This window comes from Azolla caroliniana, unplaced genomic scaffold (assembly GCF_043228905.1).
Source record: "Azolla caroliniana isolate FFs.n. ecotype wild unplaced genomic scaffold, voAzoCaro1.0.p SCAF_12, whole genome shotgun sequence".
Lineage (NCBI taxonomy): Eukaryota > Viridiplantae > Streptophyta > Polypodiopsida > Salviniales > Salviniaceae > Azolla > Azolla caroliniana.
The window spans coordinates 20,850,564-20,922,652 of record NW_028230447.1 but is presented as its reverse complement, the minus strand read 5'-3'; the positions used below and the strand labels follow the sequence as shown (position 1 = coordinate 20,922,652).

General features: G+C 39.0%; 2 protein-coding genes, 1 long non-coding RNA gene and 1 pseudogene across 4 annotated transcripts; 1 reads left to right on the top strand and 3 right to left on the bottom strand.

Moving 5' to 3' along the window:
• Positions 1-7,970: 7,970 nt before the first annotated feature.
• On the bottom strand, positions 7,971-8,895 carry LOC147857463 (anaphase-promoting complex subunit 1-like). Its single transcript, XM_087328167.1, has 4 exons — positions 8,787-8,895; positions 8,449-8,540; positions 8,248-8,349; positions 7,971-8,106 (listed from the first exon to the last, which is right to left on the bottom strand). The coding sequence occupies exons 1-4, from the start codon at positions 8,893-8,895 to the stop codon at positions 8,005-8,007; spliced, it is 405 nt and encodes a 134-aa protein (XP_087184293.1). The 3' UTR covers positions 7,971-8,004.
• A 5,297-nt stretch (positions 8,896-14,192) lies between these two features.
• Positions 14,193-24,760, top strand: LOC147857461 (uncharacterized; annotated as a pseudogene). The gene is made up of 14 exons (XR_015530598.1): positions 14,193-14,299; positions 16,307-16,436; positions 16,532-16,611; positions 16,737-16,867; positions 19,573-19,655; positions 19,739-19,809; positions 22,196-22,308; positions 22,388-22,469; positions 22,577-22,705; positions 22,796-22,909; positions 23,184-23,349; positions 23,626-23,895; positions 23,977-24,116; positions 24,280-24,760. The product of XR_015530598.1 is annotated as an uncharacterized LOC147857461 (transcript).
• LOC147857462 (uncharacterized) lies at positions 19,763-20,115 on the bottom strand. The gene is made up of 2 exons (XR_015530599.1): positions 20,064-20,115; positions 19,763-19,873 (listed from the first exon to the last, which is right to left on the bottom strand). It is a non-coding gene; the product is annotated as an uncharacterized LOC147857462 (long non-coding RNA).
• A 1,336-nt stretch (positions 24,761-26,096) lies between the features above and the next one.
• LOC147857460 (GTP-binding protein, HflX) lies at positions 26,097-35,609 on the bottom strand. The gene is made up of 13 exons (XM_087328855.1): positions 35,147-35,609; positions 33,072-33,211; positions 30,660-30,776; positions 30,087-30,201; positions 29,821-29,958; positions 29,619-29,714; positions 28,660-28,773; positions 28,501-28,569; positions 27,235-27,305; positions 27,074-27,167; positions 26,644-26,772; positions 26,435-26,524; positions 26,097-26,342 (listed from the first exon to the last, which is right to left on the bottom strand). The coding sequence occupies exons 1-13, from the start codon at positions 35,588-35,590 to the stop codon at positions 26,256-26,258; spliced, it is 1,704 nt and encodes a 567-aa protein (XP_087184981.1). The 5' UTR covers positions 35,591-35,609; the 3' UTR covers positions 26,097-26,255.
• Positions 35,610-72,089: the final 36,480 nt, after the last annotated feature.

Sequence of the window (72,089 nt, the reverse complement as noted above, 5' to 3'; positions counted from 1 at the left end):
ATTAAGTTGCATCAATGTTGTTTCGTAAACCAATCTCAGACTACTTGACATAGTTTCAACATGCCACCACCAAACGTTGTTTAGAAGCCGATCTATTCATCCACTTGGATAGAATCTCCCCTAGCTCAGCTCACTAACAAATCAATGAAGTAGACATGTGTTTCTGAATCAATCATTTCGTAGGATCGAAGTGATGGGAGCGGAGCGGAGCATCCGTAGGAAAGGTAAGACAATTGGTCAAAGCAAAGGTAGTAGCCAACCACCAAACGTGACACAAAATCTCTCCCCAACTTCTTTCGTCTATCCTCTTACTCGGTCTAAAGCTTGTGGGATGTTGGTAGAATTACAGTCCTCATCCCTCCCAATATTTTGGGAATTCCTTGATGATTTGAATGTACTTTCTATCCATGCTTCGTCATTCGATTATTGTAATACATGGCTCCATTTTTTAACCCTAATACTAAATAGTAAATGCATGAGTTATGGAAGTTGAAATATAATCGATGGAATATAATATTACCATCAATAATATACTATCAAACTCACTACAACCTCAATCAAGATTCCCGTTAGATCCCCTTGTCTCTAAATACATGGCCCAAATTCCTCGTGTCAACTTCCCTAAAGTCTCCAACATGAAGAATTATTGTACTAATATGCCTTTTAATTGGCGAATGTGCTCAAAACCTCATACTAAGCATAAAAAATAAGTCATTCTACATACACCAATTATGCATCTGGGAGGCCATCCTAAAATGAAGAAAGGCGTTCTCGACTAAACAAGACTAAAGACTCATGTTAAAAAGGGATTTCAAGGCTCCACTTAGAGAAGCCTGTTTTGTGGACATAACTTTCCAAATAGCCCTTGGTATTGGACAACCAATCAATCAATTTCATTATGTTCCTCCGAAACAATTGTGCAATCTTGTGGTGTGCCTCGTCAAGAGTGCGTCTATATATACCAGCTTGGTCGTACTTGGTAGACTTGTGCAAGAGTGCAAGAGTGCAAGATCATTGGAATTGGAATTGCAAGAGTACGGACTTGATCATCCTACACCAAGTACAACACATATCTGACCTAACCCGAACGTTAATCTCAATCAACATAATGTCCAAATATGTGTACAATATGACATTGACAGAGTCGTTATGTATTCTAAGAAACATATAAGACTTATTCATAGTAGTCGTAGTGAAAAGCATTTCGGTGAGTTCAAATTATCAAAAGCCCTCATGTAGGGTTGTTCCAAACCATCTTGGTGGAGCATATCTCCACATTATTCTTTCTCCAAAAGAGATGAAGACCTCAACGTTTTTCCAAATTTCGTGAAACTGTTGTTGTTTATGAATCACAACCTCAAGCTCACCAGCAATTGCATCATATATGACCTCTTAAAGTGTGTAAGAGCGTTGTTGTGAAGATTTTCGGCAACAATATGAAAATTGTGTGCAACGAACGAAATCGAGAAGGTGCAATGTGCACCGTGTGAAAGGGGTGAAGGCCACATGCATATGCTAGCATGTCATAAATAGGATTGAAATGAGAATCATAAAAGAAAAGCGAGATGTAAAGTTGAACATGTGCACGTGTGATGTGCGCTCAATTGTAAATATAAAAATAAGACTAAAGCCTAGTAACATCTAAGTGCATACATAGGGGTGGAAGCAAGGCTTGAACCTTGCACCTCCAAGATAGGAGACAAATTAATATACCGAACCACTACTGCTCAATATTTTCTTTTTTGATATTCAATATTTTGTAGGAAACAAACATATAAAAACTGTGGGCACAAAACCATGGTTTTAGCCCGTGGTTTCAACCCATGGTTTTAGCCCGTGGGTTTAGCCCATGGTTTTTTGCATGGAGAGACCTATAAAAGCCTATAATGGGGCTTGTGTAAGGAGGCGAGTGATATAAGCAAAAAAAAACAAACTTTTAATCAAAGATTGGAGTTATCCTAATGGTGATGTATCTTGTCTCGTAAAACTAAAGTCAAGGGTTCAATCTCTCTCTCTCTTTCTCTTTTCATCCATCTATCTATCTTCAATACTTTCTCACTTATGCTACTAAAAACATCGAATCCTTCCGGTCCAGGACCCCGGTGGTCCCGCTAACTCAACTACATTCTGTTTAATTTTCTGAAACACATATTTACATCTAGCCTTCCACAATACCCAAACTACTAGAGAAGATATCGTAGACTAGACCATATCCTCTTCCAAACAACAGACTATTGTAGTATCAGAGACCTCCAATACATTTCAGTGAGTTCATCTCCACTAAGGGCTATTTTAATAAGTTCCTAATACTCAATGATGTGTCCCAAAGACAGAGAAGGATTTTATTATCATCCACGGAGGTAAAATATGATCCATGGGACCAAAGTGAAGCATTTCACATAGTGTATGGGGATCTATGAAATATCATAATAAATCTTGTGATTGAAAAAGAAACACGGTAAGTGAGGTGATATGTTCAAAATTATATTTTAGGTGGAACATTATATTGTCACATTCAAACTTGAGTGTGTTTGGGGGAAAATGTGCATAGTCAACGAATCTCCTCGCATATGCACCTTTGCCCCCATCGCACATTGAAAAAAATGTGAGCTAAATCATATGGAATCAATGTTGTGGATGGTTTACGAGGCTTAATGGGTTACAATTGCATGCACATCGCCCTTTTGGAGAAGAAGATGGTTTGGTAGTTTGGTGCAATCTGTAGTATAATGTGTGGTGCATCAGACTCCACATCTCTCTTGATGCATCTTCAAATTCACTAGGGTCTCTATTAAATCATCAAGAAATAAGTTAAATGCACCCCATTGTCCTAAACGCTTCTATATATATTGTTTCCATTCATAACTTGCCGACTTTAGGTGCTCCCATTGAATGCATGTCTTTGGATTTACCGGAGTTTATATGTCTACATGCCAATATCATTACTTGGAGAGTCTGGATAACCATGTTCCCCATTGATAGTGAGTTGGGTGATGGTGATTGTCAAGCACTATCGAGCCTCTAGGTCACTTACCCTAATATTGTGAACTCTCAGTCACCTCTCTCGAAAGCACTCACCTTACTAAGAATCTCACTAATGTATTAATAGACTCAACCCTTATATACACACATTGTTACACAAGTAAATACATTACGAGCAATCGAACAAGCCACACTTCAATTAATAGAGCATAGGTTTTGTCTAAATAACGCTTAACACTAATCACTCACTTCAAAAGTACGAGAGAGAGAGACAGATAGAGAGCTCTATTATAGTTTATCATATGGGGGAAGAAAACTAAAAATTCGCACAAAGTGGCTAAAAAGGCACGATGGTGAGTTTTATGGCTCACATACAAAAAGGTTGTTCCCTTTCACATTGGGTTGGCCATTAAATCTCTAAAACTACTTTGTTGCATTCCCTTATCTACCTCCATTGGGGTAGTCATTGTAGTTTTCCAAACAAAGTAAATTGATGTACATAAAATTTATTACATAGAATATTTGCAAATACATTTGAACATGCTATATACTAGCTAAACTCAATAATCATATTGTTGGACAGGGAAGAATACCTACATATCGAAGTTCAAAGTCAAGACATGTGAACAACATCTCCATTATATGAACATATCGTAAAGAGGCTGACAATATGTGTTGGTTTAGCGTATACGGTCCCAAATCAATAGGGGGTTGTTCTTCTTGGATCATGCAATGTACAACAAATACTCAACAAGAACTCAAATTTTTGTAAACAGCTCAGGTTCAATTCAATTTGGTTCAGGTTCAGAGATTTGTAAATAGTTCAATTGGGTTTAGTTTGGATTGGCTTGGGGGTTCACAAGTTCAGTTTGCGCCTTTATTAGCATAATGGCTGCAAATATTTATTAACTTTATAAATTATTTAATATATGTTATGTGTTATGAAGTTTAAATTTGAAGCCTAACAATTCTTTTAAGTTTAAAAAAAATTAATAAGCATTTACTGAAAAGTTAAAATTGAGGAGTACAATCACCAATAATTCACTTTGAGCCGACAATCAAACTAAGAATCCTTGGCATAACAATTTGTAAATCTTGTGAAAAATCCCTCAAATTGTTTTGGTTTAAAGGTTTCAAGGTTTGGTTTGGTGTGTAAGATTCAAATGTTTTAAATTATTTGAGTTTGTGACTCCTGACCCGAATTGTGGTCAACTCCTACCTTCATCCTCATCTTCATTCTCCGCTCCACTCTCACTTAAATGATCATCTTTCATCCGTTGTCTACAATCCCTTACTGCCTAAGCACAACTATTAGAAATGGTTGTCAGTATTCTACATACACCAATTATGCATCTGAGGGGCCATCCCAAAATGAAGAAAGCCATTCTCGACTCTACATGACTAAAGACTCATATTAAAAAGGGATTTCAAGGCTCCCTTTTTAACATGACTCTCTTGCAGACATAACTTTCCAAGTAGCCCTTGGCATTGGACAACCAATATATCCATTTCACTATGTTCCTTTGAAACAATTGTGCAGTCTTGTGGTGTGCATCGTCGAGAGTGCGTCTATATATACCAACTTGGTCGAACTTGGTAGTGTGCAAGAGTGCAAGATCATTGTAATTGGAAACATCATGATTCAATTACCAAGTATGAACTTGATCATCCTACACCAAGTACAACACATATCCGATCTAACGCTAACTTTAATCTCAATCAACATAATGTCCAAAGATATGTACAAGATGACATTGAGAGAGTCGTTATGTGTTCTAAGAAACGTATAAGAATTTTTCATAGTAGCGGTAGTGACAAGCATTTCAATGAGTTCATCTCCACTAAGGGCCATTTTAATAAGGGCCTAATACTCAATGACACGTCCCAAAGACAGAGAAGGATTTTATTATCATCCTCAGAGGTAAAATATGATTTGTGGGACCAAAGTGAAGCATTTCACATAGTGTATGGGGATCTATGAAATATAATAATAAATCTTGTGATTAAGAGTGCACATTGTGATTGAAAAAGAAACATGGTAAGTGAGGTGATATGTTCAAAATTATATTTTAGGTGGAGTCCATTATATTGTCAAATTTTGAACATGATTTTACTAGCTAAACTCAATAATGATATTGTCAGACAAGGAAGAATACCTACATATCAAGGTTCAAAATCAAGACATGTGAACAACATCTCCATTGTATGAACATATCGTAAAGAGGTTGACAGTATGTGTTGGTTTAGGGTTTAGGGCCCCAAATCAATAGAGGGTTGTTCTTTAGTACCCATGCCGTATCTTCTTGGATCATGCAATGTACAACAAATACTCAACAAGAACTCAAATTTTTGTAGACAGTTCAGGTTCAGTTCAGTTTGGTTCAGGTTCAGAGATTTGTAAACGGTTCGATTGGGTTTAGTTTGGATTGGCTTGGGGGTTCACAAGTTCAGTTTGAGCCTTTATTAGCATAATGGCTGCAAATATTTATTAACTTTATAAATTATTTAATACATGTTATGTGTTATGAAGTTTAAATTTTGACGCCTAACAATTCTTTTAAGTTTAAAAAAAAATTAATAAGCATTTACTGAAAAGTTAAAATTGAGAAGTACAATCACCAATAATTCACTTTGAGCCGACAATCAAACTGAGAATCCTTGGCATAACAATTCGTAAATCTCATGAACCATTAGGGTTAAGCTGAAAAATCCCTCAAATTGTTTTGGTTTAAAGGTTTCAAGGTTTGGTTTGGTGTGTAAGATTCAAATGTTTTAAATTATTTGAGTTTGTGACTCCTGACCCGAATTGTGGTCAACTCCTACCTTCATCCTCATCTTCATTCTCCTCTCCACTCTCATTTAAATGATCGTCTTTCATCCGTTGTCTACAATCCCATACTGCCTGAGCACAACTATCAGAAATGGTTGTCAGCCCGACTGTCATTAGGATCGGTCATCAGCTTGTTACTTGGCTTAGCTATTTACCATCACTCAGCAATCATCAACTAGCAGCTCAGTCTAATGGTCAATTTGTGGACATCCTTTGGCTGAGCTCGGCTCAGTTCAGCTTGGTAATCTTTTTTATGCAGCTTTTATAAGTGTCTTTTTTGTCTTGTCCTTCATTTGCAAGCAACAACAAGATGGCGAAGAAGTGGGATGATTGCATATAACAAAGTAAGACACCTAACAAAGTAAGATGTGGGAAGAGACTTGCATAATTGCCGAGCTGAGGCAAGTGTCACATGGAGTTGAGCAATGGCTCCATCCCTGAGCTTATAACTGGGCTTACTATCAATACCCATTAGCCAAGTGATAATCGAGCCCTGTGATGGCCAACACTGAGTTGATGGTCGAAAGTTGATGGCCGAGTGATAACCAAGCTGATAGTCGAAAGTTGATCATCGAGCCAAGCCGATAGCTATGCGGTAAGCAACCCGAACAATAGGCGATGACTAATAGCCATGAATGGATATTTTTAATGTTCATACAGAGGCCAATAATGACCCATAGGACCTAAGTACAAAAGTTATATTGACAAGATATATTAACGTCTTTTAAGAGGCCAAAATGGCATATAAGACCAAACAAGAGATTACACCTTAAGCGTTGTCTCGTCTTTAAGAACAACAAATCAAAATAGAATAAGCATTACTCAATAAATATAGTGAATAGATCACTTGATGGCATATCCTAGGAATTGTGGGATTAAGGGCTCGAGTAAGTTGTCCCACAAGTGTGCCAAGTGATATCTGCCCAATTAAGTGCCCCAATAAAGCTAGAGCATTTTGTAACTAGGATATCATCAGTTACATAAGTACTTTGAAATCTATAGCACATAGTTGCAAATGAATTAGGGTTCTCTTCTGTGTCTCTCTTCTTCCATGTCCTATGTTACACCACCCCATGAAGGGGGAGCCACCAATGGTATCTTTCCCTTCAACAAATTCGTACACAAGCATTTTAAATATAGAATCATTGTTAGAATGGTGCATACCTTCTCTGGCGATATGTGCAGAAGAATTGAGCAAATGCCAAAAGGCTCAGGTCAGCAGAGAATGTGCTCACTAATTTGTCTACCTCTTTGACTCCATCACTATCATCCTTCAAGTTCTGAAAGAATAAAGATACGAATCTACTTTTCAAAAACCCCATATGAGAAAAAAGACTAAGTGGTTTGTGCCCATCTTACCTTTTGCAATGTAGGAGAAAGAAGCGAGTGCCTCCCTATTGGATCATCACCATATGTTCTAGACACAACCTTACTCTTCACAAGAATTACACCCTTTGGAAAGGGATTACTCATGTCAGTAGAGTGCCACCATGGTGAATCTGTCAAGTAAGATTAGAATGTCATTATCAGGATAAAAACTGAAACTTCTGTCAAATCCTTAATTGTTTTGCTCACCACAAGGAGACGGCATTATATCCTGAGGCCAATAACGTGGTCCACAAATACGAACACCTTTAAGCTGGAAAAGGACAATGTTATATGTTGAATTAAGAAGTGTACAAGTGTTCAAGAATTGGAAAATGAATGAGAACCGTACCAGGCAACGTTCTGGCAAAAGACAAGGAGAAACTTGGCAAACTGTAGTTTCAGAATGTGAGAAGGTCTCTTGCATTGTTATTTCACGCAGTGCATAGACTGGAAGACCTGTGTCGACATCAATTGTCTGGATACACCGTGGCTCTGTGGCCAGGACAGAAAGGTGCTGAAAAGCCTATATATGGAAAAAATAACCTTTTATACAAAAATTTGTTATACATAAGAGCCCTTTAAAAGGAAATAACAGGTTCATCAATTAGCAGATACAAGTCTTTGGTACCATCAATAATGACACATACAGTATGTTTTAGACTGAGAGAAATATCAGTACTTTCTTACCATATTTTTCCTCTTTTTAGGAAAAAAAGGGATGCATATTAATAGAGTCACATTTAAAATTATTACAAGCACACTTGGGAAGTTCAAAATGATGGAACCTGCAGATGACATCGATGATCATTTGGAGCTGTTGGAAATCAAGGATATAATGCAATAAGTAGAGCTGCAACTGCATTATTATTTGTTGAGAAGGTTGCAGTACCACCTCCTAGGAATATGAATCCAATAGCCATGTTGTTCTGAGAATCAACCAGTGCTTTTAAGGTTTTGAAATGAAAAAATTATATGAAACAAAGCTACAGAAAAGTCAATATAAACCTAAATGAGAATACTGCATATTAGGTTGGAAACAAAACAAAGCTTAGTTTGGTGGGACTTACAGCTGTATGATTTCCATAACTGATTGCACCATCGACATCATTTCTTCTTCGTAAGTATCGAAGGAGCTTAGACATACCTACATGACCAGTACCTGCCATTACCTGCAAAAATATAATGTAAGATATTTGTTCCACATGATCCCAATATGAGCAAGTTTTCTTGACAATAGTTTCTAAAAGTTGACAGCAAGATCCCATTACCACGCTGACAGATAAGATGGTACCATTCAAACATGTTTCTAATGTGCCACGATCAACATAAGAGGATCTGCCATTTGGACCAATTGTACCTCCTATGATGAATAAGATATATAAATGAGTGTGATACTACTACAAGCTCTTGCATTCTACAAAATGTTTACAACAAAGATTGGAAATCATCTTTGAACATAGAAAAGTTCTGTATAGGACCTCTTTAAGAAAATAAAGAGGCATAACGATACAGTAATTCCTGAGAAAACAAAACACAAAAATTAGTATCTTGCTTAGAGCTTAGTCTATCATTTAATAATAAAGTTCATAAACACATGAAATCATACCAATAGACCAGCATGCTCCTGCTAGAACATTCACATGTGCTTCTACTAGGGCTTCCATGTCTACATCCCCAGCAGGAAGTTCAGAATCTTCTCTATCCTTTGATGACATGGCAAGTTAATCCTTTATTATTGCAGGTATTTGTGCTTGAACCCACTCCTTTGTTGCCTGAACACTATTTCTGAACATGATTAATTGATGGTAGTGATATATGTATTGGGAACCAATGTAAAACTTTGAAATTTGGTTTTTTGAATATGTTTTTGATATTTTTGGATAATCTTCAAAACTTTCAACCAGGTTAGATGCATGTATCTAGGTTAGGTTTAGGTATAACAATCGGCAACAGTTTGGATAAACCCTAAACCCTAAACTCGAACCGAACCGAACCGAACCGCAAAACCGCAGCTTAACGGTTTAAACAGGTTCGGTTCGGTTCGGGTTTTCTAAAATGGTTCGGTTCGGTTTCAACATTTAGAAACCGCAGTTTAAACAGTTTAATGGTTGTTTTTTTTACTCTTTTTTTTTTAATTTTGAACGTAGTTTCAACGTGCCACCAAACATTGTTGCTTAAAAGCCAATCTATTCATCCACTTGGATAGAATCTTCCCTAGTTAACTAACAAATCAATGAAGTAGACATGTGTTTCTAAATCAATAATTTCGTAGGATCAAAGTGATGGGAGTGTAGGTAGGAAAGGTGGACAATTGGTCAAAGTAAAGGTATTAGCCAACTACCAAACATGGCACAAAATCTCTCCCCAACTTCTTTCTGTCTATCCTCTTGGTCAGTCAAAAGCTTATGGGATATTTTGGGATTTCCTTGATGATCTGAATGTACTTTCAATCATGTTTGGTTTAGAGTTTGATTATTGCAATACAAAGCTCCATTTTTTAACCCTAATACTAAGTAGTAATGTATTAGTTATGGAAGTTGAAATATAATCGATGAAATATAATATACTATCAATAATATACCATCAAACTCACTACAACCTGAATCAATATTCCCATTACATCCCTTGTCTCTAGATACATGGCCCAAATTCCTCGTGTCAACTTCCCTAAAGTCTCCAACACGAGGACAACTAATCAATCGATTTCAACTATGTTCCTTTGAAACAATTGTGTAGTATTGTGGTGTGTATCATTGAGGATACGTCTATATATACCAGCTTGGTTGATCTTGGCAATGTGCATGAGTGCAAGATTGTTGGAATTGGAAACATTATGATTCAATTATCGAGTAGGAACTTGATCATCCTACCCTCATCTCACATTGAAAAGAATGTGAGCTAAATCATATGGAATAAATGTTGTGGATGGTATGAGGTTGAATGGGTTAAAATTGCATGCACATTGCCCCTTTGGAGAAGAAGATGGTTTAGTAGTTTGGTGCAATATGTAGTACTATAATGTGCGGTGCATCAGACTCCACATCTCTCTTGATACATCTTCAAATTCACTAGGGAATCTATTACATCATTACGAAATCAATTAAATGCCTCCCATTGTCCTAAACATTTCTATATATGTTGTTTCCATTCATAACTTGTCGACTTTAGGTGCTCCCATTGAATGCATATCTTTGGATTAGCGGAGTTTACATGTCTCCATGCCAATATCATTCACTGAAGGGTACAGATAACCTTATCCCCCATTGATAGTGAGTTGGGTGATGGTGATTGTCAAACACTATTGAGCCTCTAGCCTCACTTACCCTAATATTGCGAACTCTCACTCACCTCTCTCAAAAGCACTAACCTTACTAAGAATCTCACTAGTGTATTAATAGACTCGAGCATTATATACATACATTGTTACACACGTAAATACATTATGCGCAATCGAACTAGCCGCACTTCAATTAATCGAGCACAAAATTTGTCTAAATAACGCTTAACACTAATCACTCACTTCAAAAGTACGAGAGAGAGAGAGAGAGAGAGAGAGAGAGAGAGAGAGAGAGAGAGAGAGAGAGAGAGAGAGAGAGAGAGAGAGAGATCTATGTGTATTATCGTATGGGGTAAGAAAACTAAAAATTCGCACGAAGTGGCTAAAAAGGCACAATGGTGAGTTTTATGGCTCATATACAAAATGGTTGTTCCCTTCCACATTGGGGTGGCCATAAGGCTTAAATCTCTAAAACTACTTTGTTGCATTCCCCTATCTCTTGGTCTCATGGTTGTTCTTTAGTACCCATGCTCGTATCCTCATGGATCATGTAATGTACAACAAATACTCAACAAGAACTCAAAATTTCACTATTGTGTACCTTTTGAAGTTGTTTTATTGTCTTACCACCCAACTTTACATTGTTGATGGTAGTTGTTTTCTTGAACCTCAAGACAATTCTCAACAATCCTTTCCAGGCACACGATCTTAGTGAAAAATGATGTAGCCTCAAGAAGTACAAGCACACAAGACATCTACATATCGACTTAAGTCTTAAAGAGATAAAGACTTCATAAGAAACTTTTTCAGACTCTTTCCAAGCTCTCGTAACTTGCAAAGCCTTTCAACTTTAATTATACGAAGTGCATGTCTTACTTTAATTGTACGAAGTTCACCTATTTCTTGTGAGCATTATGGGGGTGGAGGGGTACTTACATATTGGTATGTATATGATTCCATTTTGTGGGAAGAGACTCCCTTAATGCAATCCATGGCTTTTGAGTATAGAGTTACCATAGATCTTGCAATAATAACTTGCCCCATTCATCATTGTGGAGAGGTGTAGGGTAGTGAGGAGGTGGAGTGCTCTTGATGACAGATGTTGATGTGGTAGTTGTTGCGAAAGAAATAAAGAAAGCATAGTCGAATATGCAATAGTGTTATTGAAATTTCATTGCCCATACACAGACAACATAAAACCTTCTAATAGATTCAAAAATTGCAAGCATATATTCACTTGGCATCCCTAATTATTTGATGCACCTCTAAAGATGCCCATGAGGTACCATATTTAAAAAAATGTTGAAGTCTACAAAGCAACGATATAAAACTTTATTTCTCAATTGATTTTCTTCCATTAGTACTCAATGAGTGACAAGGCAATCGATGGTGTTATGGTGTTTTTGAAAGCCAAAGTGTTCATAAGCTCTCTTACCATTTTTGTTCGACCCATGCACTTATTGACCTTTGGTTTCATATTATACATACAAATAGTTTTGCAATTAGTAAGGTGACCACGATGGCCCAAATATTGTTTTGGATGTTAGAGCATGTGGGGATCATTTCTTCAAGTGCATTTTCAAGTTTTCTTATGGATTTACAATATATCCCTCTCTCTACATAGACACCAGGTATGTAGAGAAGAGTTATAAGTTGTAACAAGTGGGTTGTACATTCAATTAATATAGTTGTGTGCTTTTACCATTGGGAGATAGAGGGAGAGTGTAGCATATAATAGATGTTTTATCATCCATGATGAGGCCAAATTTGAGCAATGGAACCAAATCAACATATCATCTATGTGATTGCTCTCTAAGAAGGGAGTTGCTACTCTGTAGTAAAAACTATGTGAAAATAATGCGCACACATACGTGCTTGCACTTCTTGGTGGACATTTGAGTATGAGATTTACATTATCATGCCCATCTAAAAAGTCATCATATTTCTCGCAAATTACCTTATACGTCCAACATGCGATAAGTAAGTGATATTTATCCTCCACCAAAATAAAAAGATTTAGGTTTTCTAAAGATACATGATCATTACTTGAATGCAACGTGGTGGAATGAGAATGCCTCACCCATAGTGAACTTTCTTCATTTTTAGTCCCTCTTGGACTTAGTTTATCTAACATACGCATATCCAGGGTGATATCTAACATATAGCCTTAATATAGTTAGGGTAGGGCAATACGAGCATAAATCACACATCGTTATGAATTGTGTATCCATGTCAAATGATAAGGAATACAACTTGTAATTTTGAACTTTTGGATTGACCTTGTTTGTTCAATAGATTTAAATAGGTAGTTCAACAATCATGATCATGTGGGTAAGGAAACCTTGGCTATTCCATCCTCCAATACTACAAAGCACAATGTTAATGTCAAATGTTTGTGGACCATTTGTAACCCTCGAGATCCATAAACCTTTCAAATTTGATTGATTAAAACCACTTGACAAAGTTCCATGCTCATTACAACATTTTAAAAATGATTATGGAGATTTCTGATCAAGAGAGAGGGAGGAATTCTCTAGTAGATAGTAAAATGTGATACATTTCAACTCATGGATATGTTTGTTTATGAAGGCCACACATGAACTTGAAATTAAAAAAGAAAGCATACGAACTTGAAATTCAAAAAGAAATCATCTTGCTTTATTAATAGGAGATACATACATGCTAAATTGAAATCATCGTTGACTGGACCCCAAATAAATGACTAACATGATGCAAAAGATCCATGATTAGGTTGCATGGTGTAATAGAGATGTGTCACAAATGGGTAAATGTAAAAACACTGTATTGTAATGAATCTGTGATCACACATTGTGGGTGGGCTCAAAAACCCACACTATCGACCGAGCCACATTCACGTCCTAAAATCTGTCAAGATGTGAGAGTGTGGCCCCTCCATCTGCATCAGACGCCATCAGATGCTATTATGTTCAAGACTTCTGCACTCCTATGAGTCGGTGGGCCGGGACATCGTAAGACCAACGTTCAGGACATTCAGCAGAACACACCCAAATAGGTTTTCCGGAAAGTTCTACAACAAAGAAAAATGACCGCAGTTTCTTGGCATCTAGGGTCAAATTTTCACGTGGGAGGCTAGTGCTGAGGCAATGGGCGCACAAGACTTCTGCCATCATGCGAGTCGGTGGGTCGGGACACCGTAAGACCGAGATTAAGGATCTTTGGCGACGCACCCTGACAAATTTTCCGGAAAGTTCTAGACGAAGAAACAACACTAAAAAATGATCTAGATTCTAGATTCTAGATTCTAGAATATCCCCCCCCCCCCCACCACCACCACCACTTTTCCCTTTTGTTTTTTCCTCCTCTTCCTTTGGTTCTAGCAGAAATTGCTTTTTTATTATTTAAAGAAACAAATAAATAAATAAATTAAAAAATAGAAGTAAAAAAGAAAAGGAAGAAAAGCAAAGTGAAGGTTGCGCGGATGCAGAGATTATACCTGCCTCGTTTCTGCGTTTCCTTTGCGTCGCCAAATGTTCAGAAACGCCCAAGAGCGTTTCGAGGGCTCCCAGCCCCGTTCCTCCGGACTATGATAAATCTCACGGGGAATTTTTTATGAAGATTTGATTCGGATTATGAATATGCATGCAATGTGCGTATGACGAAGATTCTTCATTTTATGTGATGGAAGTTTCTCGGGATATGGATGATTGTATGGAGATTTTCTGAAGAGTTTTTTTATTCTGATTATATCTATCTATCTATCTATATATATGTATATATATGAGGAGGAACCTTCATTTCGTGTGATGCTTATATGCTATGCACCACTTTCCTGATGGCGGCATGTTTTACAAGAAGATCAGGTAATGCATTTTCTCCTCCCATTTAAATACACTTATTTGCATAACCTGATTTTAGTCTAATTTAATTTTAATCTAATGTATTAATAAAGTAATAGATTTTGCTTTTAGTTTTTGTCATGCTTATTATTTATGGCATTTCATAAGATGTACTTTGTGCATTATATTGTATATCTTGCATCATTTTTTCCTCCTTTCTTTCCATGAAAAACGTTTAAAAGGATGTACTACTTGTGGGTGTGATTTAGTATGATTTTGAATGAATTTACATTTAACCTTTGATATGCCTTACCTTTTTAATTTGGTCCGTTTCTTAGTGATTTCATCATATGAATGAAAGTCCTTGCACCATTTCCTTAATCAATATGAAAACTTTTGAATAGCACAGAAAATATCCTTGTTATAAGTATTTTTTGGATGAACATAATAAGCCTATGGTTATGCCTTATGTTGATACTACAGTTCATTTCTTAGTGCTTTCTATATTGGAAGGTTCAGTTTCTTTTATCCATTTTTTTGTAAGTAATTGGTGACATGTGTGCATATGTATGTCTTTAGATAAGGATAATAAGCTGATGTGTATTTGCTGTCTGTATGGCCATTTCCTTGTCTCTTCACTGCCTAATTTGCATTGTTTCCTTTAAGATTGTTACTTAAGGACCGATCATTGGCCTCACGGTATGTATGTGAACTTGTGTATAAAATGCCAACAATGGCAATAAATTCGTTCATGAAGGAAATATGGTTGTTTAAACAGATTTTGAGTTCTTTCTTTGACAACATCCAGTGATCACACATCCCCAAATATAAGTGTATTGTATTTCAATATGCTTGGTTGGCATGAAATACTGAACTCTGTCAGTAGAAATCAACTTTAGCTATCGCAATAGTGGCCCAGGTGGTAAACACATTAATTCTCTTCGGAGAAGTAGCCAAATTGCCTCACGTGGAGTGTAACAAGTGGCATGGTTTTCAGCTTCAACTATTGGCTGACATACTCTGCTATATAATGTAGGCCCCGAACAAGAGTTCAAAGCTACCTGAGTAGTTGAGTGGTGAATGTTAGGATTTCCAGTACAATCAGAATCTTACAGTCCAGTAAGTCACCGAACATCATGACCATATAGAATATGATGCATGAATGTGTTGGGTTGATACCACAATGTACAGTATGCAACAGCTTGACAAGACTTGGCAGCAAAAGAGCTAAGTTAATTGACTGTGCAGAAAAATGTTTGGTTGGTAATATGTAAGCCAGGCTGGGCAGCCCACTTGTCTGATGAAAGCATTTCCAGTTGATGTGTGGATGTATCATTTTTGGAGGGACCCTGGGGTCAGGGGCGGAGATTGTGCCATAAATTAGTCATAATATGAAATTGTTGTGGAATCATTTGAACATGCTTTTATTGAGAGAAGATAATGACTTGTTGGTGTCTGGTAGATCTCAAAGCTGAGAAAGTAGTGCGGAAATGTCAGATTGGTCTTTTCAAAGTTATGCTCCAAGGATTACATGATGTAATGACCCCTTTCTGTCTCAAACTAGTAAAGGTAAAATCATCCACATAAACTACAAGAGTTATTGGGGATGAATGTTATAGAGCGTTGCAATTAGAATCAGCCTTGGTTCATTGCATACCAATGGGAAGGAGAAAATATCCGACTTTTGGTACTACTTGTTTAGGACCATCCAAGCTTTATTACCCTCTATATATGGACCTCCTTAGGATGGAAAGAAAAAACAGGTGGCTGGTCAACAGATGTCCACCCAAGAAGGTAGTCTTGACATCTGTCTGAAAGAGAGACGAGTCAGGATAGCTGCAAGAGCAGGACTATCCCAATTGTGTTTAATTGAGACATGAGTGTGTAGATTTCATCAATCATCAAAATCCACTCTTTTTAAATAAATCATGAAGAGGTCTTCTATAAATTGTGAACTTTCTACATAAATCTTTATTACTCATGCATTTACATGAAATGAACCTTGAAGAGGTCTTTATTTCTGCAATCCAGTTCCGAGTATCGGATGATAGCCAAAAAAGGAAAAGGTACTTTTTCTGAAGTCCTTAAAGCACAATGCCTCAAAACCAGCAAATATGTTGCTATCAAATGCATGAAGAACACATTCGACAGTGTAGATCAGGTTCATACAAAAGATAAATTCAGTTATTTGATAAATGAATCGGTGCATTGTTTTTGTGAATGTTGAAATATTGTGCGGTGGTTATTCCTCGTCAGGTGACAAACCTTCGGGAGATTCAGGCTTTACAAAGGCTTTCTCCTCATGCCAACATAATCAAGCTTTTGGAAGTTTTATAGTGCGGCTCTTATTTCTTTACATTACATTAAATAAGCTGCAACTTTTACACAACTAATTCAAGTATATTTGATGAAAAAGTTAAGACAAAATTTAGTGTCTCATTGTTTACCTATGTCTCTGCAGTGATGAACCCACTGGGAAGCTTGCGCTAGTATTTGAGCTAATGGATATGAATATATATGAGATGATTAGGGGTCGCAGGACCTATGTACCAGAAGAGCGTATCAAGTGTTACATGTATCAACTCATTAAAGGTAAAAAGTTTTAGAAATTTTTCCTGTATATTTCATTTGAAAGGTTCCTTTCTAAGTTGGCTTCACACTAATTTTTGGCATCACAGGTGTGTGACATTTTCTTTGTTATCCTCAATCCTGATGGTGGTTTGCCTCTTCCTTTGGGCCAGTGTTGAACCCATAAGCCAGAGCGAGATGGTTTATTCTGTGAGGGAATTTTTGGGCCAATAAAAGGTGGAGTTTTTGCCTGTGGAGACCATTGATCTGTCGAGAATGAGGAGTCTTCCAATTTTTGGGGTTGAATTCACCGCTTCTCAGGTTTGAAGATACCGAATGGGATATATAAAATTAGCATGCCCAGTAACTCAAGTATGGGTCCCAAAGTGAGTCCCCAGTTACATAGCAAATCTCCTTGCTAAGCCTCTCAAGGAATCAGAACGCCCAGTGTATTGCAATGTGTGACTTGATCCTATATTTCGATCACGACAGACTAAACCCAAGCTGTCATCTCATATGATGAAGGGATGCCTCTACTTCTCACATATTTCTCACAATTGAGGAATATTTTGTAAATCGGGACAAAAAATACTATGTACAGACGGAGTTTTCTCTTCCAGGAGTAATCGATCAATCCTTCAATCAGGCTTCGTACGGAGGAGTCTAATCTGACAATCTCGATTGGGTGATCAAAGACGACCCAAACGGAAGCAAAGTTCCCACTCACGACCCATGTAGCAAGCTATGCCAAGTAGGAAGTGAAGAATGATTAGTGATCCCCCCACTTCTGGAATTCTTCAAATTCGATCTGAGTTTCCATGAAAACTAGACTTAGCAATAGAGTACCTTGAATCTTACCTTTGGCCTCTGGTTTTCTTGGATACCTTTGACCGCCAGTCCAGCGGTTGTTCCTTGGCTGACTCTAGGACCGGCGGAAGTGAGGCCTACAGGTGATCCAGCAGCAATAAAAGAAGCAGCAGAAATTATAGGGTTCATATTAGTCTCCTCCTAATTCATTTATGTCAATCAATCTTGTCGGGGTGTAATCAGTCTCGGTGTGACGGAATTTCTCTGGTGAATGCTATCTTCAAACCTCAAGTATGGGATGAACTTGTGTCACATAAAGTTCCACGTGCAGGGGATTATAACCCTCTTCCATGAAGCCAGAATCTATACTACGGATATTAAGGAGAAGACACTTTCGAAATTGATTCACCTTGAGATCGTATGGTTAATCAATATACTCCTGAAAAGCTATGTGATATAGCATGGCTATCATGATGCTACGTAAGATCCCCAAGTCAGTGAGTGTTGACAAGAACAACCCATCGAGTCAAGTATTGGAGTGAGGTCCATCACTGAGGGGAACACAAATGTTTTTCTGAAGAGACTGAAAAAACGAGGAGGCTTCTGAATTGGATTCAGACATTGAGTAGATTTGGTTGATAGGGTGGTGGAAGAAGCCTGTCTTTTGTTGAATCGAAATTGCCAAAAAAATTCATAGATATGATCAATTATTACACTGAGAACTTGAATCCTATAGGTCTGTCGAAGCGTAATCGCTTATTGAAATTATTTGGTATTAAAACTAAGGTAGCACAGATATCCTTCCTCAAAAGAAGGATTTTCAAGGGAAGAAATGGTTTAATTGTTGAGTTTAGATCACCTCCGTCTTTGGTGAACTTTCCAATCTCCATGCATTTCACTGCTCCACCGAAAATGGCCTCTGCCCATACCTGACTCTAGCCCAGTAGTTTCGACTGCCTGTCTGGGGTTGAACCCCGGGATTTGACAGCGGACTTAAGGAGCCACCTAGATGCTTTACGCCCACTCATTCCGATAACTCTTGCATCCCCTGTCTTACAGTGACTGCCTCTTCCTCAGGGCCAGTGTTGAACTACAGCTGTTAGAGAATGTGTTGAAACCAGTGTAAGGTGATGCAATTTTCAGACTTTCTGGGCTTTTTAGATTTCCTACATTCTAGTTCACTAGATGGTGAATAGTTTTACTATAAAACCCTTTTCTCAGCCAGATAATATTTATATTGTGTTCAATTGGGTTATGGAACTTCACTATATAGTCTTTGTGTATTGGCCTTTGACATCTTGACTTTTCTTTTGTTGTCTAGAGCCGTGGTGGTCTGCAAAGAGCAATGTTCCCCACATTCATTTGAAGGGGGACAATTCCCATTTTTTCTTGCTTACGCTACAGGTTATTTCATGGGCACTCTAGTTATATTACCTTCTATTCTGGAAGAGAGATCAGGAATACAGGCAGACGTACTGTATTTACTACAGTGGTGGCATGCATTACTTTAAGGTACACATGGAAATTCTGTTATTCCCAGCTTTCTTGGTGGCGAGAAAGGTGCCAGCTATATTGACATTTACCTTGATGGAGTGTTGATAGGAAAAATCTGCTGGTTCTTCATGGGTTGCTCTAGAATACTGTCACATATTCCTTCCAGTTTGGGGCAGAATGCATTTTCATACATCTGACTGTCACTGCAGAATGGTATTATAGCTCATGTAAGTGGTTTCTTGCACACATTATAGATCTTGTGTGTGTCTGGCACCATCTCACCAATGCATGCATTTTATGCGATCTATCTAGTGGCATTCTGTATAGTGCTCTAAGTAATAGTCCAGCCTCATCACTTTCAAAAACAGTCTCTTAGCACACATGATATAACTCTATGCTGAAATTTTAGTTTTTTACTGTTATTGCAGCCATAGATCATATGCATCGAAATGGCATATTTCATCGAGATATCAAGCCAGAAAATATACTTATTGTGGATGAAGTGCTAAAGGTTAGTCATCTTTATGAATTTTTCATGTGTTCAAGACCATTCATTAGTGTCTCCATCTAAAGTGTTCTTCTCTAGCCTTCCAGCTAGCTGATTTTGGAAGCTGCAGGGGTATCTATTCCAAGCAACCCTACACAGAATACATATCAACAAGATGGTAATATTTACGAACTTAATTCTGTTTACCATGAAGGTAACGAGAATATTTTACAGAGAAAACCCTTTAACAATAGATGTATGACTGGTGCAGTTACGAAATACATTCTTAGAGTTTGCAAGTGCATTCATTAATGTAGGATAGATATATTTTCTTCAAATAAGAAAACTGAATGCTACAATTTCTCGAGTAACATTTAATGTAAGCACTAATGTGAATGAAGTCATAAACATTGAAACGAATTAATTAAAGACGAGACAACATATTAAGGTTTAATTGCTTGTTTGGTTTTATATGACATTTTGGTCTCTTAAAAGACGTAATATAGGTTTCTTTTCCATTCTTCGTTAGAAGTCAGGAATGGATATTTATTTCAAGCATGGGTTACAAAGAATCAAAATTCTTCTTGGAAGAGGAAAAGGTGGCATGCACACAATCATACACTTAACTAGGCGCAACATTCACAAGGCCTTGATTCATTTTTGATATTTTGCTTGTGCCCGACTTTGTCATGGATATGCAATCCGTGGTGCTCTTGAAAGACAATGTGCTCATATGCAGTTCCAAGAGCCGTGAACTGAATTGTGGCTATTTATACACTTGTCATACTAATTCTTCTTTACGGAGTGGAAACCTGGGGATCAAGTCTTCACAAGAAAAATAACTGGAAAGATTTGGAGAGATCTTTAGTCTCAATGATTGCTTGAATGATAACGAGCAAAGCATCAATGCCCCATGATGTAATTTGGGTGGAGTTGAGAGCAGCCAATAATTGCCAAGGCATTATTCCAATCAATGACTGGTATCCAATAATTATGGGAGATCCCTAATTGAAGGTACTCAAGGTTGGCACTTACGTCATCAAAAGAACTCGTTGAACACAGCAATAATCATTGTTAGTATGCTCAAACGCAACAATAATTTGAGTCACATGGCACAAACATAAGTGCACTATGTACATTCCACTATAGCGTGGATTATCTGCATCTAAACATGAACAAAGTGGAAAAGGATAGAGTGATTTGAACGTATATTATAAATTTGGATAATGTAAAAACATTGATCAGTCCACAACTTTTTGTGTTAGGAAGATAACCCATTATAAAGAACTCGTTCGTGCACATTGGACGTGCTTCTATCCCAGTGCTGTGTGCATTGTGCATTGTGCACTATGATAGGGCAATTGTGACTTGTTAACATCAGCTGCCCCTCCGGATGAAGGAATTTGCCAATTGTGACATCAGGGAGAGAATCTGAAGAATCCTATGTTTGCAATTGTACCATTTTTATGAAATAAGAGGGAGATAATATGCCTCTTTAACCAAGGATTTCCCCACTATGTAAGGTAATGGAAAATGAGGACCAAAGGTGCTTGAGGCAGTTCTTGTTAGAACTAAAGAGGCACAAGGATTGCCCAACCCAAGCTCATCGACATAGAAGGTCATAACTTTCTTTAGCCCCATCACTCCTACTCATGCTACAAGTCAATCATAGGCTACACAAGTGGGCTTCCAACCAAGAAATTGCTAAGGGGTTACTATAGATCGGGCAATAGCAATTGGTTGTGCACATAGACTCCAACCTCATGGATCAGAATCTCATCACACTTGTCATCAACAAATAAAGGCCATTATCTGCTGCCATCAGAGGTGCTTCTGTCATTTTAGAGATCTTTCCATTTTGGAATGACCTATCTAGAGATATTTTGAAGACAAAAATTACAACCTGTCTGACTTGAGAGTCTTACATGTGTAGATAAAGGAATTCTTTAGTCACGTCTATTTTTATCTACTTTTTGACTTAGTTACATTTATTTGGTTTGCTCTCAAAGATGAGGCAACATTTTAAGATGTAATCTCTTTTTTGGTCTCATAGGCCATTTTGGCCTCCTGAAAGAAATTACGATATATTTCTTTCTTTCTAATAAGCTGCATATCATAAACAATCAATCATCTACTTCTAAGCATGTTTTCAACAGAAACCACACCAACATGTGTTTCTTGTGGCCAATAGTTATTCTACAATGGCCCATCAATAGATGATGATTCATCTCCCTGTAGACCTCTATCAATGTCTTTTCCAGACCTAAATGATAATGATGTCCATCTTGAAACGTGTATGGTTTCTTTTCAAGAAACCATTTCTTAGTGGCAGTAATTCAGGAATATTTGTTGTTTGTTCTGTATTGGGACATACTGAATTTCTCTGGACTTGTCTGGTTGTAAAATGATAGAATATTAACTACTTATGGAAGGCCAATTTGCCTCCCCATTTTTAACCTCTGGCCATACATTTCTGCATCTAGTATTTAACCATTTATATAGCCAATCATAATTCTTATAATAATCAAGAACCTCTTAAGTGTTGATGTTTTTCTGTTATGCAGGTATCGTGCCCCTGAGTGTTTATTGACAGATGGTTATTACAACTATAAGATGGATATGTGGGGTGTGGGATGCGTGTTTTTTGAAATTATTAGTTTGTTCCCTTTATTTCCAGGTTCAGAAACTAAGTCCTTGTTTAGTTTAAAGTTGGTGGTTTTTCTGCCTGTATGAAAATATCATGGAAATATTTTTAGGTAATAATGAACTCGATCAAATCCAAAAAATCCATAAAGTTCTGGGAACACCACCACCACAGCTTTTGGAGAAGATGAAAAGGTTTAACATGTCATTCCAATATATGTAAATTTTTGTTCGCTTATTATGCAGCATAAAATGTAGTTTTTGTTTTGATTTTCTGACATCATTATTTGGAATCTCATCAGGAGATCACAGCATGCAGACTTCAGTTTCCCCCAACAAGATGGTTCTGGCCTTGCACGACTAATACCGCATGCATCACCTGCTTGTTTAGAACTTCTAAGCAAGCTACTTGCTTATAATCCAGATGATAGGTAACCATTCAAGAATTAACAAAGAATAACTTATGTCGATTGTAGATGTAATCTTCTTGATAAATATGAAAACTTGTATCTTATCTGCAGATGGTCAGCTAGACAGGCTCTTAGACACATCTATTTTAAGGAGCTTTGAGAGAGGGACAAATTTCAGCAAGCATTCTTGAATGCTGCCACTAGGAGTTTGCGGCCATCACCAAGGTATGAATCATGCTGTAAACATGGACTTTGAACTCTTCTTTCTTTTTCAAAAATTTGAAATGCCTATTTTTTAACCAATCATGTCAACCCACCCAATGTATTATGTATATGATCATACTATCAATGTCATATTTGTGCATGGTCTTTATCTGCTATACAATGCCTGGTTTATGTTTGGACGTTGTCACATATATATTAGAAAATTATTTTGCCGTTTCAGTGATGTGTGTTGTACTGCAATTAAAGATTGATTATCGATAAATAAATATTACAGATTGGGAGTGCAAGATGTAGCAGGTTGCAAGTCCCGAGCAAGTGATGTTTTTAAGATGTCTCTAGCTGAGCAGCATGGCAATCCGAGTGCAGCATGCTCGCCACAGTCCCTAGCTGGTGGTGTACCTCAGTTTCCACTTCTAAGCAATTGCATCAAATTTAAAGAGGTGAATTACTATAAGACTCCACTACGTTCAAAAAGGTTCAAAGAGAACAATATAATATGCTGCATGAGCTGTGCTTTTTAAAAGGATAATAATTCCATTGATGTGTTACATGAGTATGATATGATTTTTCTTAGTAATTGATCCCATTAGAAACTGAAAACTCCAACGAAATTTTCAGGAATATTTTGGTCTGGGAATGCAGTGATTATCTAAACCTTCATGCTGTTTTTATTAAATGAAGTTTTACTGATAATGTGATATTCGTAATAATTGCAGGCTGAGAAGGGCACCTCCCGCTCTACACCAGCTTCACACTTCGGTAATATATCAAGCCCTATGCCGTCACTTGGTTCTACACTGTCGATGTACACTGGCCCGATAGAAAATTCAAACACTTATAGGGATTTACATGATGGGAATCTCGATGCTTCTCATGGCCTTCCTCCTATAAAGGGAACTTGTAGACACTCTGTGAGTCCACCGAAAATTACATTAAGTCATGCTTGCAGCTTTCAGAGGAGTCCAATGCCAATGAGTGGCCCTAAGGTAATATGTTTTGCTTGGAAGGATACCTACTCTTTTCAGTCTATATTAATATGATTTTTTATGTGTTCGTGAATTTTGTAGTTTCATAGCATCAAAAGCTCAAAAGTTATTAAAGGTGTGAAGAATTATAGAGCCTCTGTTCCTGATCTTTCACCAAAGGGATCGACTGGGGTGTATAAGCCTGGTGAACCACCCCCATACAAAAAGAGAGCCAATAACAAGTAATGCTTTCAATACTGAGTTTCCAGCATTGTTAACTGCTCATAACTGAATGATGCATTTATGGCTGTGGTATGATGTGAATGTATTTTACTTATTTTAAATATAGTTACATGATTTTCAATATCAAACATCTGCGTAATTTTGGCATCAGAATGTTTGCAGGTATGTGAGCCCTTATTCTCAGAGATACCTTGGTCAATCACCTTCCTTTTCCTAAAACGCCATCAAATCAGAGAGAAAAGGTAAGGAAGTTGAACCAGAATTTTCATTACTCCCTATGATATAGGCTGGACATAAATGAACTTTGTGGTGCTCTTTGTTCCCATTTCTCTGTACATATTGAGTCTCTGAGAATTAGCACTTGCATTGTGTATTGTGCCTATGTGGGATTAATGACAACTTTGATGATTGTCATTTAATGGTTTCAATATCACACATGGCCATCAAATAGTGTGACCATAAAAAAGAAGGTTTTGTAGAATCAACAATGTGCCTACTAACAATGTGATCCAGAAGAAGTCTACCCAAAGAGGGTTCTATGTTACAAAAACAGTCAAAATAGATGTCAGTAAAATACATCCAACTGCTCATTGTAAATAATTTTGAATTGTTACATGAAATGACATTTCTTTGTTATAAGAAATTGTGTTTTATGTTAAGAAATTGACTATTTCTTTTAATAATTCAAAAGATATTGAGGAGCATACTAACTGATGAAATCAAATCTATGTGGGAATCAATGCTTTGGTAGAAAATTTGACCAGTCTCTTCATGATGTCAAAAATCTTGAGAGCTGTAGATCCTTTACATTTTATTTGATGTGGTAGGCAAAAATAAGTGTTAACACTATCAAAATAACGATACAGTAAAAGCACAGATCCTACTTGCCACCATTATGGATAATTAAGAATTAAATCTTGTGTGGTAATGGATTTGGTTTAAACAATTAAAACATATTATCAATAACGAGACAAGCATAGCCCCTAATAGTAGCATAAAATCTGTGTGATGACTTATTGTAGCATAAACCCTAATTTGGTGGTAGTGTAGAAAAGTGAATAAAATCTGTGTGATCAATACTAGCAATAGGATACTAGAAATATGGAAGCAAGAGTGACAAGCATGCACCCTGACTTGGTTTTAGTGTAGAAAAGTGAAATCAAATCCGTGTGATGAATAGTAGCAATAGGATGCTAGAAATATAGAAGTGAGGGCATCTCCCTTTGAAGCAGCAATAACATACAGCAATGCAGACAAGATAGGCAAGCATATTTGTAGCAGAGTTTCTAGAGATGTTTTAAACAAATTTACTTAAAAGTTGCAAGGCATGGATATCTTTAACGCCCATCATTTTGAGTAAGGATTATGTCCATCCACTTGTTTTGTAATTAAAAAACGATCCATTGTAATCTTTTGATAACTGGAAGATGTTCCCTCACACAATTAATGCATGAACAATTCGATTTATAATGTGATTGTAAACCAAAGCACTGCTTTGTATTAAGACAATGCTTACATCACTCCAAATACAGTTGCAACATGAAAGTTGAAATGGATGTTAAAATGCCTATTATAAAACTGATTTGCTTGCCTATTATAATGAAGCAATCATTCTTTACTTACATGGGTCACTCAAGATTACAGTCAAGAATTTTCTTATTGCCATTGAAACTTTTGGCCATGAACAAAATCAAAATTTATCCCAAACACAAGGTATTCCTTACAAGATTCAATGAACGGCTTACTGAAATGTGATGTGCCTTCGGACCATTAACCAAAAAGATGTTTAAAAATACATGGCTCTTCACAGGACTGATCTGCAATTTGCAACCACCAGTAACATGCAAAAATTAGATTCCCAACCTATGGCTTACAGGGTATGGATATGGAGATGAACAATTAAAGCATTAATATTATGTTGAAAGAGGTATATAAATCTTTCAATCTTACAAGGATAACAAAGACTTTATTTATACACATAAATAAATACACAAATGGATTTTCAAAACAAAGTCATTATGACATTGAGGACATCATACAATGGACACAGGAGTACATCTGTACAGTAGCATGGATTTTCTCACTAGAAAATACAGGAGGATGCTTCTTGGCATTTGCCAGGCAATCATACATACACCTTAAACAGTTTGACGCAGGTCATGCAGTTGTCTCGAAATGCGCAGTGGAACATGTGCTTTCACAGAGATGCCATCTTCCAGATACTCCTGCAGAGCATGTAAAATGTTTTTAGAATACTCTTTAATCTAGAAAGCTCAAAGAAGAAATGGAGCAGAAAATAAGTAATTCAAATCATCACCATGGAATCAACAACTCCTAGCCTATGCACAACATTCACAAATTCTCCTTTGTCATATGGGAGAAGCACATCCACCCATACAAGAGTTTCCTGCCAAGAGAAACCATAAAATCAAATACATTAAAGGCTACATATTCCAGCAAAGAGCCATTTCTTTGCGAGTTTAAGAGCTAAAACTAAAAAAGATGAATTCATAATATTTCGTTAACCTTCAGCTTTTCCTGGATGGCCTTGCATAAATCATCTACACCTTCACCTGTCACAGCCGAGATACGAGCGATATCCCCTTCTGCAACTGCTTCTGCTCTCCTTATGCTTTCTTTATCAGCTCGGTCTATCTGAAAAAAAATAAAAAAATAAAACTTCTATTTATTGTTTTAAAAACCGTATTTAACAATCAGTTTCAATTTGTGAATCTCCATCATGGCAAAAACTTGGAAAATGATCTTTTCACATTACTTGCTCTCTGCAACAATGATTTCATGTGTTGACTGGAAATATTCTACATATTTCAAAATTTAACAGAATATATATAGTTAACTGAACACCTACATCTCAACTAAATGGAACCTTTCTCAAATTAGAGGACATTCATGCTAACTGCACAGCATGTACTAAAATAGGGGATTCTGCATTTACCTTATTCCAAACAGTAAGCCGAGGTATATGCTCTACATTAAGCTCAGCAAGAACACTTTCAACAGCTTCCATTTGCTCTTTGGCGAGGGGATGACTGAGAAACAATCAATATCAGTTTAGCAACCCAATGCATACTAATAGAACGAGTATCAAAGATTTACCTTATATCAACAACATGTAGCAGTAGAGATGAATCATTAATCTCCTCCAGTGTTGCCCGAAAAGATGCAACCTGATAACATAAAAACATTCTTCAACATTAGGATAATGCAATTTAAATATTTTCCACAAAAACCGAAGGATATTAGCATATCCATCAGCCAAGAATTTAAACCTCTGTATACATATTGTGTATTCATGTGGTTAAATGTTTGGCCACATAAATATTAGCTGATCTGATATGTTTAGAAGAAGCTCCGATCTCTAGACGTAAACCATGTATATTCACCTAGATCAATAAACGCATTATGCAGACTATATTGCACCACACAAAATAGCAAACAACTAGAGATACAATGGGCACATATCAAATCAACCACTTTTGAGATCAATGACAGTCTCCAACAGATATTTGGATGATCAAGAGAATATGATTAAGCTTATGCACATCTTCATGGATGATAAATAAAATTATAGAAGATACAAGCAGATTTCATTATGTTACCACCAAAAAAGGATGGTTGAAGATACATGCATAAAGGATGTGATTGGATTTCTTTCTGTAAAATCCTAGTGTAGGCAACCCTCATTTAGTGAGATTGAAAATGGGGTGAAACATATAATATGCTGTAGGAAAATATAATATGATACACAAATTTATCAGAAGATGCGATCATATGAAGGTAAAGTGAGTTCTCAACAGTTCATAATGAAGAATATTAATAAGGTTCAAAAGTTCAGCCCATGATGGAAAGCAACCTATGCAAATAAGTGTTTTTGGGGATGCCTATGCAAGCTTGTCTGGTAGCTTAGCTTTGGAGTATGAACACCATGCCCCTGGCTTTATATGAGATGCATGTACGTGTATCTTCACTGTAGGGGATGGATATACATGAGCGTCAAAGCGAAAGTATAAAATGGGCATAAACAAGGATCTTTTTATTAGTGGCAACTGGTCATGAACAAAAATATTCGATGGTAACCTGAGTTTAGATTATATTAGCTCAGATAACGATAATTGTTAGTAAACAAAAAGTATAATGAAATTTCTTAGCTGTTGGTAATTCACTCACAAAATCGTAGGGAATGTTAGCTCCAACAAAGAGAGAAACATGATGAGCATAAGAAACACCACAAAGAAGACGGGGGCATAGTCTACCAATAATCTAATCTCCTGCATATCTATAATAGTGTAAATTCTAATCATACTGTTATTTCAAATAAAACATTACACTCAAAATTTTCATGATAACGTGTATTAAGCATACCAATTGGGTTGGAAGTTTTTGTATAAAACCAACAGTATCAGTCAGGAGGCACTCGGTCCCATTGGATAACTAAAACAAAAAACACGACAAATATATTATTTAAAGCAAACAGTTTATTGTAAAGCAATAGCATCACTACTGTTTGTTTTGAATAGCAACCTCAATTTTCCTAGTTGTGGGATCAAGTGTTGCAAAAAGGCGATCTTCAGCTAGTACATCAGCTCCACTAAGTCGATTAAGAAGCGTACTTTTCCCAGCATTTGTATAACCAACCTGTAAGGGAACTACATGCATATAATTTAAAATTCTAATAGAAAAGGTACACAATAAATATACAATAATGTGCATTAGTCCAATACATGGTAGTGTGCACGTCTCCAAAGGTATGTATACGTGAGTCAAATATATGGATTTGAATCAGAACTAATAAACACCATTTCAGAAATGCAACTTTTCAGAGTTCAGAAATGTGGATGTATTCAAGCCTTAGTTCTTTACATGCCTTGGATGTTTTTATCCTTAGTTCTTTACATACTCTGGATGTTTTTGCCAAATACATATCAATCACTAGGACATCATCCTTCAATGAAAGGAAAATAGAAAAATACAAGCATGTCCCTGTGTACATTCAATCCTGGATGTTTTTACCCTTAATTCTTTACATACCCTGGATGTTTTTACCAAATGCATAGCAAACACTAGAAAATCATCCCTCCTTAATGAAAGGAAAATAGAAAAAAACAAGATAGCATGTCCCTCAATCTACCAAATTCCAATGTCTCTATTTCAGAAGTTTGTCAGGTTTCTGAGCCACCTACCTTTCCCAGCAATCCAGACTGCGATCTACTTTTACTTCCTTTTCATAGTAGTGATACTGTGGTGATTTTATATAATATTCATTTGTACATTTTTCTTTAGCTATTTTCCTTTCATCAATTTTTCTATTTCTCTGTTTCACGAAAGCAGAAACATCGAAGATATTCATTTGTACATTTTTCTTTAGCTATCTTTTATTTACAAACATCGAAGAGATTCAAACTCAAGTTCTTCAAGTTCATTTGCATCATTCAAGAAAATAATTTTTTTTTAGGCTGATAATCTGAATATCCTGGCATTACCAATGAAACAACAGGGATAGGTACAGATCCTCGGCGATCCCGATATTGTTGCCGATGCCCACGAACAGAATCAAGCTCTTTCTTGAGAAGTGCCATCTGCCCAAATATTATTCCATAACATTAAGGTCAGCAGTTATTCACTTTAAAAATAGCCCATGTATCATAAACTAAACATAGAGAGAGGTCAAATGCAGCTTCTTACCTGAGTTCGCAGAATACGTTTATCAACCTCTATTTGCTTTTCACCCATTCCTTTAACCATTCCTCCTGCTTGTCTTTCTAGATGTGTCCACATTCTTGTTAAACGGGGAAGTTGATACTCCATCTGAGCTAACTGGACCTGCAGCATATTTCGCAAATGGTAACTCATTACTGTGTTTTAGTTTTGCTAAAATATACTCAACTGATAAACACTCAATATAATACAGCAAAAATGATATTAATTCATCAATTAACCATGAACCAGACCTGCAATGTGGCCTCTCGTGTTGCAGCACGCTGGCTAAATATATCCAAAATAAGGGCCGTACGATCACAGACACGAACTTCATTTCCAAAGGCTTTTTCTAGACTTCGAAGCTGTCTAAAGTAAAAAGTAACCTGATGATTAGTAATGATTTATGACAACAATGGATTATGTGTAAATAAAATTTCAAACAGATTGAAATTCATATCTTGAATCTTTATCAAAATTTGTGTAACTCAAAGAGCTTATGACCCTCTCTTATTATTAGTGAACAATGGGGGTCTTTTAAGATTATGCAGGTTTTACTGCTATATAGAGATAATGGAAAGTCTAGGCTCTCAAGAACAAGCTAGATTTTGGGAAAACATGATGTTGGCTTTCCATTTTATCACAAAAATACGTTGCTAAATGGCATGGAAATATATAAATATTTTTATAAGGTTTTCATAGCTTCTCCTTGATGATGATGTCCAACTTAATTTTTTATTATCAAGCAAGTAAGACAATAAGCTGATATTAGCTTTTGAAAACATAAAATAAATTTTATTGAAAGAGGTATGCTATGTTGCACTCACCCTGGGGAGAGTTCATCATCAAATATGACAGTTTCAATATCAAGTCCTCGAACATCTGAGCACAACTCTGCAACTTTCCCAGAACCAATATATGTCTTTGGATTAGGGTGATCAAGCCTATATGAAGATTGTTCAGAAAATTGTAAATAACTTGACATCATATTAGCTCATAAGTTCATCTAGACAAAGAAAATAAAACTGCAGTTATGGCAATTTAAATTTTTTTATAATAACATTTCGATTCTATCATGAACCATATGCTTCTATAGAAATGTTGATGCATTTTAGTTCATAAATCTATATTTCTCTGTGCCTGTATTTGATACAAGAATTCAATAGAAGATGTCTGAGAGATTGGCACTTTCACTGTATTAGAAGACTGATTGAGGGCTAGAGAAAAGTTATTGACCATTCTGCGAGAAATTTATACCCACAAAACTAAATCATTAGAAGCAACGCAGATGTACCTCATCAGCTTTTCAGACAAGGTAGATACATATTTTATCAAAAGGAAAGTAGGCAGTGTCCTTTGGTACCAGGCAATATATGATAAAATCCTTAGTGTAGCTTATCTTCTTTCAGTGAATGCTGGTTAGCCAATCTCTAACTCTATGATAAAGACATCAAACAATTCTTACAAATGCAATAAGAAAACTGGCTTCCGTTGCTTGCCAGACAACTCAAGAATCATGACATAACATACAGCGAGCAGGAATCGTATATTTGTAAAGGCCTCCTAAATTTCTAGTAGACCTTTCTCAATGGTTTATGTTATCAGGCATGAGATGTACATTGGGAAGGATCACGACACCTTCAACATTAGGCTGTTGTCCATCTTCTTTGGCAACATTGCACAGGCTTCATGATTTCCAGCCATATCTGGTTCCACCTGAGGCATATTATCATCACTAATGGCTGGCTGGTTATGCTCAAATCTAGCCTTTCTGTTATGCTTCTTACAGGCACAACAAGAGTGTGAACCTAATTGATTGTTGGGTTTCCACTTACCTGTAGATACTGGTTATACGTATAAACCATTCTACATCTTTGTAACCAGTGCTCGTTTTTCCGAATCTACTGATATGTCCTTAATTCTTCTAGGTGATCTTGTTGTGTGAGTGTTGTCTAAGATCCCTGCATTTTCTACATGCACTTATGTCATCAAGACAACTGGCTGAAAATGGAGACATTCATTGTTGGTATGCTGAAATGCGGCAATGGTTCAAGGCATAAGTATAAATGCACTACCCCCATTCCAATATAGCTTCAACTCTCCCCATCTAAATATGACCAAAGTGGAAAAGAATAGAGTGATCGGAACTGATATTAATAACTTGGAAAACAAGATAGCATGGATCAGCCCCAAAATATCACTTGGTACGAAGATGGCCCACTACAAGACACTTTTTACACACATCGGTAAATGGATTCATCATCAGGCCATCTTATGTGGACATACATCTATCCTATGCCCTGCGCAGTTGATAGGCAGCTGTGAACTTCATAACATCAGTTTGAGATTGAGGTAGCTAGATATACACAAATACCTCTAGAAGAAAGAATTTGCCAATCGTGCCATCAAAGAGTGGAATCCGAAGAACACTATGTTTGTCACTATAGTGTCTTTTATGAAGTCAAAGGGAGATACCATTACCTATTTAAACAAAGCTTTGGCCTGCTACGCAAGGTAATGGAATATGAGGACCAACAATGCCTAGGACTTTTCTTACTAGAACTTAAGAGACATAAGGAAAAGTTGTTGACGGACAATAGTACAGCCACATAAGCTCATCCACAAAGAACAATCACAACTTTCTTTAGGCCCATCTACTAATGCTACAAGTCAATCAAGGGATACAAAAATGGGTTCCCAACCAAGACATAACAAAGGGGTTACAATAGATCAAGCAATAATAATTTGTTGTGCATGTAGGCCCCAACCCCATGGACCACGACCTCAACATCCTTGTCATCAACAGATAAAGGCCATTATCTCCCGCCATTGGATGTGCTTCCTTCACTTTGGAAACCTCTCCATTCTGGATCAACCTATGCTAGAGATCTTTTGAAGACAAAAGTTATAATGTATCTAGCTTGGAAATCTCACATGTGCCAAAAACCAGATTCTTTTGTCTTTTTTTATCTTATTTACTTCTATATTTACTAAATAATATTTATTTTATTTTGATTTGTTGATCTCAAAGACGAGACAACAATTAAGATGTAATCTCTTGTTTGGTCTTGTAGGCCATTTTGGCCTCTTAAAAGACATTAATATATCGTTCTTTCTTTCTACACTATTTGATTTATTTCTTATCAACAAATTTTACCCTTAGAGAATTGCATTTGTAATAGACCAGTGTTCGTGGTTGGCTTCTAACAAATGCATCATAATTATATGTTGTAACTTACTTCTGATAAGTGGATCCTACTGTCTTAAGGCCAGCAGTATCTGCTAATTGTGCTAGCTCTGCAAGAGAGTCAGTGATACCAAATAATGAAGATTGCCCTTTCCGCTCTATGCCTACGAGGTAAGCCCTCTCTTGAAAAATCTGGAATAGAAATATAACATATATTTAGATCTGCGACACATTTCTCAAAAGAGCTAGTTACGTTCACTGTAGGATAATAGATGCTGGGCATGTTACAGAATTCTGGGATGACTGAAAGACCAGAAATTTACAATAATCCATCTATGTTCTACCAACATAAATCATGAGAAAAAATCAAAAATTTCATAAACTGGAAGTTGAAAATATGGAAATGGTTGTTTATAACTACATGTTTGTACCAATCCCAAAAAAGAAGGCAATTGTTTAGATATATTAAAACTTTGTTTTAAAGCCATACCAATCAAATATATATATATAGAGAGAGAGAGAGAAAGAAAGAAAGAAAGATATATTAACGTCTTTTAAGAGGCCAAAACGGCCTATAAGACCAAATAAGAGATTACATCTTAAGTGTTGTCTTGTCTTTGCAAACAAATCAAAATAAAATAAATATTACACAGTAAATATATTGTGTAATATATATATATATATATATAGAGAGAGAGAGAGAGAGAATGGGTTTTCGGAGATTATAAGTTTAGAGGAATGTGATACCTGCAGCTAAAACAATAGCTGATTATAGGATGGCAAAAATATTATTGCAATCTTTGTGCACAAATGGGGAATATTCAATCATAGATCTATATGTTATCTACATGAAGGTCAGGATCTCAATATAAATGCACTTTCTATCAATGCAGGAGAAAACATGCTAAGGCTAGACAATATAGATCAACCTTGCATACCTTACATCACAGATACTACAGTTTAAAGAAAATGTTACTATATACATGGCAGGACCAGGAAGTACAGAAGACAAATGCACACCTAAATTATTTAATTTTTAAGGGATCGACAAAAATTGACGTTGCATTCAAGTTTTAAGAGAGACATGTTTACTGGTTGCAAATGAATCTGGACAAAATACCAGTAGAAGTAATTAAGCTATATATATATATAGTAACAATGTGAAACGGAGGATCTGTAACATGAAACATCATCTATCATTTTGAAGTTTGGTGTGAAACCTTACATTGGGATTCAAATATAAACCATGTGCATGCTTAGAGACATCCACAGATATAAAGAGTTTCATCTATAATACCATTTATGAAGGAGTAATATATGCATCTGGTTCAAAGGCAAGAACCTATGGTTTTATTCCAAGTTTTTCTGGACATAGTTGAAAGGAAATTCATTAGTGTCTAATAGACTCTTGACTGTTCCAAAATGTTCTATGCACGCGTGGAAATATGCAGTAGGAGTCAAATTAAGGTTAGACAAAGGCCCAATTGGTAGTGGACAGCCTTTAGCCATCCAGAGTCTGCATTAATATGATCTGGTTATGATCTGGTTATGATCTAGGGTTTCAAAATAATAAATGGTTTAACTATTCCTTTGTATAGCATGCATTAACTATGAATTTAGAGTCCAATTAAGCTTAGAGTCCTTCGCCCACCTATCATCTGCACTACTATGAACTGGAGAAAACTTCCGATTTTTTAGGATTTAACGGCTCTTTTGCATTTATTTTTCCCCTTCCATGTTCTATTCTAAGCATATGCATAATTGTGCATTCAGAATCAAATTAAGGCGAGAGATAGGACCATTTATGAAGTAGATGGCCTTTATCTACCTATAGTTGGTCATAACAATGGTAAGGGTTTTTGGTATATAAACTCATTTAATTTCTTCTTCATCTTGATGTATGGATGTGCAAGACTAAGCATTTAATTTACTAGTCAAATTAAGGACAGAGCTACCATGCATAGACAAGGGGGTTCTATTATCTACCCGTTCTCATTGTTATAATGCATTAATTACTTCTTTGTAATGATATATACAATATTAGGAGTGATCATTCGCTACATTAAATAAAACAGAAAAACAGAGATTTGTCTGGCCCACAAAAAAGAGCAAAATGTAGAGACCTACCTCTCGACCATGACGAAGCTTGAATCTGTCTGAGTAATCTGGGGTTTCACTATCAGTATTGTCTTCTGAATCGAGCAGTACAGATCGTTCACTCTGGATGGAAAATAACGAGCCATTTCCATGTTCATTGTGAAGAACACCGCCATCATCATCATCATCATCATCATCATCACTGTCGAGAACTTGTATTACATCATCATAATCATCTTCGTCTTCTTCATTTTCCTCTTCTTGGTATGGTTGTGCGAAGTGCAAAGAAGAAGGATTGACGGCCAGAAATCTTCTGTCGCTGTTGTTTGCAGGGGGTGAAGAGAGGGTACAGTGAAGAAACGGAGCATGAAACGATGGGAAGGTGCAGAATTTGGGCTTCAGAGAGGCGGGAGAGCTCCATGGACGCGGCTGCGGTGAAGGAGAAGAGAAGATACTCTGCGTCAGAGTAGCCATGGTTTCTATCTTTTCCTTCTTCTTCCTTCTTCTTTGATTGAATGCATAGTATGAAGCATACGTATCATTCTCGCATTCGCATTCGCGTATGCAAAACACCCTCGAAGTATGGTAAATACCATACTTTTGCACTCTTTACTTATTATAAGGTAAATGTTTTTTTAGGGTAAGAAAGTTAAGGTAAAAAAGTGTTAAAAAAAAAAAACACAAGAATGCTTAACGAAACGCAAATATTACGTACTATGATTGAATGTATGTGTGAATTTTCTGTTTATCTCATCGAACGCCCTTGAGTTTTCCATATTTCCACCACAAAAATGCCCCTCCATGATTTTTAACTAACTAGCAAGTATCAATCAACCCTTGAAGCATCCATGGTTACCTCCTCATGTCCTTTGATCGGGAATGGGTTTCATGAGAGAGACATTTAGTGGTCTATCAGTTCGAAAACCCAATGGAATGGTCATTCATGTCTGTGACATTATACATTATGGTTATAGATTGTACTCATCATGTCTTTCGATAAGGAATGGACTTCATGAGAGAGACATCTAGCGGTCTATCAGTACGAAAACCCAATGGAATGGACGTTCATGTTTGTGACATTATGCATTATGGTTATATATTGTATTCATCATGTCTTTTGATCGGGAATGGGCTTCATGAGAGAGACATTTAACAATCTATTGGTTCGAAGACCTAGTGGAATGGGTGTTCATGTATGTGACATTATGCATTATGGTTATAGATTGTTACAACATGCAACTGTAAATTGAGAAACGAGGATTTGACCTTATTCTGGCGGTGAAATTGCCTTTGGTTAGTAGCTTATCTCGAGGTTAGTACTCCTGAAGGGAAGTGATTGGGTTGTGGTTCACTCGAACCAATTTTTGTTCACAATCGCCAAAATTTGAGCTTTCACTAACCTCCACTTCTTCTTCGGATCATGTTAAGTGTTATGCACAGATATTGATGGGGATGCATTCTCCTCCTTGGAAGTTGTTTTGTTAATTATATATCAACACAATGGGGTACATTACCTCTTATTTTGTGAATCTATTGATTAGATTATGAAGCAACATATGAGATTGAATAGAATAGAATTATATTTTTATTTTTTTGTGCATGAGGATAGTTATGACCATTGGGATTGAATAGATAACATATCATCTTAGACGTGAGAGGGGGGTTACTATTGTGTAGCAAAACTCTCTATGTGAACATTAATGCATGAACACATGTGATCACTCCTATCATTGAATATTTGAGTATTACACTTAAATTGTCATGCTTGTCTAAAATATCATCATATTTATCGGGAATTATTGACCTATACAAAATAGCATGTGTACATAATACCATAGTCATTATGAGAAGGTTACAAAAAGCACTTGAACATATGTCCACTATTGTAAGTATGCAATCTTTATCCAATAAGTCCAATAAGTCAAGTCACTTCATGTGTACTTACATAATGTCTCATATATAATCTTGGCCCTCCGCATGATAATGCAAGAATGACAAGTAGCAATTGTGCATGGGTTTGACCATGCTACATGATCAAGTGCTTTAGTTATTAATGAACCATTATGGATCAGCATCAAGCTTCGGCATATTCTCGTAATCTTGTTCGTATCTTCTTAATATAATTATATTATCCTTTATTTTCGTATTATCTTTTACCATTTTACCTTGTTATTGGCTATAACTACCCTAATGATTCGAGCTAGGAAACCTTTATCTTTTTTTGAGAGCTTTTTGAGCTTTATCGTTGCAATAGAGTTTATCAACAAGTAATAGTACATGTGTGTTCTTCTTTGAACTCAATTGTTTATCGACTAAACTTTTGGCATATGTCAACCAAATGGGGAGGAGTTAGGACAATAGGTGTAATGCTCGAAACATGAACTACACATCGGTTTCTGAGTTACGGAGGTCTTCAGTTTGAGCAAAACGACAATCATGTGAGTGGCATAGTCTTTCATGTATTTTGAAGAACATGACAGGTTTTCCCACAACCAATCCTTTGTTCACATGAACTTTAATATGTGGAAACATCCCATGTTGTAAAATGGAAGAATTTTTAGTATGTGGTAGAAAATTCCATTTTGTGGTTAGAGAATGTTGGGATAAAAGTCCCACTCCACCCACCTTGTATCTCTAGTGTGACCACTCAATTAACCTGACTATATAAGTGGGTAACTGACCTTGTAAAGGTGGTTCGGTCGTTAATGTAACACATTCTCTTTGAGCTCAAACATCTCTTTCTCTTTGTGTGCAATTGTTTGTTTCATCTTCTTGAATCCTATCACAATGCACATCTCTACCTTGCTTGCTACTTATATTGTTTGCTAGAATCACTAACAGGTCCTTAATCTTATTCTGCACATCAACTTCCATATTCATAAGAGAATATATGGACTACGTTAGAAATGACGAAAACACAGATAGAGTTGGGTTAGAAATGACGAAGATAGATACAAAGTTGAGTTGAAAATGGGAGAGACAATGGGAGAGTTAGGTTAGAAATAATGGCACAATAACAGGGGCAAATTTCACACGATTTCGAAGCATTCCATACATCGCCCGTTGCTACGATTCCCTCGCCTCCTGTATTTAATAGGCATATAGAAACATACCCTTGGATCTTACAAGTAGATTAGCATGGTTTTGACTGCGGTGACAAAAATGTGAGGGAGGCAATATTAATAGGCATGTGATAGAAGAACCTAAGGGATTTGGGCGCCTTCTCCTCGATGTCTATATAATTAAAAGTGTGGGATGGAATGTGACATGAAGGGATGTCACAAAGTTCTCTAGTTAATAGAGCATTTGGCTATGTTGCCTTATATGCTCGATAAAATGGGAAAGGGCCTTACTTTTGGTAGGGCTAATTATGTCTTAAATTATCTTCTTGTTTTGTGGCAAGGCAATTGCTTTTTTGTAGAGGATATGCCCTAACAACATCAAGACCAATATTGTAACAATGCATTTTGTGAAGTTGGGGCTAAGTTAGAGTACTCAACATTTATTTGCACACTTTTTGAAAGGGGCATAAGTGGTATTTCATGCTCACAAATACTAGAAATCCATTCGAGAATACTTGCATGAATGTTGGGATGAAGAGTTCAATATCTCGATGATGTTTCTTTGGAATGTTGTTGACACCATTTTGTGCTAAAAAAACATCACATGTGTGACCGACACGCTTTGACCTTGCATGGTCTTCTCCTAGTTGTCTATCTATGTTCATGTGGACCATGGTTGTAACATACATAGGATACCGTTGTCGTGAAGATCCGCCACTACGTTCGGATCGTGAGGCGAAACCGCCGGGGTTCTAGACGGGAAGGACTCGAAGTTTGCACTAGATTTAACGAGAAAGGAATTAAGATAGTTTGAAAGAGAGAGATTGAGATAAGATAGAACGCTTGACTTTAGATTGAGAGAGATTAAGATTGAACTCTTGACTTTAGATTTGAAGAACAAGGTTGATACATCAATTGGATAACAAATTTCTTACTTTTAATTTCTTGATTAATACATCGCTCCTTTTGATATTTTCCATCCACCCTTTTATAGATGCTCCATCCATATGATGCATGTGAGGGTACAAGACATGCATACAATGCATGGAATGCATGTGATGCATGTTTGCCATTTGGCGCTCATGCATCACATGTGATGCATGATAACCATGTCGCTTAATCAAGCTCTAATATGAGAATTTACATGTAAAACTATAATGATAGGAAAAACATTTCTAAGGAAATGACATAGCCTAGTGGTAAGTCTATTGCTTCCTATCTTGGAGGTGTAAGGTTCAAGCCTTGCTTGATATATATCCCTTTGTATACAAACTTTTACTAGGTTTTTTAGTCTAGATATTTTGTTCGTTTCACACCGAAATTGTCGCGATCAACCGATCTAATCGATCCGTCTATCCGGTCCGCTTTCGACCCAGTGACCTGGTCTATTCGTTCCGGTTCCGATTCCGTCGCCGTCCGTCCGTCCGTCCGGTTCCGGCTCTGTCCAAAACACTAATTTGAATAACTTGGCTGCATCCTTTCATCCAAGTTAGACAACCCAACCCTTTTGTGCTCCTAGCACTTCGATAAAATATAAAGAGATATGGCTCTAGTTATATAATCTTACATCCTAATGTTGTCCTATCTATGTGGGATATCTCACAATTTTGTTTTTCTCTTCTTCTTCTCAAACTTCTCATTCACATAACTTGATAATAATTTGTCCATTTCACATGTAAAATGTATTCGGAAGCTCTTGAAGACATCAATCTTTTTGTACCAAGATATAAAATAATATCTTCATTATTATTGTTCCATATTGTGTGTGAAGAACCACACTCGATTTTGTACATTCCATGCAATTTTCACATCGTGGGCGAAAATCTTTATGACATCCACCCCCACCAAACCGCACGTCCTCTAGTACGTGCCAAGAAGAGAGAGTGTGAGATTTTGGCTACGGTGATCAATAAGATTCCTCCACTTCCTCATGTACATAACTCAAGTTTGTAGGTTCCGTCCTACTATCTTCATCGTCGAGGTGATCGAGGTTGGGATCCTCGTCTTGTCTTTTCTTGAAAATCTTTACTCTTTTTCCCGTAATGGGTATGACCAACCTTGATCCATCTAGCTCCGCAAGGTGGTATGTGGCATCGTCGTTGGCACTTATCACTACATACGGTCCGAACCATCTTCTTGCAAACTTTCTTGTTGTACTGTGTTGCTTGTCAAGGCTGCTGTCGTAGACCAATACCCAATCTCCTTCTTCGATCTTCTTGGGACGCATTCGATGCGTCTTTTCGAACTAAATTTTGTTCTTCACTCGGGCTGTCTCCATCATCTTTCACGCTTTTTCTAGATCTTCAGGTTTCCTTTCAAGTTGCCTTATCCGTGCCGCTAATAACTCTTCTTTGGCTCAACTGGTTCTCCCATGGTATTGCTACCCATGAGGCAATCGTCCTTTTGATGGGCATTATCGGCTTTTGTCCATACATAAGCTCCGTTGGCATATACCCTATCACCGAGTTGTGTGTCGTTTTGTCAATCCACAAGCCTACATAGGGCAATAGTTGTGGCCAATTCCCGACTTGATCGTTGCATGCTCGTATGATGGCTTTGACGATAGGTCCATGCCCTTGCTCGATCTTCCCATTCGCTTCTGGATTGCAGGCAGTCGTGAGGGAGAGCTTCACGCCTAGTCGTTTGAAAAGCTCCGTTGCTTCGTGTGCATCCAACTCCCCTCGGTCGGTGACTATCTTTCCCACACATCCATATCGGTAGACAACCTCTTCGAGTAGAAATTTGCAAACAACCGACATCGTCTTATTTGTCAAGGCCCGTCCTTCCACTTGATTTGTCAAGTCTTCTCTTGCTAGAGCTAAGTACTTCATTTGTCCCACTCCCATTGGCATTGAGACTAGATCCACCATCCATTTGAAGTGTATGGTGAGCGGGTATGTCGGTCGTAGCTCATCACGATGATGTATATTCTAATGTACTTGGCATGTTTCGCATGTGGACACGAAATGGAGTACATCTTTGTACATGCTTGGCCACTAGTACTTCTCCTTCAACTTCTCAAATGTCGCCCCATGTTCCTCTATGACCTACCCAGGCACTCTCGTGGAATTCGGTCATTACCGTCACTTGCTCTTCTTTCTTCACCACCACTCGACGTGGTATTCCTATCCTTCTTTTTGAGTTTTGCCAAAGGAATCCTCCCTTCAAGAAGTATTGGTAAGCTTTCTTCCATATTCGTAGGGCGTACTCCTTCGTCAACGAAGCATCTGTCGTCATTGTTCTTAGGAATCTGCCAATTAGTAACCACTCCCCTTCGTACTCGTCCTCGTTGAAGGTGTGGAGGGTTAGTGTGACCTTGTCTTTCGCTGATAGTCGAGCCATCTTGAAGAAGTTGAGGGTGATGTCTTCATCTTCCGAAACCATGTCACTTTCATTCTCAAATCTTGCCCTCGACGACATGTCAGCCATGGCATTCTTCTTCCCTGCAATATGGTGGATCTCTGGGTTTAAAGACTTGATATAGGCGATCCACCTTAACATAGCTAGATCTGGTGTCGCACATCCTTAGATCATCCCGAGGATTGGGAGTCAATCTGTCTCAATTATTACTTCCGACGCAATCAGGTAGTCTTTTTCCGTCTTCACTGCCGACACAATACCCCAAAGTTCTTGCTTGACTTGGGTGTATCTTTGTTGTCGTTCGCTGAGAACCTTTGCTCTGAACCGGATGGCATACCGCGCATTATCTTCTCCTTCTTGGTTGATGACCCACCCGATTCCGGTTGGGCTCGTATCTATAGTCACATAAATCGGCTTCCCTTCGGTATAGTCGGCCTTTCTTAGTGCTGGAGCTTCAAAAAGTAGTTTCTTCAATCTTCGCATCGCATTTGTATGCTCGCTTCGCCATTCAAACTTCATTCTTTTCTTTAGTAGTCCATATAATGGCTTGACGACATGAGCGTAGCGTGGAATCCAAATATGATAAAACGTGCATGCTCCAAGGAACCTTCGAACCTCCGTTTGGTTTACGCATTCCTCTTTCATGTCTTGGATCACGTTCACCTTGGATGGCGAAGGCTTTCGGCTGTATGCTCCACACAAGTGACCTACCACCAAGATCTCTGGTTGCCCGAACGTAGATTTTTCTCCCGAAAATGTCAAATTCGCATCTTCGAGCCTTTGAAGCACCTTCTCGCAATCTTTCATATGATCCACGACGAACTTTCTACACCCTTCCTTATCTTTCGATTCATCTTTCTCCTCATCTGAACATCCTTTTATCGGAATATCATCCAAGAATGGCATCGTGATGTCCTGGATGCAATCCTTCAAGACCTTCTTCATGGCATTCACCATATGATCCATCGAGTTTGTTGCACCTTGAGGTAAGGTACACATCTGCACGAGCCCGATCAGAGTCCTCATGGTCGTAATGTCATGACTGTCAATTGCCAACTGAAATTCATCATATCCGGAGCAAAGATCGCCAATGGAGTTGATGGACTAGCCCACAAATGCCTCGGCAAATTCGTCCACGCTCGGACCGATTCCAGCATTTCGAATTGTCACCTTGTTGATGGGTTGAAGATCTTGGATGAATCGCAATGATCCATTCTTCTTCGGCACCGTGAACCACCTATTAGAGTAAGGAGCATTCGATGGTTCCAAAATTCCCATATTCCCCTTCTCCTTTAAGAGCTCAATTAGCTTTGGTAGATGTGCTCTCAGAACTGGTATCGGTTTCAAATTCCAAGGCACATGTGGCACCGTGAAGATTACCATCTACTATGTCGTCATTGGATCAGCACATCCGATTTCTCGTGGGAAAAATGCGAAAGCCTTCCCATGTCTCTCAAGGATGTCGCGAAACATTCGCTCCTCTTCAGAGAGAAGGAAATCCTCCCTTCCAACTCGTAGCTTCCCTTTTGTCTCTTCAGTGAAGACATGAACCTTTGGATCTCTTAAGCTTGGATCGTTAGCGACTTCCTTCATCTTTTGCCAGCTATCTTCCGGTAGCGGAACCGTAACTGGCTTGATCTTCCTATCCACCGTTTTATATTTTGTGTTGATGTCAGCTTCCTTCATGAAGATGCTTCGATGATATTCATCGATGATAGCGTACATGTTGATGGAGTTAACCGAAATCACGTGTCGATCGTGAAGATAGCTCAAGTCCACGACGTCCTCGATTTCGCCGATGGTGTCGTTAAATGAGGCTTCTTCCATAATACGAGTCACGAACTCTTCTTCTTCTATTATGTTTTCTTCTTTCAGCATCTTCTGGAAGTCTTGTATTTGATGCTTGTCCTTCTTGTCAGGTAGTACTAGTTTACATGTGCCATTAGGTGTGTCACATGTTGCTTCCCCTCGCAATCCACGCGCTCTACTCCCTTGTGGGGACTTGCGATCGCTCGAACTATTTGTGCCCCATGCTTCAATAGTCCGCTCTAAAAATCCAGGGATTCACCTCCAAGACTATCTCGATTTCTTTCATGATTAGCTCGCACCGTTAGGAATTGAACATATCTTTGATTGTCAAGACTCTTGATTCGCGCGAAGGTTGCTCCATTATCGAACACCTTGGTCTCCATCCGGGATGATGTGATATATGGTTGTCCTAGGATGATAGGATGCGACGCCGATTCTTGCACGAAGAAGTGTTGATCCATCTCCACATCCCCGATTGTGACTTTAATATTGGGACAAGCTCGGTACAAGTCCTCCGTAGACTTTGTTGCCACTCGAATCTTCCATCCGTGGTTTGTATTGATTGGCCATCTTCCTTTTTTGTAGAACTCGGTTGACATGAGGTTGATCTCCGAGCCATGGTTGATCAAGGCTACCACGGTCTCTTTCTTCTCCCCGATCTTCACTGGCGTCTCCATTGTTGCTCGTGCCCAATGAGGTCGAGTATAGTGGTTGTCCACCATATCTTCATTGACTTCGTCCCTTGCCATCGTTATGGCATTTGTCTTTGCTTTTTGTGGCTTCTCTTCTTCTTCATCCGATTGTTGCCTCTTTCTTTTTACAAGGTCCACGATCGTGTCATGGAACTCCTTCTTCGTAATGTTGAGTAATTCCCTCAAGGACAAAGTCACGTGGATATCAAGAACGCGTTCCTCGAGAATCTTGTTCAGGTCTGTCGTCTGCTCTATGTCTGACCTTAGCTTATAGGTAGGCATAGTCCTTGTCTTTCAAGCGGGGTCTTCGACACCAATCCTCACGGGCCGAACCGTTTCTTTGACTTGTTTGATCAACTTCACTTTTCGGCTAGCGTCTCCTTCCTCCATTTGTAAAGGTCGATTCGTTTCTGCATCTTCTTTCTTTTTTGCGTTCCTTGTTTCATGTCTTTTTGATGGGCCTTGCTCTTCTATTCTTTTTCTCTTTTCTTCGACAAACACCTCGTGGTTGTTGCACATCACTTCCGCGAGTATGGTGTTGTCATCCACCGGATCCGACCACCCGATTATGCTTTGCACGCCTCGGTCCGCAAGCTCTACCTCGCTCAATGTGACCTTCCCCTTCTTCTCATACTCGAGAACGGAAGACCAAAACTTTGCTCCCACTTTCGCAACTTCATTTTTGTCTTTCCCGACTCTTATTTCGGCCAATGCAGCATAGTGCATCGCATCCACATGAGTCGCCTCGGCATCCTCCATAGCTTTCTTCATTCCCCCTCTTCCAAAATTCACTTGCAGGGGTCTCCTAGTCTCACTTGAGCAGATCATGTTGCCATCCATGTACACGATATTTTGTTGAATGATGTCTCAAAGGCTCGAACAATCTCTTCTCATGTGGTCCATGCTATCGCACCACACGCATCTAAAGGGTTCTTTTCCTTTGGTCCCTCGACGATTCATGTTGGCTAGCGTGACCATCTCGAACTTCTTTGCTAGTTCTTCGATGATGTCGTCGTCAATCTTCTTTTCTTCTCGGTTACTTTGTTTGGGCAGCTTAGCTACTTTCGGTTGTCTCGTTTTCTCCATGACAGTCGATCCCGCCAAGTCAGTGTCATCAACCCATTGACGATGCTTGTCGAGCCTATTGCACGCTCGCTTCACCGCGATCCAGTCCGCTACAAGCCCATTTGCTTGGGTATCGTCTTCGAGAAGAGTCCCCAATTCTTGTCTATCCTTCATATCCACAGCTTTTAGGAAGTACAAAGTCTTGTCCTCCTCAAGCAGCACTTGGTCAGTGGCAGCGAGACGACTAAACATCTGGTCGAATTCGTCATACACCCTCGAGGCACTCATCTTCTTATTTTTCTTCTCTATCCACTTCATCAAGGCATGTCGAGTCATCCTTGACAAATCTTCCGTCGCGAACTCCGTTGGTATCGCTTTCTCGAACACAAACCATGTTGTCTTCCCTTCCTGAAGCTCGATGACGCACCTTTGGACGTTGTTGGCGACCACTCTCTTGAAACTTGGGATTTGACATGCTTTAGACACGTCCCTTTGATTCATTTCCCTTTTGTATGCATCAAGGAACTTCATAATGTTCCTTCCGTCAAATTGACCCTCGAGCTCCACGACACGGTCGACGGCCTTCTCCACGCTTACATCATTGTCTCGAGATGTCATCATTTGTTTGACGATCAACATCATTCTTTCGAACTCTCCCGTTTGATTGCTTGAGGACGCCATCTCCAAGTATCGGTCGATCCTCGACTTGATCCTTCCTACCGCCTCTTTCACGTCGGGTTCACCACTTAATTATGTCGTGAAGATCCGTCACTACGTGTGGATCGTGAGGCGGAACCGCCAGGGTTCTGGACTGGAAGGACTCGAAGTTTGCACTAGATTTAATGAGAAAGGAATTAAGATAGTTTGAAAGAGAGAGAGATTGAGATAAGATAGAACGCTTGACTTTAGATTGAGAGAGATTAAGATTGAACTCTTGACTTTAGATTTGAAGAACAAGATTGATACATCAATTGGATAACGAATTTCTTACTTTTAATTTCTTGATTAATACATCGCTCATTTTGATCTTTTCCATCCACCCTTTTATAGATGCTCCCATGCATATGATGCATGTGAGGGTACAAGACATGCATACAATGCATGGAATGCATGTGATGCATGTTTGCCATTTGGCGCTCATCTAAAACTATAATGATAGGAAAAATATTTCCAAGGAAATGACATAGCCTAGTGGTAAGTCTATTGCCTCCTATCTTGGAGGTGCAAGGTTCAAGCCTTGCTTGCATCCCGTTGTATACAAACTTTTACTAGGTTTTTTAGTCTAAATATTTTGAACACGTTCGCGTTCAGAAGTGGAAGGATCGCGCATTCCACTTTTAGATTCCCTTTATAGTTACACAATTTTAGCTTGTTGTGAAATATGACGTGCACTAGTATCACATGATAAACCATAGATGGTGAATTTATTGATTTATTAATCGGATACATCTTTATACCGAGAGAACATGCTATTTATTGGAGAAAATATAAATGTACTAGATTTATTCTTGCAATGTTTACAAATTTAGGGTTGGTTTTTACCGCACATTCATTTTATACAAATTAATTATTTGACTAAAGCATTAACAAACAAGAATTCCATTTTCGTGAGATGTAAAGTGCATAGGTTTACAGTGGTTAAACTTTTCAAGAGAGGTGTATATACTATTTGAGAAATTGATATTTACATATTATTGAATACAATACATAATGACTAATAGTTAGTAAAAATCATTAGGATATAATACCAAATGTATATGTTCATGATAACACATGAAAATTAGAAGTAGAAAGCGTACTCATAACTATTAGTTCACATTACATTAGACATACAAGAATATACCCAAAACATATATGACTATTATTAAGGTATAGGCAATGCTAAATTTTTGGGTTCTATAATAGAGATAACTCTTTTGTATTAACGTTAAAGCATGTATTAAAATTTTTCATTTGATTGTCTACACATAAACACTAAATCAAGAGGTTAAACACATATATACAAATGGAATAATAATAATCTAGACAAATCACACATTGATAGCCCTCCATATATCCAGTCCAAACAACCATCAACCATAGAAACATGATTATTGTTGTACAATCCCTTCTAATAAAGCAAATACCCCCCAATATCTACAAATGCCTCCTTCAGTCCCAATAAATGTTATTTATCATAGTTATTCTATAAGTATAATAAATTCAAAAAGTGATTGACAATAGCAAACATGGAACTAAGTTTTATAAACACAATTGATGGGTAAATATGAAGAATGAACATACATTTTCTTTGATCTTAACTATATACTTAGATGATAGTCCAACAAATTTAATAAATATGTGCCACAAGATATAAACATAGCAACACATTAATTAAAACATAATATAACACCATATAAACAAATAAATTGGATCATATTAGGAAATAGAATTGATTAAAAGATCTTTCATTAGAAGTAAATACATTAAAAGTTTTTTTATAAACTCTAACTACATCGCTAGGAGAGTATCCATATCATTGGATTCATCATCAATCGGTGAACTATCATCTACATTTAGTGTAGTAGTATCTACTTCAGATAGACTCGCTACCGTGGGGTCCTCCGTTAAGTCATCGTCAAGCTCTATGAGTTCCCCAGGTTCACCAGCCAAAGGAGGGATCGGTTCACGGGAGGCAAGCTGAAAACGTTCGGTATCTGCCATATGTTTGGCCCCTACCTCCTCATCTTGATCGGGGCATTCCCAAAGCGCGCGAAGCCTCATGTTGATGAAGTTCACCTACTCATCTTTCTCCAATGCGACCGAATTTCAGAAAAGCTTCAAAGCACATGCCAAAGTGGTGCCTAAACACCATAAATAAGAAATAATGAGTATTATCATAGGTCTAAATATAAATAAAACCTTCAAGACATTGGGAAAATTATTCGACCATTTACCTGTGCCAGAAAACAAGTCCAATATCCAGTCATCTTCATTCGAAAACATCTCCACAAGGCGCATCATTAAACGTTGGGGCTTCTAGTAGGGATTCACAAGCCCACACTCAGTCGTGGTCACATGTCGAAGCTTCCGTGTCACGACTGGATATACGAGCAGGTTTGAGCATCCCACCTCATTCGAATGCTCCTTGATTCTTTGCTTCTTGATCTCGTCATAATAACCAACTATTATATATTCCCTTGCGTTGATGAACCGAAAAGTCGGTCCCTTATTTACGTTGGTTTTAATCCTGATCATTGAGAAAAAAGTTATAAGCAGTTTAAATTACAATATATAATTCCTATTGAAATATAGTGCTTTCGATAAAATCCTTACCAAGCAAGGTTCTCAATTCCATGGCAACGAGATCTCAACGCTTGAGCCACGGAATATCCCTGATCCATGCTATGAAATATTACAATTCTCCACAAGGAAGCAGTGGTCACGTCGGTGAAATCTTTTACCATTTTTTCCAACTACTTGAACCTAAAAGGTTTGTCATCGTAGATTGAACCAGTCATACGAAAACCGTATGGAATATCAGCTACCATTAACGTATACTCTTTCTTTGGCAACTTCTGGATCATGTCAGCCACATCACCACAATAAACATTGTAGTATAGATCTCTGGTGATGTCTTTTTTGTGGTTGAACTTCTTGAAGGTGCCGTGATCTTCCACCTCAAACGCCCTTACCAAGCGTTGATCCTTCTCTTTTCTGGCCCTTTCAAGATGCGCAAGAAAGGATGTTGGAAAGTCATGTATATCCTTTATTTCACCAGGCCTCTTACTCCGACATGGTTCCAAAAAACAAATAAGACATCAACAAAGTTATAGTGATACACGGGATGGACCACCTGTTATGTACACATAACGTTGGTGAGGGTAGGTCACTAATATTTACATTAGTGAAGGGTATGTTCACTATTATTAAAAAGGGGACTAATGATTGGATAGAATGAATGATATGTGCATGCACTATCATGATTTAGACAACCAATGAATAGAGAGCCTTTTAGAAAGGCACATCTATTCAAGGGGCCTAGGAAAAGGTATAAATATGAGGCTTAGCTACCCTCATAAGGATCATCACGTCGGAAGGTTGCTGTCGTAGACACCGGTGGTGCGGGCTAGGCTTTCGTCTCGACGATCGTGTTTATCTCTTCCAAGGTATTAGTCATCCTAATATCCGGCGGTAGGGGACGTCGGTGGTAGGTTGGCTATGTCTAGATCATAGCTCGGGGGTGGTCGGGTGGAACGGGTTCTTCTATCCAATCTATTTTCTTCCTTTTTACTTGATTTGGTCTATTGATTAGTAATAGACTCTTAACAGTGGTATCAGAGCTTTTACTAACAATTTTTTTGTTGTTTTGATGTTTTTTGCGTGTGAGCGAGGGGGATCTAACAAGGCTCGTCATGCTCTTCTCAGGATCAAAACAACACTCTAAACCCGATATTCTTCTTTTTTGATCTCTTCTCTTTTTCTATTATGCGTTCTTTATGGTCGAATCAAATTGGTATTACGTTTTATTCTCTTTCTTTCTACCTCCTACTACGCTACGATTTTACTTATTATTATGCATCGGGCCGAGCGTGTTTGCACTAATCGCACACGCTCAACTCATGGCCTTTTGCATATTGCGATATATATCCCACTCTCTCCTCTCTTGAACTCTTACGATAATAATTATTCTTGTGCATTGGGTCGAGCGTGTTTGCTCTAATCGCACACGCTTATCTCATGGCCGTTTTGCATATGATGTTGAGTATACCACTCTTCCCCTCTATTGAGCCATCACTTGGCCGATTCTAAGGGATGATGTGGCCTTGACGAGGTGTATGTTGCCTACCTATGCCACTCTACTCTCTATTAAGCCATCAATTGGCCGATTCTAAGGGATGATGTGGCCTTGACGAGGTATATGTCACTTACCTATGCCACTTTCCTCTTTAATTAGCCATTACTTGGCCGATTCTAGGGATATGTGGTGGTCTTGAGGAGGTGCATGTCAACTACCCTAGGGTTTCGTATCTTAGGGCATGTTTGATTCCATACACCTAATTGTTGATTATTCTAATTAAATTTTAATTTCATAAGTATTGTTTCACTTATATGATTTTCTAGTAATTATTATTTACCCGCCCACAATTAACTCTCCTTTTTCCACTTCCTTTTCATGTATAAAGTATTTACATCGTTTATTTTTAATGTAACCTTTACGTGTAGACTATTTTTTTCGTATGGAGTGGCTTGTTGAACGAGTTTTTTTCAACGGGTCATCTAGGTTTAACTCTTATCATCAAGCCTTAGAAAACGAGTAAAACCATATGAGTTCCCTTATTGATGTTTTACTCATGGATTTGAGTATTACATCTTTGCGCACAACACCGTCATCACTTGTATCAATTTGTGGCTTATGTCACAATTGTGCAAGTTATAACAATCATATTGGGATGTATATGTGCATACCTAACACTTCCCATTTATTTGTGACATTGTTTTTTTCGTAGGTAACACATGGGTTCTTTTTTTTTACCCTTGTTTTCGTCACTACTTAACTCTTATGAGTAGTGCCTTATTTTATCATTTTATCATCACGTTTGCTTATTGCTCGCAAGACTAGAATATTACTTGTGAGTGCACTTGTTTTTTCACGTAATACACTTTCTCGACCATATAATACATGATGGGTTGGCATTAATATAAGGCTATCTAGGAAATTTCATTGATGTAAGAACCATGGTTGAGCCTCGGGGAGCCGCCATGATTACTGAAGATAGAGATCCGAGAAATACATCTTAGCTATGTTTTCCCCCATGGTTTTTAAAACACCATAGTGTTACCATAGTTATCGGATCTCGAATCACATCTCATATGTCTAGAGGGGTAAAGACATGAGATACTTTCTTGGATAAAGTTCTTTCAATCAAAATTTCAAGCATTCATTTTGCTTGTGTATTTTCTGAACCTCCTTATTTTATTGCATACCCACATCATGCATCATGGAACAAGTTTTGAACGCAGTTGGAACGATCTCTCCAAATGAGACCTCTCAACCCCAATCCGCATCTCGCACACAAGCTGAGATCACTATTGAGCAATTGCTAACTACTACCTTGAATCAATTGGCCGAAATGAGACAGGCCAATATGGCATTGGAAAAGAAATTCCAAGAATTAACTATTGAGTCCAAGAAAGAAGGTGAACCTTCCTTCGTAGTCACGCCTTTCAAGGGAGATAAGAAAGAAAGAACCGAGGAGGCCATTAGCACTTGGCTTGGTCGTTGGGAGTCTCACTTTGAGCTTCATCCCAAGCCCGATGCAGTAAAAATTGGTTATGTCGGTCGTGAGTTAGGTGGCCGAGCTGCTGCTTGGTGGCGTGGCCTAAGGACCGCAAAAAACTTACCCACAACTTGGGAAGGTTTCGTTGATGTTTTTAAGAAACAATTCTTGCAGCCACCTTCTCAAACCGAACAAGCGCAACACTTGCTCACATTGTCTAGTAAGCCATTTACCTCTCTCGAGGATTATGTGCATCACGCTCGGACCCAGATCCAAAAATCGGGACTTACGGGTGAGAAATGGTTTGTCGCTTGTTTTTTGAATGGTATTCCCAATGGGGATTATCATTGGATTGTCCATGACAAGGACCCCACAACTTTCGAGGAAGCCGTCAACATTGTGCTGCGATACCATAGGACTTCCAAGAAAGACCACAATAAACCTGAGTTCGCCAAAACTCCGAATGTCAAGTTCATTGGGAAACGTAAGCAATCCAGTGACACTCTTGACCGCGACTCAAAGAAACTGAACCTCTTCTGTGCATATTGCAAGAAGCGGGGCCACACAAAGGATACCTGTCGTCGTCTTGAGAGGAAGTCAATGAACACCCCTCCTCAAGACAAATCTACGAGTCACACAGGTGAGTCTTTTGATATTGTTGAAGTTCATACCAATCACTTAAGTTTATGTGAATGCACTTTTCCTTCACATTTACTTGGACCTAATGATTTACTCCGAGCAGTCGGATATATCAATGGAACACAAGCACATTTCTTGTTTGATTCCGGTAGTTCTCACAATTTTCTTAATGATCACTTTGTGCAGCAAATGGAGCTCCACATAAACGCAAGTGATCATATCTATCAAGTTCACATGGCAAATGGAAACGTTCAATACATCAGTGGCATTGTTTGTCAACTGCCAATTCAAATAGATACTTATTTGGAGAAGCTTGACTTTCATGTTATGAAATTACAATCCGCAGATGTCATTTTAGGATATCCTTGGTTTTTTAATAAAAACCCTTCTTTGTCCATTGATTGGGTTAATCACTCAATCACATTTGAACTTAATAATTGTAAACATTATATTCAATGTTCCAAACTTCCTTCTCATTCACTTGTGTCTTCTAAATCTTTAAGTGAGTATTCTAGTTCATTAATTTATTCGTGTGTAATTGATCCTGCGGTTCAATTTTATTATTTTAATATTGACGCCACACAATTACCACATTTTGAGCAACGATTACTCGACTCTATTTTAGAGGATTTTCAAGATGTGTTTCCTACTGAATTACCGCTTACTTTACCACCTAAACGTAATGTGGACCATCAAATTGAACTCATCCCTGGGGCTGCTCCTGTGAGCATTCCACCTTACCGACTTAGTCGATTGGAAGAGGATGAGATCGCTAAACAACTTAAGGAATACTTGAGTATGGGCCACATTAGGTATAGTAAATCACCTTGGGGTGCGCCAGTTCTATTAGTCAAAAAGAAGGAAGGTTCGTGGCGAATGTGTATCAATTATCGCCGTTTGAATAAAATGACAATTAAGAATGCATATCCATTACCTCGTGCCGATGATTTGATTGATCAATTGCACGGGGCTCGATATTTTACGAAAATTGACTTACGAACTGGTTATCATCAGATTCGCATCGCCGAGGATGATATTCCTAAAACCGCTTTTCGTACGCGCTATGGCCATTATGAGTTTTTAGTCATGCCATTTGGGTTGACTAATGCTCCAGCCACATTCCAACAAGCGATGAATGATGTTTTCCGAGATCAACTCGGTGATTTTGTCGTCGTCTTCTTGGATGATATTTTGATATATAGTCGTACCTTGCAAGATCATGTTCAACATGTTCGATTTGTTTTGCGAAAGTTGCGTGACAACTCTTTCTATGCAAAACATTCAAAATGTGACTTCTTCCAAAAATCTATTGTGTACCTAGGTCATTTAATTACAGAAAATGGCGTTGAAATTGAACCTTCTCGTATTGAAAAGGTTAAACTTTGGCCCATTCCTCGTAATATTCGTGAACTTAGATCATTCTTAGGGTTTGTTGGATTTTTACGAAAATCAATTCGTAACTATTCCAAATTGACTACGCCATTAACTGACCTTTTAAAAGGTCATCCACGTAAGTCTGTCAAACCAATTTCATGGAATGAACAACTTGACAAATCATTTGAGACACTCAAGGAGCATGTGTGTCAGGCTCCCACTCTTCTATTACCAGACCCTTCTAAGCCTTTCTCAATTGAAACCGATGCTAGTGATTATGCTATTGGTGCCGTTCTTTATCAAGGTGGTCACCCTATTGCTTTTGAAAGTAAGAAGCTTGATGCTGCTCAATCTCGGTATTCGGTTCAAGAGAAAGAGTTGTTTGTGGTGATACACGCACTTAAAACATGGAGGCACTATCTCTATGGAAATAAATTTGTGGTTACAACATACCATCAATCATTAAAGTATTTTTGTGACCAGCCCGATCTTGTTGGTCGTAAAGGCCGTTGGGCTGACCTTATGCAAGATTTTGATTTTTCCATACGATATCGCAAGGGTTCTATGAACACCGTTGCTGATGCTCTTAGTCGCATTAAAGAAGTTAACATGCTTAGCTTCACGGAAATAAAATCTGATCTTTTAGATCACCTTCGAGGGAAATACCTTGATGACAGTTATTTCTCAAAATACTGGACGAAAGCCGAATCTGGTTTAGATGCCGATACTAGCACCCTACCCTCGAAGGCGACCTTTCACATTACAAACGGTTTGCTCCACCGTAGTGGAAAGGTCTGTGTTCCAGATTTACCAAATGTTAAACAGAAATTTTTTCATGAATGTCATGATGCACCATCTGCTGGTCATCCTGGAATACAACGCACACTCGTTCTCATCTCGTGTACTTTTTTCTGGCCTAAGATGCGCTCTGACGTGCATAAATACGTAACTCAATGCTTACAATGTCAGATTAATAAGTCGGAACGACTTAAAGCTGCTGGTCTTTTACATCCCTTAGATATTCCCAACAATAAATGGGAAAGTATCTCGATGGATTTTATTGTTAGTTTACCTCGTACACAGAGGGGTCATGATGCCATATGGGTTGTCGTTGACAGGCTAACAAAATTAGCTAGATTTATTCCTACAAAAACCACGGTAACCGCTCAACAGTTGGCTTATCAATTTGTTGATGAGTTATTTCGTTTTTATGGATTACCGATGGATATTGTTAGTGATCGAGATTCCAAGTTTACTAGTGACTTTTGGACTCAGGTCTTTAAGAAACTAGAAACTACGTTGAGCATGAGTTCCGCAGATCATCCTCAGTCTGATGGACAAACTGAACGAGTTAATCAAATTATTGAGGACATGCTTCGAGCTTATGTAGCAAAAACCCCTTCTAAGTGGGAGCAATACCTTCCTATCTTAGAATTTGCCTATAATAGCTCTAACTAAACATACATCCACTGGATATAGTCCTTTTATGTTGATGTATGGTTTTCAGCCACGTGCCCCAGTTGATGTCACGATTCATCGTGATACATTAGACAGTACACGCAATTTTTTGCAAGACATGAACCAAATGTTGCATATTGCCAAAGAAAATGTCAAGACAGCTCAAGATCGTGCTCGATTTTATGCTGATCAGGATAGACGTCCTCGTGCATTTACTATTGGTCAAAAAGTTTTTTTGCGTGTCCCGACTGATTCTACGTCATTATCTACGGGCAAGTGCGCTAAGTTAGCCCCACGATATTGTGGCCCATTTGAAATCCTTAAGCGAGTTGGGTCATCTGCTTATCACCTTGCCTTACCTCGTAACGTTGGTATTCATCCTGTTTTTCACGTCAGTCGTCTAAAACCATTTTTAGGCTCTGGTGATAACACCATCACAATCCAAGATCTTGTAACATTAGAGGATTTTTCTTACAAACCTCATGTTCCTGAACGAATTCTTGATTCTCGTACTAAACGTTTACGTTCTAAAGAGATTCGGCTATTCAAGATCAAATGGATGGATAAACCTATTGATGATGCCACATGGGAACGCGAGCATTCGCTTAAGGCACAATTTCCTCACTTTATATTGCAAGAGTGCAATCTTTTGAAGTAGGGGAGTATGTTATGTACACATAACGTTGGTGAGGGTAGGTCACTAATATTTACATTAGTGAAGGGTATGTTCACTATTATTAAAAAGGGGACTAATGATTGGATAGAATGAATGATATGTGCATGCACTATCATGATTTAGACAACCAATGAATAGAGAGCCTTTTAGAAAGGCACATCTATTCAAGGGGCCTAGGAAAAGGTATAAATATGAGGCTTAGCTACCCTCATAAGGATCATCACGTCGGAAGGTTGCTGTCGTAGACACCGGTGGTGCGGGCTAGGCTTTCGTCTCGACGATCGTGTTTATCTCTTCCAAGGTATTAGTCATCCTAATATCCGGCGGTATGGGACGTCGGTGGTAGGTTGGCTATGTCTAGATCATAGCTCGGGGGTGGTCGGGTGGAACGGGTTCTTCTATCCAATCTATTTTCTTCCTTTTTACTTGATTTGGTCTATTGATTAGTAATAGACTCTTAACACCACCACAAATTGATCAAACAAAGAGTTATACTCACCCAATCCTTAAATGCAATGAAATATTCCGATAACGCCTTGTACCAAGACGTTGTCGTAGTGTAATTCGCACACTACGTGAAAATTGCATTTTTGTCCCATCGGATGGAACCGGCAAGGAGGAACCGGCAAGGAGGAACCGGTGAGAACCGGATGAAGGATGGAATCGGCAAGGAGGAACCGGTAAGGAGATCCGGTAAGAACCGGATCAAGCAGAACCGGCAAGAGCCAGATAAAGAAGGCCGGTGAGAGTCTGTCACTGGATGAAGAGACAAATTTGTCAATAGAAGAAAAGATTGTTACATGCATAGGGCAGGATTCGAACCCTGCACCTTTATGTTAACGATTTTTAAGCCTTACCACTATACTAGCATATTATTAATTTTAAAATTATACTAAACTTTATCCCATGTAAATATTCTAGATATGCATGGTACAAAAAGTTATTCATGCATACACACTCGAGTTAAAAGAAAAGATGGGATAGAAAGCTAATCATACACATGCAATGTGCATGAAAACTAAAGTTAGGAAAAGCATGATGCTTGCATGTGATAAACTTAGACTCTTCCAACACTATATAAGGAAGAGAGAAAGATGTATAGGTTGTTGATTTTTATAAGGTTTGAATAATATAAAATAATCGTGGGATTCACGATTTTGCCATCTATTTCTCTCTTACAATCTAAGTATCAATTAATACACTATACTTGTGGGATTCACGAGTTTCATATCTTCTTCTTGCAATTTCTTCCCAATTAACATTATCTCATATTCTTCTTTCTCCTAGTCCAAAACCCCAGCGGTTCCCACCTGACTCGCGCAAACGATCAGGCGCCGAAAGGCATGACAACGTTATTGGATATTCTTTAGTCACTTGTTCCCACGATAAGCAACCTAGTTGCTTCATCATCACTTCTTGTATTTTCATATAGACTTTGTGGCTGGAAATTTATAAACCAACATTAAAAATTCATTTCTTAAAACAAGATAAACAATAAAAAATTTAGTAAGACCTTACTTGTTGAACTTCGTAACCATTTCCTCTAGGTTTAGCTCCTTTGTTACAACTCTTGAAAGCACAGATATAAGAAGTTGCTCATCTTTGATCCCTTGCATTGCCCTCCATAAAGACAGCTTCATATCATCTGCCGCTTCCTCAATGGTAAGCTCAATCTTCTTCGCAACCGAGCTCTTCAATTCTAATTGAGGGTCAACTTTCGACTTCTTTTGTCTTTGACCCTTCACTTCCTTATTCTCGCACATCGTAAATATTTGATCTTGAAGATCCCAGACTCCTCCATCCCTAAATGCAAGTTGAAACCATGGCTCGTATTTTCTGATTCCATTAGACTTCACCGCATCGTCCACCACAATTCCCACTTCGTGGAGACATTGACGTCATAGAGTTGGACATAATTTCGCTCCAAATTTGGTTTTCCCGTCAAGGTACTCGTGGTGAAAAAATCTAATGTGTTCGATGGAGGACATCTTCTACCGGTAGTTATTGTGGTCCCATGCTAACAACTTCGCCTCCTCAGTTGTTAACCCCACATAAATTTTGCATTCCGCATATTTGAAGAAGAACGTTGTAGGATGCTCGCGGACTAATTGTCGTATTGCCTCTGCTGAGTGAGATCCTCCAATCACAAAATAATTGTATTGGTCGTGCTTCTTAATATCAAAATCCTCTAGCTTAGAGCACTCAAGAGGATCCACCATTACAATAAAAGGTATCGTCATTGCATGAGGGTTTATTTTCATCTTCTTCTTTAAATTTTGGACATGCAACTTATGTGGTTCCCTGATCTCCAAAGGGTGATGTCCTATATTCTCATCCAGAGGGGGGTGATGAATATGGCTTATCGGAAGGTTAAAAACTTGCCCCTTCCGCACAAGTTTTCTATGTATTAAGTCCCTTCTAATTTTATTTTGTTCTGATGAGAACACACCAGATGCCAGCTCTGCTCTTGGTGTAGCTTGAGCCTCTTCATCCTCAATTGAACTCGATGACTCAAAATCTAACATTCTCGTCACCTTCTTTTTTTGAGGCTTGGACTGCACCGCAGATTTCCTTATTGGTGCTTTAATAGGCGATAAGGAGGCTGTCTTCAAATTAACATGACCTTGAATATATGGCCTCAATGTTGTTATTAAGTTAGTACTTGTCTCAATAGCATGTCGGAAGGATTCTGACCCTCATGAATCCTTCAACAAGTAGTCTTCGGAGACCATCATTTGTCGGACTCCTTTTGTACAGTTGACTAATACAATCAAATTAGTTGAGTCCGCGTCTTCATAGTCCAGTCGCAAGATTTTGCCATAGCTAAATGCACGATCTTGAGCAAGCATACCACGTCCAGCCAGTCTGGTAACTAACAATACTACTTTCTTTTTCGAGTCTACATATTGCATTGCCCACTCATATCCAGTTAAGTCTATGTCTAACTGGTCCTCACTTCCTCCAACCGCAACAGATGTTTTTTGACTAACCTCGTCAGACGGCTGCCTCACGACTTCGTCTTCAAACATGAGTTTCTTTCCCTTTTGTGGATATGTCAAAATAGGGATCTTTGTGGTGTCTAGAGATGAGGTTTGATACGTAATCCGAATTCTCCTGAGTGGCCTCTCCTCCTTAGGGTCAGTCGACCTGCATGAAATAATACAACAGATGAACCTAAACCTATAATCTCTCAAATGAAAATGTATTGTAGTCTAGAAAATGCGATAACAAAAAATAGTTTGGCCTTATGAAGCTCTTGCCTGACCAATAGTGTAGTGGAGAAAGATTTGTATGGGGTGCCAAATTATATACAATATGTAGATTGGTAGTATGGAACACCAAATTAGCAATCCAGTATAGTTATGGGTTTGAAACCTAGGGACTGGACAAAGGAAAATGTATATTTAACGTCTCATAGTCCACCGGACACTAAAATTAGTAAGATTTTGGTATCCCCAACAGTACCTAAATATAAACTTTATTGACCCAAATTTACCGTATTTTGACCTAATTTAGAATTTTTGAACCTATTTTTACTACTTATTTTTGGTCTAATGTGTGTTATGATCCCCAACTCGATACTACATATTGAGTTTTAGCTTGGGAGCCACAACTCGATACGGCGTATCGAGTTAAGACGCCCAACTCGATACGCCGTATCGAATTTTAGCCTTGGGAGCCATAACTCGATATGGCTGTTAAGAGTCTATTACTTATCAATAGACCAAATCAAGTAAAAAGGAAGAAAATAGATTGGATAGAAGAACCCGTTCCACCCGACCACCCCCGAGCTATGATCTAGACATAGCCAACCTACCACTGACGTCCCATACCGCCGGATATTAGGATGACTAATACCTTGGAAGAGATAAACACGATCGTCGAGACGAAAGCCTAGCCCGCACCACCGGTGTCTACGACAGCAGCCTTCCGACGTGATGATCCTTATGAGGGTAGCTAAGCCTCATATTTATACCTTTTCCTAGGCCCCTTGAATAGATGTGCCTTTCTAAAAGGCTCTCTATTCATTGGTTGTCTAAATCATGATAGTGCATGCACATATCATTCATTCTATCCAATCATTAGTCCCCTTTTTAATAATAGTGAACATACCCTTCACTAATGTAAATATTAGTGACCTACCCTCACCAACGTTATGTGTACATAACAATGGCGTATCGAGTTGGGCGTCTTAACTCGATACGCCGTATCGAGTTAAGACCCCCACGTATTGAGTTTTACCACTGGGAGCCACAACTCGATACGACGTATCGAGTTAAGACGCCCAACTCGATACACCGTATTGAGTTATGGCTCCTAAGGCTACAACTCGATACATCGTATCGAGTTGGGCGTCTTAACTCGATACGCCGTATCAAGTTATGCCTCCCAACTCATTACGGCTCGATACGACGTATCGAGTTAAGACGCCCAACTTAATACGCCGTATCGAGTTGTAGCCCTAGGAGCCATAACTCGATACAACGTATCTAGTTATGTCCCACAACTCGATACGGCATATCGAGTTGTAGCCCTAGGAGCCACAACTCGATACGTCGTATCGAGTTATGTCCCCCAATTCGATACGGTGTATCGAGTTGTGACACCTAGGGCAACAACTCGATACGGCGTATCGAGTTGGGGGACATAACTCGATACGTCATATCGAGTTATGCCTCCCAACTCGTTACGGCGTATCTAGTTCTAGCCTTAGGAGGCACTAGATACGACGTAACGAGTTCTAATATGAAATATAAAGTATGTAGATAGTCATATGTCCGTACAGTTTAGGGTTTATATCCTACCTGGTGTCAAAACGGGCAATGTTTTCGCTGAACATGATGATTGTGTCGGTTCGGGGATGCGTGAGGTATCTTGGGAGTTCTCGCGTATGTGCTTTGGCACTTTGGAGAGTGGTTACGCTCAACTATGGGGAATGAAAAAGAGAGGTCGGTTCTATTTATGGGAGGGGAAGGGACCATAGTTAAAAAAGTAACCACAGTTAGAATTAAATGGCAATAGTGCCTTTAGTTATTTATCTTAGAATTTGTATTTATTATTATCATAGCATAATGATTATCTTTATACTTTATGTGTAATATGATCATTATGATCTAGTAGTTATGATTTCATACTTATGTGTATTATGATTTAGTACTTATTATGATCTAGTACTTATTATGATTTAATACATGTGCAAGGTCAATCCAATGATTGAGTATACTTATCTACATTTATGGTAGTCTAATGATTTTGATTTTGAGAACATTCACTAATTGGGTGAGGATAGTGGTATTGTGCAATTATGTCACGTGCAATTATAACTAATAGAAATATAGAAAAAATTATATAATAAAATATACAAAATACATACATAGTTCCTTAGAATTCTATTTGTAGTTTAAGTATGTCTTACAATTTGTATGCTTAGGGGGTGAAATATAAAGGACATTAGAACCTCAAACAATGGGAACTAATTCACCCTTTTCTGTTGAGGAATATCAACTGTCATCAGATTCCTCACCTTCTCTGGGGTTTTCGGTAGAAGAATACCATTGGTCTCAAGATTCTAATTTCTCCGTTGAGGAGTATATAATCTTCGATTGTCCAGTCAATACGACAAGATGCCTTGAATTCTCAATTGAAGAGTATGGCCCATATGCGGACTCGGGTGAGAATGTAGGTGATTGTCAAAGTCCCGAAAGTATTTCTACCCAGCAACAGAGAACAAATGTGCGCCAAGAGGAGGACACACAAATATCAGCTAAGGATGACAATACGTAAGTGAGCCCCTTATTTTTCAAAAGGGTCTCAAGACGTATTAGTCGAGAATGATTTGCTTTAGTGATATCTGAGGCTCAACTTACCGTAGATGTTAAAAAGACATGTTGTGCTCGTGGGTGTATGGCTATGATTGGAAAGCAAAACTTGCGGTCTTTGAGACGTTACTATTTTTCACTCAATGGTGATGAACAAGACACTTATCTTATGACACACTTATAGATGATGTCAGACAAAGCCTCAGATATCTTGATCTCTTTCGAGTATTACCTTTTTACGGCACGACAATGTTGTAGAGTGGCATTCAAGATCGCACTTTGTGTTAGCAACATGAGATTACATAGAGTGCAACAAAGAGTTTTAAACGACAACAATCCCATTGAAGATGATAATTTGCCAAGTATGAAGGGTGCATCAGGTAGAAATGCGATCTGCTGGATGAAGACATACTTCAAGTTCAATTGTGAGATAATGTCAACTACCGGTAGGTTGCATCTCTTTGACAATTATAGACGTCAAGAAGTTTATGATTCCTATAGATTGGAAATGTCAACTTGTTGCGACAAGTATGTTATCTACAATCAGTTCACAAGGTTGTGGACATTGCACTTTAGTAATGTTATTATACCTCGTAAAGTACGTATGGGGTATTGTTTAGTATGTGCAAACCTAAAAAGTGTGTGCAAAGATAGAGACAGAGAAGGAGCTAAATAAGAAATTGTTACAAGATCACCGAGATGCCCAAGCATTAGAGCGAAAAAGAGCTATGCACCATAGGGAAAAGCCGATAAACAATCCAACTAAGTACATGTGTTTAATGATAGATGGAATGGACCAAAAGAAGACGTGTCTACCTCATCTTAAACGTCTTCCTAAAGATGTCAACGACAATTGTCTCGTGCAGATGCACTTGGTGGGTTGTTTAGCCTATAATGGAAGTGTGAAGCCTCATGTCTTCGTCACCTACCCAAATGTCCACAATGACCCTAATTTAACAGTCATTGTGATTCAAAAAGTATTGATGTCTTGGGGGTAGTCTTTGCCGCCGGTTTTATATATTCAACTAGACAATACTGCTCAGGAAAACAAAAATTCCACGGTGATTGGTTATCTAACTATGCTGGTGAACCACGGAATTTTTAGGAAAGTGAAAGTTAACTTTCTATTGGTTGGTCACACACATGACCATATCGATCAGATGTTCAATAACTTCTCTCGATAGTTATCACGATATGATGCTTTTACGTTACCTAAGTTGTTCGACATCATTCGTGATGCATATACACCATGCCCAATCGTGGAACACTTCAAGGAAATATATGATTTCAAGAGATACATATTAGATGGTGGTGAGCGAAATGCCAAAGTGTTAGCCCCATTAAATAATATAAGCTTCAACCACGTATTCTTAATAAATAAAAATGATCATAGTGGTTGTACATTATTATATGCAAAGCAATATTCATCCTCCCCCCAATGGGAGCTTGAAGGCGGGTGTTAGTTTCTACTTCATATGCCACAACTTTTGTTTATGGTGCAGGACAAATGCCGATTGAGACTAAGAAAATTGTCACCAATGTACTAGCTGATAATCCAAAGGATGTTTGGATGCAAGCGATGCAAGACAAACGCAAACACATTGACAATGCGAAGAATTATGCTGGGGAACAAGACACATCATGGTGGGATGTGTTCTTTAAAGATCAAGAACAAATTGTTGACAATTGTGTCCTTGGTACTTGGACCGTGCAAATACCCTTCACCTGGAATATACAACAGTGTCGTAATTCTCAGACTTCTCCTCTTGCACCTAATGCGATTAATGATAGCTTGCTCCATCCACCACAAAGGGACATATATGTTGGACCCAGGCTGATAAAAACAGCGGAAGCAAGGTGGCAAGGGAACTTGCAAGAATTGAAGGTGGGTATGTTAATTGCTACACCTGTTGATGATAATGAGATGGGACATCAATTTTGGATTGCTAAGGTTTTAGATGTGGTGATGCATGAGAACCAAAGCCAAACCCAGTCTATAAAGGTGCATTGGTACAACACTAAAAGCAAAAATGCCTTTACCGGCAAGTATGCTTTAGAGATGATGGAATGTCCACGATCAAGGGGGAATAGAAAGAGGAAAAGAAATATTCGTAACAGTTCATGCCTAGACATTGGTGACGTAGATATTATTGTTTACAAGTTCACACTAACAAAAGTTGGACGTCTCAGGAAGTCTACAATAGATATTATCAAGGAGAAATGACCTATTCTACAAGGGGTCTCATGTCGAAGGCAAACAAGTGTTAGAAGCGAAGGGGCCATCTGTGCGGAAGATCAAGCCAGCAATCGATTCTTCTGTTCTGAATACCTGCGTATGAGAGATTGTAGGTCGTTGCACAGAGAGAGAGAGGCACAAAAGAGTCTTTATTTCATAAAGCAACTAATACAACAACCAACCTCACAAAGAGGTTACAAGGTCACTATATATAGTGACCAACTTAGGGCAACTACCCTTTATGCTAATTACATAAATGGCCGAAACGGGATAGTGTGAATACGTCCATTATACACATGTATTCGACACTCCCCCGTAATGGGCGTATACATGGGTTATCTAAGATTACAGGTATAGACTTAGGTTCTCGGACATATCGGCTTTGTTCGAGTCGGCAGGGTCCGAAGGCAGAAGACCGAACTGGTCGGGTCGGACGTGTTGAAGCCGATCATTAAGAAACTGATGTCGGTTGTCGGGAACCATCCTGCTCTGTGTCCGGCTCTAACCGGACTGGTTTGTCGTTACGCCCATCTGATGCCGAAGAGACCGAAAGCGGTCTGCCGAAAGACACTTGGTCATTCCATCTGCGACATTGTCGGTTGTGGATATTTTCTCTAGACCGATTTTCCCTGAAATGACGCAGTCCCGAACGAAGTGATATCGAACGTCGATATGCTTGGAGGCGTTGTGGTGAACCGGATTTTTCGACAGGGCAACAGCGCCTTGACTGTCGCTATAGACAACTGGGGCCGAGTCATGGTCGACTTGCCGAAACGTGTGCGCCAGCCGACCAAGCCATAAGGCTTCTTTTGCTGCGTCGGACGCAGCTACATATTCTGCTTCGGTCGTTGAGGTCGCTGTGCACTCCTGAAGTTTCGACTTCCACGAGATTGCTCCATTGCCGAATTTGAAGCAGTATCCGGTTGTTGATTTCCGACTGTCTATACAGCCGGCAAAATCCGAGTCGGTGTAACCGACTACGCCTGAGGTTCGGTTCGGACCGAAAAGAATGCCGTGATCTTTTGTGCCAGCCAGATATCTGAACACATGCTTGACTGCGTTCCAATGCGATCGGCCAGGATTGTGCATAAATCTGCTAACGACTCCTACGGCATGAGAGATATCAGGTCGTGTCGCGACCATCAGGTACATAAGGGAGCCGACTGCCGGTGCATACGATACCGACTTCATATCTTCCCCCTCCGAACCGGATGTCGGGCAGTCTCGCTGAGAGAGCCGAAGATTCATAGGGAGCGGGGTTGAAGCAGATTTGGCTGATTGCATGTTGAAGCGTTCCAAGACACGTCCGATATAGTCGGTCTGAGACAAAAAAAGATGTCGTTTATCGCGATGCCGACTAATCTTCATGCCAAGGATGTGTCGTGCCGGACCGAGGTCCTTCATGGCAAACTTCAACCGCAGTTGCCGAATGAGATCGGCAAGTTCGCCCGCGTGGCGTCCAGAAATTAGCATGTCGTCCACGTAAATGATGAGGAAGATGGGTGATCCATCTTGAGCTGTGTTGGTGAAGAGACAATGGTCCTCATCGCTTTTTGAGAAGCCGATCGATTGGATGAAGTCGTCGAACTTCTTGTACCATTGTCGCGGTGCCTGTTTGAGGCCGTATAGACTCTTCCTGAGTCGGCAGACTAGATGTTCTTGGCCAGTCGCCACGAAGCCTTTTGGCTGCTCCATATAAATTTCCTCGTCAAGATCACCATGGAGGAAGGCTGTTTTGACATCTAGCTGAATCAGCTCCAAGTTGTCGGCTGCCACTACGCCGAGTAGGAAACGAAGGGTTGTCATTTTCACCACTGGTGAAAAAATTTCGTCGAAGTCGACGCCATATTCTTGTCGGAAGCCCTTCGCAACTAGTCTGGCCTTGTACTTTGGGGTGGTCGAATCAGACGTCTCTTTTAGTCGATAAACCCACTTGCAAGGAAGAGCACGTCGGTTCCTAGGTAATTCGACCAGATCCCAAGTCTTGTTTGCCCGAATGGAGTGCATTTCCGACTCCATCGCCAGATGCCAGGTGGCGGAATCGACAGATGTCGATGCTTCTTCGTAAGACGTCGGTTCACCGGCGTCGGTGAAGAAAATTCCAGGAGAATACCTCTCCGGAGGTTGCGACAGTCTCTCGGATCGTCGAGGTATGATTGGACTGGTCGCATCGGGTATCGAGGTCGGATGGTCCGAAAGCGAATCATTCGGCTGTGCCGAGTCGGAGTTGTCCGAGTCGGTAGTGTAAGGTTCAGCTACCCGTGAAGCTGACCGTGTGTTGAGAGCGGGGCCTTCTTGAAGGGTCGGCACATCGGAAAATGTTACCCTTCGGACTTCGATCGGTTTTTCGACTGATGGATTCATAGCCGACTCGTTGAACACAACGTCCGAACTTCGAACGATTTGTCTGCGTTCGGGGTCCCAGAGTCGGTATCCCATTTCGCCGTCGGATCCATATCCAAAGAAAATGCATTTCCTGGACCGAGGTGCAAGTTTTCGGCGATCATCTTTCGGAATAAGAGCGTATGCCTCGCATCCGAAGATCCTCAGCATGTCGTAATTCGGCTTACTGCCGATCCATAGTTCCTGAGGAATTTGAAGTCCTAGAGGTCTACTTGGCGACATATTGATTATGTGTACTGCCGTGAGTAGAGCCTCTGTCCAGAAGCCATCCGACAGTCTGGAGTGTTGGAGCATGGAAACTATCCTTTCTTGGATTGTCCGATTCATACGTTCTGCAATCCCGTTTTGCTCTGGACTGTGTGGTGCCGTAAATTCACGTCGGATGCCGCGTTGTCGGCAGAATTTGACGAATGCATCGGATTTGAACTCTCCCCCATTGTCGGTCCGAAAGCATTTCAGTTTTCGGTCGGTTTGATTTTCTACTATAGCGAGCCAATCTGAGAAGATCGAGAAAACACGATCTTTGGTGCGAATTGGATACGCCCACACCTTTCGAGTCGAATCGTCAATAAAAGTGACGAAGTAAGAGGCACCGCCAAGAGACTGATGCGGCATTGGGCCACAGACGTCCGAGTGGACCAAATCGAGGGGTCTCGTTTCTCTTGGTGCTGATGTCGGGTGTGATGCGGCTGCTTGTTTGCCATACTGGCAATGCTCGCAGAATTGATGGTCCGAGAAGGAGAGTTTGGGGATGTATCCGGCTCTAGATAGGTGCGTGATGCCGGCCTTGCTGAGGTGTCCTAGTCTTCGGTGCCATAGTGATGACACAGGAATATCCACCAAGAACAGGTTACCCTCTCTGAGCGTAACATGTAACGGATACAGGGAGTGTATCTTAGGTCCTCTAGCAAGCAGGAGGTTCCCCCTGTGGAGTGTCCACCCTCCCGAAGAAAAACCGGCACGAATGCCGTCTTCATCTAGTTGTCCGACTGAGATCAATGGCCTTGAGAGCTCGGGTACATGTCGGACATTGTGGAGTACAAGTGTAGAGCCACCTGCAAGGTTGAGCTCTACTGTGCCGATTCCGATGATGTCACAGTGTTGTGAGTTGCCGACCCGAACTGAGTCGGAGTGACGGATCGTATATTGCCGAAATTGGGATCGATGAGGAGTCACGTGAAATGACGCGCCCGAATCTAAGAGCCATGTGCTCGATTCTTCAGTCGTGAGTAGAACTTCTGATCCGACTGGATTTTCGATTGATAGTATATTCGGGTCGTCCGGTAGTACATCAGCTGAGAAGCTGACGTAATTGATCTCCTCATGCCGGCCACTCTTCTTGTTGTTCTTGTTCTTGAGTGCGCGGCAGTCGGCTTTGATGTGTCCGGGTTTCTTGCAATAGTTGCAGATTCGGTTATCCCGTGACTGGCTCCGTCTTCGCTGATTGTTCGGCGGCCGTGAGGAATCTCTTCCTCGTATGTTCGATCGGTCTTTCGAACCTTGTACTACATAAGCGTCGTTTGTTGAGTCTTTGGCGAAAGACTTTCTCCGAGCTGCTTCGGTCAGGATTGCGCTCGTGACTTCGGAGTATTTAACAGCCGTGGTTGACGCGTTGCACACGGTTGTGACGAAGGTTTCCCATGATGAGGGAAGGCTGCTCATGAGTATCATTGCTCTGAGTTCATCCTCGATTGCCGTCCCCTGTGACGAGATTTGGGAGCTGATGCTTTCGTACTCATTGAGGTGTGCTTGAACCGAATCGGATTCTTTCATCCGCAAGTTGTAGAGGCGCCGGATCAGAAACATCTTCGTTGCGGCGACCTTCTTTTCGTAAGTGTCCGACAGTGTTTTCCACAGTTCGAATGCTGTCGTACACGATTGCACCGTAAAGTATACCGATTCCGATAGGTGCATCCGAATCGTGGCGCGGACGATTCTGTCCAGCTTCTGCCACTCAATTGGTTTGTATCCTTCTGGAGGTTCTTCATTTTCGATGGGATCGATTTGTCCCTTGACTATGAGATAGTCCTGCATTTGCTCTTTCCAGAAGTTGAAGTTCGATCCATCGAACTTTCGTAGACTCATTTCTGACGAGCCGGATGTTGATGCCATCAAATTCGGTTTCGGTTGACGAAGCTCGGTTCGGAGTTGACTACGAACCTTGTTGGAGTGCAGCCAGTTGGCTCACCCGATATCGTTCTAGTCGGATTCGAACCCGAGTCGGTTCGGCTTCGGAACTTGCTCGAATTGACTCCGGTAACTTGAGGGACAGAACCGACTGGTCTTCCCGAATGTTGCCGAGTCGGAGTGAGCCCGGTTCGCTTCGGATATATATGCCGAATACCGATTATTGAAACCGATTATCTGGACCGATTCTGCTTCGGGTGGCTGCAGCGACGAGAGAGACAGATCCAACTGATCCTCTCGAATGTCGATCAGCCAGATGAAGCACGAATTTGGGGTTGTTATCTTGAGACCGATCTGCACCGAGTGGTTACAACGAGCAGCGTTTGATTACCTCTTCGGATGCCGTTTAACCGAGTGGAGCACGATCGTGTCAATGTTGCACAAGGGGATTTCACCTCGAGTGGTTACGATCACAAGGAACGGAGTACAACCTGATGGCTTACTCCAAGCAAGAGGATCTAACGCGATGAGGTGCAAACCTCGTTTTTGTTCTTCTTTTCTCTTTCTTCGAATGACGCGAATACTGTGCAGGCCGTGATGAAGTGAAGAACCGAATGCTGTGCAGGCCGTGATGACGGCCGAACCTGGCTCTGGCTCTGATACCAGATGTTAGAAGCGAAGGGGCCGTCTGTGCGGAAGATCAAGCCAGCAATCGATTCTTCTGTTCTGAATACCTGCGTATGAGAGATTGTAGGTCGTTGCACAGAGAGAGAGAGGCACAAAAGAGTCTTTATTTCATAAAGCAACTAATACAACAACCAACCTCACAAAGAGGTTACAAGGTCACTATATATAGTGACCAACTTAGGGCAACTACCCTTTATGCTAATTACATAAATGGCCGAAACGGGATAGTGTGAATACGTCCATTATACACATGTATTCGACAACAAGATCGTCTATACATAACATGGAATGTCAACATCTAGTTTTAGATGAAGACAATGCCTTAATAGGTACATCCGAAGATGACAAGGAACAATCTGCATTGTATATTAGTTATAGTAGCGACTCTTGATCATGATACGAGTGATTTTTGTAAATTTTACACTCCTCAATGATATTTTGGTATCTCATGTAAGAGAGTGTCGTTTGTAATACTCAAAATATGCGTAAATTATGTTTAGAAATATTATTGCTTTGTACAGACATTGTTTGTTACAAAATACATTACTTCTTGACTTCTCAGTGATAATGAACATTGTACCATTCCGATTATAGCATAGTTTTAACGTTTTTCCAAGTTTAGGAAATGATGATTTTTTGAGGTTTTCCAACGATATTTTGAGAACATGTGATACTGGTATCATTAAGTTTTGTGAATAGAGTATCTAAACCCCAAAATTTGAGGGAATATTCATTATCCTTCTATTTTTGCGCTGTCGTGTGAATCTTCACACACTATGTAAAAAAATAATGAAATAATTATTATAGATTAGATTAGTAGAGTATTATAGAAAGATGGATATACTCAAGAGCTTCAAAACGTTTTTACTATATACAAAATGGAGAAATACATATCAAGTTATGAGAAAATAAATTTTGAGAAGATAGGGAACTTAGAACTATCCCACATAGATAGGAAAGTTAAGGCCTTGGCTATATAAACACCTTGAGCTCCCTCATTTTTCATTTGTGCTAAGAGCATTTTGGCCAGTTTGTCTTGATGGATGATGGTGGCCAAATTCCCTAAAACCGGAAACTGGCCAGTAAGCAAATCCGAAAAACGGGGCCGGTAAGTAAATCCGGAAACCGGCTGGTATGCAATTCGGAAACCGGCTGGTATGCAAAACCGGAACCGGCCGGCAAGCAAACTGGAACCGGAATTGGTATGCAAACCGGAAACCGGCGGGCAAGCAAAACCGGAAACCGGTCGGTAAGCAAAACCGGAACCGGCTGGCAAGCAAAACCGGAAACCGGTCGGTAAGCAAAACCGGAACCGGCTGGCAAGCAAAACCGGAACCGGAACCGGCAAGCAAAACCGGAATCGGCAAGCAAACCGGAACCGACCGGCAAGCAAAATCGGAACCGAAACCAACAAGCAAATCGAAACTGGAACCGACAAGGAAATTGAAACCGGAACCGGCAAGCAAACCAGAACCGGCCGGTAAGCAAAATGGAACCGGCTACCGGACGAGGTTGGACGCGGACGGACGAAAGATTGGATCATGCAACAAACTAAAGTGAAGTGAAGAGAACTAAAGTAAAGGCCATGTGGACGCAAACAACTAAAGAAGGGAGTGCATGGAAAAAGTAAAGGTCATGTGGACAGTCACATGCAAACAAAAAAGAAGAAGCTATGCAACTAAAAGTGGAGGCATATGATCAACGAGGAACTCCATATATAATTCCATTTTTTTTTCCTATACGAGGATACTCTCCATATGATCTTAATTTTCTTCTCAACTCCCTTATCTTAGGGAGCCATAACTCTCATAAACCCTAAAATTCCCTACGGAAGCCATAACACTCAAAAACCCTAATCTTCCCTACGGAAGCCATAATACTCATATAACCTAATCCTAATCTTCCCTACGGAAGCCATATCTACCAAAACCCCTAATTTTTCTTTTCTATTAATCTTAGTAAACCTAAAACTTCTAAATCCCAATCTTGGGACATATTGTAATTTCTTTTTCCTTTGTTAATGAAAATTATTTAATATCTTCTTTATGTTAATTGTTAAAAATATAAACACACACATGTGATTATCCTCTGGTCGGAGGCCCCGGGGTCCTGCCTCAAAGTTCACGTATCCTCGTCGTATTTTCACGACAGCGCGATCCTTCCACTTCTAAATGCGAACGCGTTTTTGTTCGTTTCACACTGAAATCGTCGCGATCAACCTATTCGATCGATCGATCTATCGAGTCCACTTTCGACCCGGTGATTTGGTCTATTCGTTCTGGTTCTGGTTCCGTCGCCGTCCAAAACACTATTTTGAATAACTTAGCTGCATCCTTTCATCCAAGTTAGACAACCCAATCCTTCTATGCTCCTAGCACTTAGATAAAATATAAAGAGATATGGCTCTACTTATATACTCTTACATCTTGATGTTGTCCTATCTATGTGGGATATCTCACAATTTTGTTTTTCTCTTCTTCTTCTCAAACTTCTCATTCACATAACTTGACACTAATTTGTCCATTTCACATGTACTAAAATGCATTCGGAAGCTCTTGAAGACATCCATCTTTTCGTACCAAGATATAAAATAATATCTTCATTATTATTGTTCCATATTGTGTGTGAAGAACCACACTCGATTTTGTACATTCCATGCAATTTTCACACCGTGGGCGAAAATCTTTATGACGCGGTACGCGTACAATACGTATGTTACATATTTTATAAGTATTCTAATTTTTTCTTTTATAAGTTCTTAAAATACGTATTTAAAGGTAAAATACGTTGAGTATGTTTTGAATACGTTGTTGAATACGTTGAATACATCGAATACTTGAACACCATTGATGTTGAATGCAAAGATACTTGGAATTTGAATACTATATAGTAAATACCAATTATCTTTATTGCCCATGGATAAATGGTTATCTATGTTTCAATGTTTACATAATTATTTTAACCCTAGAAAATTAAATTTTAAATTGTTTACAAATTTAGGCTTAGAAAAAAGGACAATTCCAAAAGGTTGAATATGTTTAGAATACGTGTGGGTATTCTAAAATGCACTCTTATCTGTAAAATACGTGTTTTTTAACAACAATGATGTGGACAAGTTGTAGTCATTGAACCCATCCAAGAAGCCATAGTTATTTCATGCAATTCAAAGATGGTCCAAAATGGAATATTTGAATGGTCGAGGAAAAGGGTTTATGACGATGAGCACATTAAGTTTTCTGGTAATCCATGCATAGCTCAAGTTTCCCGTTCCACTTAAAAAGTACCAAACTTGAGTAGCTAGGTGGT

Bases quoted from the DNA above. Each gene is read 5' to 3' on its own strand.
- LOC147857463 (XM_087328167.1), bottom strand. From the start codon at position 8,895: ATGTCATCAAAGGATAGAGAAGATTCTGAACTTCCTGCTGGGGATGTA. The intron at 8,541-8,786 runs GTATGATTTCAT...TATTCATCATAG, and splicing joins AGGAGCATGCTGGTCTATTG to GAGGTACAATTGGTCCAAAT. The intron at 8,350-8,448 runs GTAATGGGATCT...ATATTTTTGCAG, and splicing joins CCATCTTATCTGTCAGCGTG to GTAATGGCAGGTACTGGTCA.
- LOC147857460 (XM_087328855.1), bottom strand. From the start codon at position 35,590: ATGGCTACTCTGACGCAGAGTATCTTCTCTTCTCCTTCACCGCAGCCG. The intron at 29,715-29,820 runs GTAAGAAGCTGC...ATATTTGGGCAG, and splicing joins AACGTATTCTGCGAACTCAG to ATGGCACTTCTCAAGAAAGA. The intron at 28,570-28,659 runs GTTGCTATTCAA...TTTTTGTTTTAG, and splicing joins CCACAACTAGGAAAATTGAG to TTATCCAATGGGACCGAGTG.